The sequence below is a fragment of the Aegilops tauschii genome, chromosome 5, assembly GCF_002575655.3.
Source record: "Aegilops tauschii subsp. strangulata cultivar AL8/78 chromosome 5, Aet v6.0, whole genome shotgun sequence".
Classification (NCBI taxonomy): domain Eukaryota; kingdom Viridiplantae; phylum Streptophyta; class Magnoliopsida; order Poales; family Poaceae; genus Aegilops; species Aegilops tauschii.
In genome coordinates, this window is record NC_053039.3 from 564,622,651 (window position 1) to 564,694,739 (window position 72,089).

General features: G+C 44.2%; 4 protein-coding genes and 1 long non-coding RNA gene across 6 annotated transcripts; 4 read left to right on the top strand and 1 right to left on the bottom strand.

The window, feature by feature from the left end:
* Window positions 1-28,452: 28,452 nt before the first annotated feature.
* Window positions 28,453-30,022, top strand: LOC120965450 (uncharacterized). The gene is made up of 2 exons (XR_005758434.3): window positions 28,453-28,974; window positions 29,485-30,022. It is a non-coding gene; the product is annotated as an uncharacterized lncRNA (long non-coding RNA).
* Window positions 30,023-30,721: 699 nt separating this feature from the next.
* On the top strand, window positions 30,722-31,289 carry LOC109785378 (uncharacterized). Its single transcript, XM_020343978.3, has one exon. It carries the CDS (start codon window positions 30,722-30,724, stop codon window positions 31,091-31,093), a length of 372 nt encoding a protein of 123 aa, XP_020199567.1. The 3' UTR covers window positions 31,094-31,289.
* Window positions 31,290-31,436: 147 nt separating this feature from the next.
* LOC109785379 (inner membrane protein PPF-1, chloroplastic) lies at window positions 31,437-39,444 on the bottom strand. Its single transcript, XM_020343979.4, has 12 exons — window positions 39,001-39,444; window positions 37,528-37,638; window positions 36,674-36,748; window positions 36,079-36,139; window positions 35,804-35,877; window positions 35,611-35,715; window positions 34,779-34,886; window positions 34,215-34,318; window positions 33,629-33,847; window positions 32,399-32,543; window positions 32,222-32,317; window positions 31,437-32,059 (listed from the first exon to the last, which is right to left on the bottom strand). Exons 1-12 carry the CDS (start codon window positions 39,343-39,345, stop codon window positions 31,946-31,948), a joined length of 1,557 nt encoding a protein of 518 aa, XP_020199568.3. The 5' UTR covers window positions 39,346-39,444; the 3' UTR covers window positions 31,437-31,945.
* A 7,440-nt stretch (window positions 39,445-46,884) lies between these two features.
* On the top strand, window positions 46,885-49,417 carry LOC109785377 (probable polyamine transporter At3g13620). Its single transcript, XM_020343977.4, has 2 exons — window positions 46,885-47,930; window positions 48,767-49,417. Exons 1-2 carry the CDS (start codon window positions 46,946-46,948, stop codon window positions 49,348-49,350), a joined length of 1,569 nt encoding a protein of 522 aa, XP_020199566.3. The 5' UTR covers window positions 46,885-46,945; the 3' UTR covers window positions 49,351-49,417.
* A 1,176-nt stretch (window positions 49,418-50,593) lies between these two features.
* On the top strand, window positions 50,594-53,385 carry LOC109785380 (ER lumen protein-retaining receptor). Of its 2 annotated transcripts, none has more exons than XM_020343980.3 (6): window positions 50,594-50,911; window positions 51,551-51,816; window positions 52,008-52,123; window positions 52,398-52,471; window positions 52,563-52,626; window positions 53,056-53,385. In XM_020343980.3, the coding sequence occupies exons 1-6, from the start codon at window positions 50,821-50,823 to the stop codon at window positions 53,090-53,092; spliced, it is 648 nt and encodes a 215-aa protein (XP_020199569.1). In that variant the 5' UTR covers window positions 50,594-50,820; the 3' UTR covers window positions 53,093-53,385. The 2 variants fall into 2 exon arrangements, with proteins under 2 accessions (XP_020199569.1, XP_073354540.1); XM_073498439.1 differs by having other exon boundaries at window positions 50,683-50,968; window positions 51,377-51,816.
* Window positions 53,386-72,089: the final 18,704 nt, after the last annotated feature.

Sequence of the window (72,089 nt, forward strand, 5' to 3'; positions counted from 1 at the left end):
ACTTTCGGAGATACCCGTAGTGTACCTTTATAGTCACCCAGTTACGTTGTGACGTTTGGCACACCCAAAGTACTCTTACGGTATCCGGGAGTTGCACGATCTCATGGTCTAAGGAGAAGATACTTGACATTGGAAAAGCTCTAGCAAACGAACTACACGATCTTTGAGCTATGCTTAGGATTGGGTCTTGTCCATCACATCATTCTCCTAATGATGTGATCCCGTTATCAATGACATCCAATGTCCATAGTCAGGAAACCATGACTATCTGTTGATCAACGAGCTAGTCAACTAGAGGCTCACTAGGGACATGTTGTGGTCTACGTGTTCACACATGTATTACGATTTCCGGATAACACAATTATAGCATGAATAATAGACAATTATCATGAACAAGGAAATATAATAATAACCATTTATTATTGCCTCTAGGGCATATTTCCAACAGGGGCATGACCATAAAACATGTCTGTCATATAAATAGAACAACCATTATTCTCAGATTTAAATGAGTAGCCATCTCGCTTTAAACGAGATCCAGATACAATGTTCATGCTCAAAGCTGGTACTAAATAACAATTATTGAGGTTTAAAACTAATCCCATAGGTAAATGTAGAGGTAGCGTGCCGACGACGATCACATCGACCTTGGAACCATTCCCGACGCGCATCGTCACCTCGTTCTTCGCCAGTCTCCGCTTATTCCGCAGCTCCTGTTTTGAGTTACAAATATGAGCAACCGCACCGGTATCAAATACCCAGGAGCTACTACAAGCGCTGGTTAGGTACACATCAATAACATGTATATCACATATACCTTTGGTATTGCCGGCCTTCTTATCCGCTAAGTACTTGGGGCAGTTCTGCTTCCAGTGACCGTTTCCCTTGCAATAAAAGCACTCAGTCTCAGGCTTGGGTCCATGCTTTGGCTTCTTCCCGGCAACTGGCTTACCAGGCGCGGCAACTCCCTTGCCGTCCTTCTTGAAGTTCTTCTTACCCTTGCCTTTCTTGAACTTAGTGGTTTTATTCACCATCAACACTTGATGTTCCTTTTTGATCTCCACCTCCGCTGATTTCAACATTGAATATACCTCAGGAATGGTCTTTTCCATCCCCTGCATATTGAAGTTCATCACAAAGCTCTTGTAGCTAGGTGGGAGCGACTGAAGGATTCTGTCAACAACCGCATCATCTGGGAGATTAACTCCCAGCTGAGATAAGCGGTTGTGCAACCCAGACATTTTGAGTATGTGCTCACTGACAGAACTATTCTCCTCCATCTTACAACTGTAGAACTTGTCGGAGACTTCATATCTCTCGACCCGGGCATGAGCTTGGAAAACCATTTTCAACTCTTGGAACATCTCATATGCTCCGTGCTTCTCAACCCGCTTTTGGAGCCCCGGTTCTAAGCTGTAAAGCATGCCGCGCTGAACCAGGGAGTAATCATCACTACGCGACTGCCAGGTGTTCATAACGTCTTGAGTTGCTGGGAAAACAGGTGCTTCACCTAGCGGTGCATCAAGGACATATGCTTTCTTGGCAGCTATGAGGATAATCCTCAAGTTACGGACCCAGTCCGTGTAGTTGCTACCATCGTCTTTCAGCTTGGTTTTCTCTAGGAACGCGTTGAAGTTGCGGGCAACATTAGCGTGGGCCATTTCATCTACAAGACATATTGAAAAGTTTTAGACTATGTTCATGATAATTAAGTTCATCTAATCAAATTATTTAATGAACTCCCACTCAGATAGACATCCCTCTAGCCATCTAAGTGATACATGATCCGAGTCAACTAGGCCGTGTCCGATCATCACGTGAGACGGACTAGTCATCATCGGTGAACATCTTCATGTTGATCGTATCTTCTATACGACTCATGTTCGACCTTTCGGTCTTCCGTGTTCCGAGGCCATGTCTGTACATGCTAGGCTCGTCAAGTCAACCTAAGTGTATTGCGTGTGTAAATCTGGCTTACACCCGTTGTATGCGAACGTTAGAACCTATCACACCCGATCATCACGTGGTGCTTCGGAACAACGGACCTTAGGAACAGTGCACAGTTAGGGGGAACACAATTCTTGATATTTTAATGAGGGATCATCTTATTTATGCTACCGTCGTTCTAAGCAAATAAGATGTAAAAACATGATAAACATCACATGCAATCAAATAGTGACATGATATGGCCAATATCATTTTGCTCCTTTTGATCTCCATCTTCGGGGCGCCATGATCATCATCGTCACCGGCATGACACCATGATCTCCATCATCATGATCTCCATCATCGTGTCTTCATGAAGTTGTCTCGTCAACTATTACTTCTACTACTATGGCTAACGGTTTAGCAATAAAGTAAAGTAATTACATGACGTTTATGTTGACACACAGGTCATAAATAAATTAAGACAACTCCTATGGCTCCTGCCGGTTGTCATACTCATCGACATGCAAGTCGTGATTCCTATTACAAGAACATGATCAATCTCATACATCACATATATCATTCATCACATCCTTTTGGCCATATCACATCACATGGCATATGCTGCAAAAACAAGTTAGACGTCCTCTAATTGTTGTTGCAAATTTTTACGTGGCTGCTATAGGTTTCTTAGCAAGAACGTTTCTTACCTACGCCAAAACCACAACGTGATATGCCAATTTCTATTTACCCTTCATAAGGACCCTTTTCATCGAATCTGATCCGACTAAAGTGGGAGAGACAGACACCCGCTAGCCACCTTATGCAACTAGTGCATGTCAGTCGGTGGAACCTGTCTCACGTAAGTATACGTGTAAGGTCGGTCCGGGCCGCTTCATCCCAGGATGCCGCCGAATCAAGATAAGACTAGTAACGGCAAGTAAATTGACAAAATCGATGCCCACAACAACTTGTGTTCTACTCGTGCATAGAAACTACGCATAGACCTAGCTCATGATGCCACTGTTGGGGATCGTTGCAGAAATTAAAATTTTCTACCAATCACCAAGATCAATATATGGAGCTTACTAGCAACGAGAGGGGAATGCATCTTCATACCTTTGAAGATCGCGATGCGGAAGCATTGCAAGAACGCGGTCGGTGGAGTCGTACACGAAGTGATTCAGATCGTGGCCGAATCCGATCTAAGCACCGAACAACGGTGCCTCCGCGTTCAACACACGTGCAGCCCGGTGACGTCTCCCGCGCCTTGATCCAGCAAGGAGAGAGGGAGAGGTTGGGGAATACTCCGTCCAGCAGCAGCACGACGGCGTGGTGGTGGTGGAGGAGCGTGGCACTCCAGCAGGGCTTCGCCAAGCACTGCGAGAGACGAGGAGGGAGAGGGGTAGGGCTGCGCCAAGAGAGAGGGAGACTCGTGTCTCTGGCAGCCCCAAAACCCCCACTATATATAGGGGAAGGGGAGGGGGCGGCCCCCTAGATCCATCTAGAAGGGGGGGCGGCGGCCCCCGGGGCAGCGGCCCCCTTAGGGTTTCCAACTAGGGGGGGCGCCCGCCCCCCGGGGGGCAGCGGCCCCCTAGGGTTTCCAACCCTAGGCGCCTTGGGCCCTTGGGGGGCGCACCAGCCCACTAAGGGGCAGGTTCCCACCCAACTACAGCCCATTAGGTCCTTCGGGGCAGGTGGACCCTCCCGGTGGACCCCCGGAACCCCTTCGGTGGTCCCGATACAATACCGATAAACCCCGAAACCTTTCCGGTGACTGAAACTGGACTTCCCATATATAAATCTTCACCTCCGGACCATTCCGGAACTCCTAGTAACGTCCGGGATCTCATATGGGACTCCGAACAACATTCGGTAACCACGTACATCTATTCCCTATAACCCTGGCGTCATCGAACCTTAAGTGTGTAGACCCTACGGGTTCGGGAACTATGCAGACATGACCGAGACATCTCTCCGGCCAATAACCAACAGCGGGATCTGGATACCCATGTTGGCTCCTACATGTTCCACGATGATCTCATCGTATGAACCATGATGTCAAGGATTCAATCAATCCCGTATACGATTCCCTTTGTCTACCGATATAGCACTTGCCCGAGATTCGATCGTCGGTATACTGATACCTTGTTCAATCTCGTTACGGCAAGTCTCTTTAATCGTTCCGTAACACATCATCCCGCGACCAACCCCTTAGTCACATTGAGCTCATTACGATGATGTCTTACCGAGTGGGCCCAGAGATACCTCTCCGTCATACGGAGTGACAAATCCCAGTCTCGATTCATGCCAACCCAACAGATACTTTCGGGGATACCCGTAGTGTACCTTTATAGCCACCCAGTTACGTTGTGACGTTTGGCACACCCAAAGTACCCTTAAGGTATCCGGGAGTTGCACAATCTCATGGTCTAAGGAAAAGATACTTGACATTAGAAAAGCTTTAGCAGACGAACTACACGATCTTGTGCTATGCTTAGGATTGGGTCTTGTCCATCACATCATTATCCTAATGATGTGATCCCGTTATCAATGACATCCTATGTCCATGGTTAGGAAACCGTAACCATCTATTGATCAACGAGCTAGTCAACTAGAGGCTCACTAGGGACATGTTGTGGTCTATGTATTCACACATGTATTACGATTTCCGGATAACACAATTATAGCATGAACAATAGACAATTATCATGAACAAGGAAATATAATAATAACCATTTTATTATTGCCTCTAGGGCATATTTCTAACATTTATGTCTAACCCACTTCCTATGCATAGGGATTTTGTGAGCAAACAACTTATGGGAACAAGAATCAACTAGCATAGGAAAGCAAAGCAAGCATAGCTTCAAGATTTTCAACACATAGAGAGGAAACTTGATATTATTGCAATTCCTACAAGCATATGTTCCTCCTTCATAATAAATTTCAGTAGCATCATGAATGAATTCAACAATATAACCATCACATAAAGCATTCTTTTCATGATCCCCAAGCATATAAATTTTATTACTCTTCACATAAGCAAAATTCTTCTCATTCGGAATAGTGGGAGTATCATAAGAAACTCGAATACTATAAATTGTTTCCACATTAAAAGAGTAATGTTCAGAAAAAGGGTAATCATAATCATGAGAAGTTTTATAAATATAATCATCACTACTTTTTATAGCATAAGTGTCATCACAATAATCATCATAAGTAGCAACTTTGTTCTCATCATAATCAATTGAAACCTCTTCCAAGATAGTGGAATCATTACTAAATAAAGTCATGACCTCTCCAAATCCACTTTCATAATTATCACAGTAAGATTCAACATCCTCCAAAATAGTGGGATCAGTACTTCCTAAAGTTGACACTCTTCCAAACCCACTTTCATCAATATAATCATCATAAATAGGAGGCATGATATCATCATAATAAATTTGCTCATCAAAACTTGGGAGACTAAAAATATCATCTTCATTAAACATAGCATCCCCAAGCTTGGGACAAACATTAATTGCAACAAATAAATTCTCAAACATGTCATTCTCATCAAACATAGCATCCCCAAGCTTGGGTCTTTGCATATCATAAGCATAATCACTCTCATCATTAATAGTATGGATAGCACCAATAGTATAACAATTATCATCATCACAATGAGTAATAGGAGCAACATCATTTGGGAGGGATACCTTTTTACCTTTGCTTCTCCGTCTTTTCTTTTTCTTATTCGCATCATGTGTGGGTTTAATCCTCTTTTTGGAGCTCCTTATTAATGAGATTGGTTGAATAGAAGGCTCATGCTCGTAACCTGATTCATCATAAGAAATAATAGGAGAATATTGGGAAGTCTCTTCCCTTTCATTAGTATTCTCTTCATCTTCTATTTGTTTTCTTGTCTTTATGTAATTGGCAATATAAGGATTTTCAATGCAATTCACCGCACAATACATATAAATTTCCTCTAGATCAAAATCAAGAACTGTCTCAAGGGAAAATTCTGGAATATCCTTAGTTATACGTTTCATTTCTTCATAACCCATAAGCAAACTAAGTTCATTATGATGCGCAAGGGAAATCAAGTCATCACAATTTTTGGACACGATTCGATCATGAAACAATTTGCATTGGATATTTAAATGACCACGTTCATTGCAAAGTTCACAAGGATGGCTAAGAAAATTTAAATTTTCAGCACAAACATCTAGCCTTTCTTGCAACCATTTAGTTTCTAAATACTTATTCCTCTTGCAAAATCTATCTTCCCTATTTGGTGTGTACTTGCAAACTCTATGCACTCCACAAAAATTGACGTGCTTATAAGAGATATTTTTATCATGACTAGAGCAATCATCATTAGTACTATGGATATTCAAAGAGTTCATACTAACAACATTGCAATCATGCTCATCATTCAAAGATTGTATGCCAAAAATTTTATTGCATTCTTCTTCTAACATTTTGGCACAATTATCGGAATCCTTATTTTCACGAAAGATATTAAAAATATGAAGCATATGAGGCACCCTCATTCCATTTTTTTGTAGTTTTTCTTTTATAAACTAAACTAGTGATAAAACAAGAAACAAAAAGATTCGATTGCAAGACCTAAAGATATACCTTCAAGCACTAACCTCCCCGGCAACGGCGCCAGAGAAGAGCTTAGTTGACGGGGTGTGAGTGCCGCTTACCTAGCCTCCCCGGCAACGGCGCCAGAAAAGAGCTTGATGTCTACTACACAACCTTCTTCTTGTAGACGTTGTTGGGCATCCAAGTGCAGAGGTTTGTAGGATAGTAGCAAATTTCCCTCAAGTGGATGACCTAAGGTTTATCAATCCGTGGGAGGCGTAGGATGAAGATGGTCTCTCTCAACCAACCCTGCAACCAAATAACAAGAGTCTCTTGTGTCCCCAACACACCCAATACAATGGTAAATTGTATAGGTGCACTAGTTCGGTGAAGAGATGGTGATACAAGTGCAATATGGATGGTAGATATAGGTTTTTGTAATCTGAAAATATAAAAACAGCAAGGTCACTAATGATAAAAGTGAGCACAAACGGTATTGCAATGCTAGGAAACAAGGCCTAGGGTTCATACTTTCACTAGTGCAAGTTCTCTCAACAATAATAACATAATTGGATCATATAACTATCCCTCAGCATGCAACAAAGAGTCACTTCAAAGTCACTAATAGCGGAGAACAAATGAAGAGATTATTGTAGGGTACGAAACCACCTCAAAGTTATTCTTTCCGATCAATCCATTGGGCTATTCCTATAAGTGTCACAAACAGCCCTATAGTTCGTAGTAAAATAACACCTTAAGACAAAAATCAACAAAAACCCTAATGTCACCTAGATACTCCAATGTCACCACAAGTATCCGCGGGTATGATTATACGATATGCATCACACAATCTCATATTCATCTATCCAAACCAACACAAAGAACTTCAAAGAGTGCCCCAAAGTTTCTACCGGAGATTCAAGACGAAAACGTGTGCCAACCCCTATGCATAGATTCCCAAGGTCACGGAACCCGCAAGTTGATCACCAAAACATACATCAAGTGAATCAATAGAATACCCCATTGTCACCACAGGTATCCCACGCAAGACATACATCAAGTGTTCTCAAATCCTTAAAGACTCAATCCGATAAGATAACTTCAAAGGGAAAACTCAATCCACAAGAGATAGACGGGGAGAAACATCATAAGATCCAACTATAATAGCAAAGCTCGCGATACATCAAGATCGTGCCAAGTCTAGAACACAAGAGAGAGATATCAAACACATAGCTAGTGGTACACACCCTCAGCCCCGAGGGTGAACTACTCCCTCCTCGTCATGGAGAGCACCGAGATGATGAAGATGGCCACCGGTGATGGATCCCCCCTCCGGCAGGGTGCCGGAACAGGGTCCCGATTGGTTTTTGGTGGCTACAGAGGCTTGCGGCGGCGGAACTCCCCGATCTAAGTTTCATTTCAGTGGTTTCTGTATTTATAGGAATTTTTGGCGTCGGTCTCACGTCAGGGGGGTCTCCAAGTCATCCACGAGGCAGGGGGCGCGCCTAGGGGGTAGGGCGCGCCCTCCACTCTCGTGGATGGCTCGGGACTCTTCTGGCCCAACTATGTTACTCCGGGGGATTCTTTTGGTCCATCAAAATCATCAAAAATTGGCACGTCAATTGGACTCTGTTTGGTATTCCTTTTCTGTAAAACTCAAAAACAAGGAAATAACAGAAACTGGCACTGGGCTCTAGGTTAATAGGTTAGTCCCAAAAATCATATAAATGCATATAAAACATCCAAGATGGATAATATAATAGCATGGAACAATCAAAAATTATAGATACGTTGGAGACGTATCACTAACTCATTAGTCACATTGCTTGCAAGGCTTATAGTGATGTGCATTACCGAGAGGGCCCAGAGATACCTCTCCGACAATCGGAGTGACAAATCCTAATCTCGATCTATGCCAACTCAACAAACACCATCGGAGACACCTGTAGAGCATATTTATAATCACCCAGTTACGTTGTGACATTTGATAGCACACTAAGTGTTCCTCCAGTATTCGGGAGTTGCATAATCTCATAGTCATAGGAACATGTATAAGTCATGAAGAAAGCAATAGCAACAAACTAAACGATCATAGTGCTAAGCTAACGGATGGGTCTTGTCAATCACATCATTCTCTAATGATGTGATCCCGTTCATCAAATGACAACTCATGTTTATGGCTAGGAAACTTAACCATCTTCGATTAACGGGCTAGTTAAGTAGAGGCATACTAGTGACACTCTGTTTGTCTATGTATTCACACATGTACTAAGTTTCCCGTTAATACAATTCTAACATGAATAATAAACATTTATCATGATGTAAGGAAATATAAATAACAACTTTATTATTGCCTCTAGGGCATATTTCCTTCAATACGAGGCTATAATAATCATGCATATAAGAGATCAAAGAAGACTCAAACAATATTCATAGATAGATCTGATCATAAACTTGCAATTCATCGGATCCCAACAAACACACCGCAAAAAGTCATTACATCAAATAGATCTCCAAGAACATAGAGGAGAACATTGTATTGAGAATCAAAAGGAGAGAAGAATCCATCTAGCTACTGCCTATGGACCCGTAGGTTTGTGGTAAACTACTCATACATCATCGGAGGAGCACCAATGAGGATAATGAACCCCTCTGTGATCGTGTTTCCCTCTGTAATCTTTTCAAGCTTCTTATTGATGAGATTGATTGGAAAGGAAGCTCCTCCTTGTTACCTGATTCATCATAATAAACACTAGGAGGGTATTGGGAAACATTTTCCCTTTCATTAGTACTCTCTTCATATTCCATTTGTTTTCTTGTCTTTAGGTAGTTGGCAATATAGGTATTCTCAATGCAATTTACTGCACAAAACATATAAACTTCTTCTAGATCAAAATCAAGAAATCTCTCGGGATTTGGAAAACCCTTAGTTATACGTTTCATTTCTTCAAACCCCAAAAGAAGACTAAGCTCTTTATGATGCTCAAGGGTAATCAAGTTATCACAATTTTTTGACACGATTTGATCATGAAATAATTTGCATTGGAGATTTAAATGACCAAGTTCATTGCAAAGTTCACAAGGATGGCAAAAAAAATTACATCTTTGAGCACAATCATCTAGCCTCTCTTGCAACTTTTTCGTTTCTAAATATTTATGCTTCTTACAAAATCTATCTTCCTTTTTTGGTGTGCAAAGGCACTCCCAATTCACTCCGCAAAAAGTGACATGCTTATAAGAAACATTTTTGTCATGACTTGTGCAATCATCATTAGCATTTTGGATATTCAAAGAATTCACACTAACAACATTGCAATCATGCTCATCGTTCAAATATTTTGTGCCAAGCATTTTATTGAATTCTTCTTCTAACAATTGAGAACAATTTTCCGATCCATCATTTTCAAGAAAGACATTATAAAGATGATGAATAATATGATGCAACCTCAATTCCATTTTTTGTAGTTTTCTTTTATAAACCAAACTAGTGATAAAACAAGAAACTAAAAGATTCAGTTGCAAGATCTAAAGATATACCCTCATGCACTCACCTCCCCGGCAACGGCGCCAGAAAAGAGCTTGATGTCTACTATGCAACTTTATTCTTGTAGACACGTGTTGGGCCTCCAAGCGCAGAGTTTTGTAGGACAGTAGCAATTTTCCCTCAAGTGGATGACCTAAGGTTTATCAATCCGTGAGAGGTGTAGGATGAAGATGCTATCTCTCAAACGACCCTGCAACCAAATATAAGAAATCTCTTGTGTCCCCAACACACCCAATACAATGGCAAATTGTATAGGTGCACTAGTTTGGCGAAGAGATGGCGATAAAAGTGTAATATGGATGGTAGAAGTATATTTTTATAATCTGAATATATAAAAACATCAAGGTAGGAAATAGTAAACGGGCACAAAAACGGTATTGCAATGCTTGAAAATGAGGCCTAGTGTCCGTACTTTCACTAGTGCAATCTCTCAACAATGCTAATATTATTGGATCATATAACCACCCCTCAAAGTGCGATGAAGAATCACTCCAAAGTTCCTATCTAGCGGAGAACATAACAAATCCTTCGTTCGGTACAATTAACATATTGAATCTACGCTTGCTCGGCTCTGTGTTGAATGAACTCCTTCATTGATTCCGGGCTGCTGCGTAGATTGACTGAACGCAGAAAGCCTTCCACTGGCAGGCGATCGTGTTTTTCACATGATTTCTCGTTACTCATGTCAGCATTCTCACTTCTGATATCTCAAGGTGGGCACAAATACTCCACTTTTCACGAAAGACATAAATTCACCAATGATTGGTTGGACTAAATACTACATTTATTTGCTCAGAAGAAGGAATGTTGGCTGTGAGAATGATTTCTCGTACGTAGTCTAAGAATAAATTGTTTGTAGGGTATGAAACCACCTCAAAGCTATTCTTTCCGTTCGATCTATTCAAGAGTTCGTACTAAAATAACATAAAGCTATTCTTTCCGTTCGATCTATCCTAGAGTTTGTACTAAAATAACACCAAAGCAAATTCATATTCATAATACTCAATCCAACACAAAGAACTTCAAAGAGTGCCCCAAGATTTCTACCAGAGAAACAAAGACAAGAACGTGCATCAACCCCTATGCATAGATTACCCCAATGTCACCTCAGGAATCCGCGAGTTAAGTGCCAAAACATATATCAAGTGAATCAATACGATACCCCATTGTCACCACGAGTATTCAATTGCAAGACATATATCAAGTGTTCTCAAATCCATAAAATTATTCAATCCGATAACAACGAAATCTCAAAGGGGAAAACTCAATTCATCACAACAAGATAGAGAGGGGAAAACACCATATGATCCGACTATATTAACAAAGCCCGTGATACATCAAGATCGTGATATCTCAAGAACACGAGAGAGAGAGAGAGAGAGAGAGAGAGAGAGAGAGACGGAGAGAGAGAGAGAGAGAGAGAGAGAGATTAAACACATAGCTACTGGTACAAACCCTCAGCCCCTAGGGTGGACTACTCCCTCCTCATCGTGGTGGTTGCCGGGATGATGAAGATGGCCACCGGTGATGATCTCCCCCTCTGGCAGGGTGCCCGAACGGGGTCTAGATTGGTTTTCGGTGGCTACAGAGCCTTGCGGCGGCGAAACTTCTGATCTAGGGTAACCCCAAAGGGTTTTGGAGTATTTGTGAATTTATAGGGTAAAGAGGGGGTGCGGGAGGCCACCGAGGTGGGCACAACCCACCTGGGCGCGCCTGGGCCCCCAGGCACGCCCTGGTGGGTTGTACCCCCCTCGGGGCACCCCCTAGGTGCTGCTCTGGCCCATCTTGGGTGTTCTGGTCCATCAAAAATCTCTAGCAAGTTTCACGGTGTTTGGACTCCGTTTGATATTGATTTCCTGCGATGTAAAAAACAAGCAAAAAATAGCAACTGACACTGGGCACTGGGTCAATAGGTTAGGCCCAAAAAATGAAATAAAGTTGCTATAAAATGATTGTAGAACATCCAAGAATGATAAAATAATAGCATGAATACTTCATAAATTATAGATACGTTGGAGACGTATCAGCATCCCCAAGCTTAATTCCTACTCGTCCTCGAGTAGGTAAATGATAAAAGAAATAATTTATGAAGTGTGAATGCTAGCAAAGTGCACAAGTTTGATCAATGACAATTTCAATCACTTTTCCTAGCACCATAACAGCAGTTCTTTCTTATAAAATTTCTCATGTTATAGTAGCAACCAATTCACATGTTAAGGTTCAAACAATGAATTCTCTTGAAACCCAACAACCTATGTTCTTAGTCACCAAGCAATTGCAATTCAACTTATTCAACGGAGTCTAAGTAAGAGCTCCACATACTCAACCATCATATAGTCTTCTATGATTGCTAACACTCACCGCATACACATGAGCAAAACGTTTCAACCGGACACATAGAAAGATAGGGGCTTATTGTTTTGCCTCCCAACGTATTCACCTCAAGGGTGATGTCAACAATAATAACTCATGCTACCCATATTCAACTGGACATATGTGCCTAGATCTTTCCTCACCACATGATGCTTGCCAAAAGAGAAAAATAAAAAGGAATAGAGAGAATAACTTTGACTCTTTGCATAAAAATAAATACTGAAAAGTAAAAGATAGGCCCTTCGCAAAGGGAAGCAGAGGCTGCCATGCGCTTATTTGTTTGTATGCTCAACCCCTTAGTGCAAAAGAACGTCACGTTATATTGCCCCTTATGATAGCAACATTTATTATGCAGTCCGTCGCTTTTATTGCTTTGCCATCACAAGTTCGTACAACGCTCAATTTTCTCTTACACTAAATGATCTAACACTTTTAGAAGCAATTTTTATTGCCTTATTGCACCGATGACAACTTACTTGAAGGATCTTGCTCAATCCTTAGGTAGGTATGGTGGACTCTTAAAGATAAGATTTGGGTTTAAGGGTTTTTGGATGCACAAGTAGTATCTCTACTTGGTGTGGAATTTTTGGCTAGCAAAGATGAGGGGCAAGCACCACATGTTGAAGGATCTATGACAATATAACTTCTATGTGAATATGAACAAACATAAATCATTACGTTGTCTTCCTTGTCCAGCGTCAACAATTTTGGCATATAATATTTTGATGGGGGCTCACAATCACAAAAGATTTCTAGGATAGTGTATTTGCATGTGAAAGTTCTCTTCCTTACACTAATTATTCGTGAATTGCTTGTATGACCAATATTGTGATTGTCAAGCCTCAAAAGATTTCACTTTCTAAACCCAATGTGAAGCTACCACTAGGCATGATATGATTTCAACTTCATGACATTCAATTTATTCAACAATTTACTCATAGGATATAAGTGAAGCACAAGAGCAATTCCAAAGAAAAGAGCTTCATTGACGGGATGTGAATGCCGCTTACTTAGCCTCCTTGGCAACTATTCGAGGACTCTATTTTATTTAAAAACTTTCAGATCTAAGTATTTTATTCAAACAGCAAGCAAAACAAAATAAAATGACATTTCAAGAATAGCACAACTCATGTGAAGAAGCACAAACTTAGGATCAACTGATACTAACCGATAATTGTTGATAAAGAAAGGTGGGATGCCTACCGGGGCATCCTCAAGCTTAGATTATTGAGACTTCTTGAAATATTATCTTGGGATGCCTTGGGCATCCCCAACATTGAGCTGTTGTGTCTCTTTAATTCTTCTCATATCACGGTTTTCCTAAATCTCAAAAGCTTCATCCACACAAAACTCAACAAGAACTCGTGAGATAAGTTAGTATAAACTAATGCAAAAACCTTATCAATATCTACTGTAGCAAATCACTAAAATTATATTCAACATCGCATACTAAATTCCTCTACATATTTAATACTCCTATCCTCAAATAGATTCATTAAACAAGCAAGAATATGCAAACAATGCAAACATAACAGCAATCTGCCAAAACAGTACAGTCTGTAAATAATGCAAGAGTATCAATACTTATTCAACTCCAAACATTATGAAAATCTACCACACTGTAGAAAATTTATCAGAGCTTATTATGCAAAACGTTTCAACATTTTATCACATTCTGACTTTCCTCGGGAATTTTTGCAATATCGATAAACTTTCTGTTTTCAAACAGGAACATGTATACTTGCAAGATAAGCATGGCAAAGGCTATCAATGCCACTTTTATTGAAATAAAAGATGCAAAACGTTATTATAAATAAGAGCAAGCAAATTCTTAACAAAATAAATTGACACTCCAAGCAAAACACATATCATGTGACTAATGAAAACATAGCTCCAAGTGAGGTTACTGATAATGTTGGAGACGAAAGAGGGGATGCCTTCCGGGGCATCCCCAAGATTAGTTGCTTGGATCTTACTTCAATATCACCTTGGGGTGACTTGTGTATCCCCAAGCTTAGGGTCTTGTCACTCCTTAATCTCCTCATATCGACATCTCACCCAAAACTTGAAAACTTCAATAACAAAAAACTTAACGAAACTTCGTGAGATAGGTTAGTATGATAAAGAGCAAACCATTTCCCTTTGGTACTGTCAAAGACAAGATTCATAATTTTTTCCACACAATTCCTACTGTAGAATATTATTTCCACAATTTATATTGAGCAATATAAGCCGTAGAAACTAGAAAGCAAGCAAACTATGCATTGAAAACAGAATCTGTCAAAAACAGAACAGTCTGTAATGATCTGTACTCAAACCATACTTATGCTACTCCAAAAATTATGAAAAAATTAGGAACACGTGAGTAATTTGTATATTAAACTTCTTCAAAAAGAATCAACTCAAAAGCACTCTTTTGTTAAAAATGAGACTTATTTCCGTGAGCGCAAAAGTTTCTGTTTTTCAGCAAGATCAAATCTACTATCACCCAACATGATCCCAAAGGCTTTACCTGGCACTTTATTGAAACAAAAGCTATAAAACATGATCAATACAATAGCATAATCATGTGAACACACAAAAAGAGTAGGTAACAGTGTTGGGTTGTCTCCCAACAAGCACTTTTCTTTAATGCCTTTTAGCTAGGCATGATGAAGTCAATGATGCTCTTATAAAAGATAAGAATTGAAACATAAAGAGAACATCATGCATCATAAGTTCCTCTCTCATAATAATTTTCAGTAGCATCATGAATATATTCATCAACATAATCATTACATAAAGCATTCTTTTCATGATCCACAAGCATAGAAAATTTATTACTCTCCACATAAGCAATTTTATTCTCATTCACAATAGTGGGAGTATCATATGAGACATGAATACTAAAAATTGTTCCCACATTAAGAGAGTAATGTGTTGGAAATATGCCCTAGAGGCAATAATAAAATGGTTATTATTATATTTCTTTGTTGATGATAATTGTCTATTGTTCATGCTATAATTGTGTTATCCGGAAATCGTAATACATGTGTGAATAAATAGACCACAACATGTCCCTAGTAAGCCTCTAGTTGACTAGCTCGTTGATCAACAGATAGTCATTGTTTCCTGACTATGGACATTGGATGTCATTGATAACGGGATCACATCATTAGGAGAATGATGTGATGGACAAGACCCAATCCTAAGCATAGCACAAAAGATCGTGTAGTTCGTTTGCTAGAGCTTTTCCAATGTCAAGTATCTTTTCCTTAGACCATGAGATCGTGTAACTCCCGGATGCCATAGGAGTGCTTTGGGTGTACCAAACGTCACAACATAACTGGGTGACTATAAAGGTACACTACAGGTATCTCTGAAAGTGTCTATTGGGTTGACACGGATCGAGACTGGGATTTGTCACTCCGTATGACAGAGAGGTATCCCTGGGCCCACTCGGTAATGCATCATCATAATGAGCTCAAAGTGACCAAGTGGTTGGTCACGGGATCATGCATTACGGTACGAGTAAAGTGACTTGCCGGTAACGAGATTGAACAAGGTATTGGGATATCGACGATCGAATCTCGGGCAAGTAACGTAGCGATTGACAAAGGGAATTGTATACGGGATTGATTGAATCCTCGACATTGTGGTTCATCCAATGAGATCATCGTGGAACATGTGGGAGCCAACATGGGTATCTAGATCCCGCTGTTGGTTATTGACCGGAGAGTCGTCTCGGTCATGTCTGCATGTCTCCCGAACCCGTAGGGTCTACACACTTAAGGTTCGGTGACGCTAGGGTTGTAGAGATATTAGTATGCGGAAATCCGAAAGTTGTTCGGAGTCCCGGATGAGATCCCGGACGTCACGAGGAGTTCCGGAATGGTCCGGAGGTGAAGAATTATATATAGGAAGTCCATTTTCGGCCACCGAGAAAGTTTCAGGGGTTACCGGTATTGTACCGGGACCACCGGAAGGGTCCCGGGGGTCCACCGGGTGGGGCCACCTATCCCGGAGGGCCCCATGGGCTGAAGTGGGAGGGGAACCAGCCCCTGGTGGGCTGGTGCGCCCCCCTTGGGCCTCCCCCTGCGCCTAGGGTTGGAAACCCTGGGGGTGGGGGCGCCCCACTTGGCTTGGGGGGAAGCCACCCCCCCCCTTGGCCGCCGCCCCCCTGGAGATTGCATCTCCCAGGGCCGGCGCCCCCCCCCAGGGGCCCTATATATAGTGGGGGAGGGAGGGAAGCAGCACCACAGCCCCTGGCGCCTCCCTCTCCCTCCCGTGACACCTCTCCCTCTCGCTGAGCTTGGCGAAGCCCTGCCGAGATCCCCGCTACTTCCACCACCACGCCGTCGTGCTGCTGGATCTCCATCAACCTCTCCTTCCCCCTTGCTGGATCAAGTAGGAGGAGACGTCTTCCCCAACCGTACGTGTGTTGAACGCGGAGGTGCCGTCCGTTCGGCGCTCGGTCATCGGTGATTTGGATCACGACGAGTACGATTCCATCAACCCCGTTCACTTGAACGCTTCAGCTCGCGATCTACAAGGGTATGTAGATGCACTCCTCTCTCTCATTGCTAGATGACTCCATAGATTGATCTTGGTGATGCGTATTGAAAAATTTTAATTTCTGCTACGATCCCCAACAGTGGCATCATGAGCTAGGTCTATGCGTAGTTTCTATGCACGAGTAGAACACAAAGCAGTTGTGGGCGTAGATGTTGTCAATTTTCTTGCCACTACTAGTCTTATCTTGTTTCGGCGGCATCGTGGGATGAAGCGGCCCGGACCGATCTTACACGTACGCTTACGTGAGACAGGTTCCACCGACTGACATGCACTAGTTGCATAAGGTGGCTAGCGGGTGTCTGTCTCTCCCACTTTAGTCGGATCAGATTCGATGAAAAGGGTCCTTATGAAGGGTAAATAGAAATTGGCATATCACGTTGTGGTTTTGGCGTAGGTAAGAAACGTTCTTGCTAAGAAACCTATAGCAGCCACGTAAAAACTTGCAACAACAATTAGAGGACGTCTAACTTGTTTTTGCAGCATATGCCTTGTGATGTGATATGGCCAAAAAGGATGTGATGAATGAAATATATGTGATGTATGAGATTGATCATGTTCTTGTAATAGGAATCACGACTTGCATGTCGATGAGTATGACAACCGGCAGGAGCCATAGGAGTTGTCTTTATTTTTTGTATGACCTGCGTGTCATTGAATAACGCCATGTAAATTACTTTACTTTATTGCTAAACGCGTTAGCCATAGAAGTAGAAGTAATCGTTGGCGTGACAACTTCATGAAGACACGATGATGGATATCATAATGATGGAGATCATGATGTCATGCCGGTGACGAAGATGATCATGGCGCCCCGAAGATGGAGATCAAAGGAGCAAAATGATATTGGCCATATCATGTCACTATTTGATTGCATGTGATGATTATCATGTTTTACATCTTATTTGCTTAGATCGACGGTAGTAAGTAAGATGATCCCTTATAATAATTTCAAGAAAGTGTTCCCCCTAACTGTGCACCGTTGCGAAGGTTCGTTGTTTCGAAGCACCACGTGATGATCGGGTGTGATAGATTCTAACGTTCGCATACAACGGGTGTTGATGAGCCTAGCATGTACAGACATGGCCTCGGAACACACGCAATACACTTAGGTTGACTTGACGAGCCTAGCATGTACAGACATGGCCTCGGAATAAGAAGACCGAAAGGTCGAGCATGAGTCGTATAGAAGATACGATCAACATGAAGATGTTCGCCGATGTTGACTAGTCCGTCTCACGTGATGATCGGACACGGCCTAGTTGACTCGGAACATGTTTCACTTAGATGACTAGAGGGATGTCTATCTGAGTGGGAGTTCATTGAATAATTTGATTAGATGAACTTAATTATCATGAACTTAGTCTAAAATCTTTACAATATGTCTTGTAGATCAAATGGCCCACGTTGCCCTCAACTTCAACGCGTTCCTAGAGAAAACCAAGCTGAAAGATGATGGCAGCAACTATACGGACTGGGTCCGGAACCTGAGGATCATCCTCATAGCTGCCAAGAAAGATTATGTCCTAGAAGCACCGCTAGGTGAAGCACCAGTCCCAGAGAACCAAGACGTTATGAATGCTTGGCAGCACCGTGCTGATGATTACTCCCTCGTTCAGTGCGGCATGCTTTACAACTTAGAACCGGGGCTCCAAAAGCGTTTTGAGCAACACGGAGCATATGAGATGTTCGAAGAGCTGAAAATGGTTTTCCAAGCTCATGCCCGGGTCGAGAGATATGAAGTCTCCGACAAGTTCTTCAGTTGTAAGATGGAGGAAAACAATTCTGTCAGTGAGCACATACTCAGAATGTCTGGGTTACACAACCGCTTGACTCAGCTGGGAGTTAATCTCCCGGATGACGCGGTCATTGACAGAATCCTTCAGTCGCTTCCACCGAGCTACAAGAGCTTTGTCATGAACTTCAATATGCAGGGGATGGAAAAGACCATTCCTGAGGTATATTCAATGCTGAAATCAGCGGAGGTGGAGATCAGAAAGGAACATCAAGTGTTGATGGTGAATAAAACCACTAAGTTCAAGAAAGGCAAGGGTAAGAAGAACTTCAAGAAAGACGGCAAGGGAGTTGCTGCGCCCGGTAAGCCAGTTGCCGGGAAGAAGCCAAAGAATGGACCCAAGCCTGAGACTGAGTGCTTTTATTGCAAGGGAAGTGGTCACTGGAAGCGGAACTGCCCCAAATACTTAGCGGACAAGAAGGCCGGCAACACCAAAGGTATATGTGATATACATGTAATTGATGTGTACCTTACCAGTACTCGTAGTAGCTCCTGGGTATTTGATACCGGTGCGGTTGCTCATATTTATAACTCAAAACAGGAGCTACGGAATAAGCGGAGACTGGCGAAGGACGAGGTGACGATGCGCGTCGGGAATGGTTCCATGGTCGATGTGATCGCCGTCGGCACGCTACCTCTACATTTACCTACGGGATTAGTTTTAAACCTCAATAATTGTTATTTAGTGCCAGCTTTGAGCATGAACATTGTATCAGGATCTCGTTTAATTCGAGATGGCTACTCATTTAAATCCGAGAATAATGGTTGTTCTATTTATATGAGAGATATGTTTTATGGTCATGGCCCACTGGTCAATGGTTTATTCTTAATGAATCTCGAACGTGATGTTACACATATTCATAGTGTGAATACCAAAAGATGTAAAGTTGATAACGATAGTCCCACATACTTGTGGCACTGCCGTCTTGGTCACATTGGTGTGAAGCGCATGAAGAAGCTCCATGCAGATGGACTTTTGGAGTCTCTTGATTACGAATCATTTGACACGTGCGAACCATGCCTCATGGGTAAGATGACCAAGACTCCGTTCTCCGGAACAATGGAGCGAGCAACCAACTTGTTGGAAATCATACATACCGATGTGTGCGGTCCAATGAGTGTTGAGGCTCGCGGTGGCTATTGTTATGTTCTCACTCTCACTGATGACTTGAGTAGATATGGGTATGTCTACCTAATGAAACACAAGTCTGAGACCTTTGAAAAGTTCAAGGAATTTCAGAGTGAGGTTGAGAATCAACGTGACAGGAAAATAAAGTTCTTACGATCAGATCGTGGAGGGGAATATTTGAGTCACGAATTTGGCACACACTTAAGGAAATGTGGAATAGTTTCACAACTCACGCCGCCTGGAACACCTCAGCGAAATGGTGTGTCCGAACGTCGTAATCGCACTCTATTGGATATGGTGCGATCTATGATGTCTCTTACCGATCTACCGCTCTCATTTTGGGGCTATGCTTTAGAGACTGCCGCATTCACTTTAAATAGGGCTCCGTCGAAATCCGTTGAGACGACACCGTATGAATTATGGTTTGGGAAGAAACCTAAGCTGTCGTTTCTAAAAGTTTGGGGATGCGACGCTTATGTCAAGAAACATCAACCTGAAAAGCTCGAACCCAAGTCGGAGAAATGCGTCTTCATAGGATACCCTAAGGAAACCATTGGGTATACCTTCTATCTCAGATCCGAAGGCAAGATCTTTGTTGCCAAGAACGGGTCCTTTCTGGAGAAAGAGTTTCTCTCGAAAGAAATGAGTGGGAGGAAAGTGGAACTTGATGAGGTGATAGTCACCCCTTCCGAACCGGAAAGTAGCGCAGCGCGGGAAGATGTTCCTGTGGTGCCTGCACCGACTGGGGAGGAAGTTAATGATCATGATCATGAAGCTTCAGATCAAGTTACTACTGAACTTCGTAAGTCCACAAGGACACGTTCCGCGCCAGAGTGGTATGGCAACCCTGTCTTGGAAATCATGTTGTTAGACAACGGTGAACCTTCGAACTATGAAGAAGCAATGGCGGGCCCAGATTCCGACAAATGGCTAGAAGCCATGAAATCCGAGATAGGATCCATGTATGAAAACGAAGTATGGACTTTGACTAACTTGCCCGATGATCGGCGAGCCATAGAAAATAAATGGATCTTTAAGAAGAAGACAGACGCGGATGGTAATGTGACCATCTATAAGGCTCGACTTGTCGCTAAGGGTTATCGACAAGTTCAAGGGGTTGACTACGATGAGACTTTCTCACCCGTAGCGAAGCTGAAGTCCGTCCGAATCATGTTAGCAATTGCCGCATTCTATGATTATGAGATATGGCAAATGGACGTCAAAACGGCATTCCTTAACGGATTTCTTAAGGAAGAATTGTATATGATGCAGCCGGAAGGTTTTGTCGATCCTAAGAATGCTGACAAAGTATGCAAGCTCCAGCGCTCAATCTATGGGTTGGTGCAAGCATCTCGGAGTTGGAACATTCGCTTTGATGAGATGATCAAAGCGTTTGGGTTTACACAGACTTATGGAGAAGCCTGTGTTTACAAGAAAGTGAGTGGGAGCTCTATAGCATTTCTCTTATTATATGTGGATGACATACTATTGATGGGAAATGATATAGAATTCTTGGAAAGTATAAAGGCCTACTTGAATAAGTGTTTTTCAATGAAGGACCTTGGAGAAGCTGCTTATATATTAGGCATCAAGATCTATAGAGATAGATCAAGACGCCTCATTGTTCTTTCACAAAGTACGTACCTTGACAAGATATTGAAGAAGTTCAATATGGATCAGTCCAAGAAGGGGTTCTTGCCTGTATTGCAAGGTGTGCAATTGAGCACGGCTCAATACCCGACCACGGCAGAAGATAGAGAAAAGATGAGTGTCGTCCAATATGCCTCGGCCATAGGGTCTATTATGTATGCCATGCTGTGTACCAGACCTGATGTAAACCTTGCCGTAAGTTTGGTAGGAAGGTACCAAAGTAATCCCGGCATGGAACACTGGACAGCGGTCAAGAACATCCTGAAGTACCTGAAAGGGACTAAGGATATGTTTCTCGTTTATGGAGGTGACGAAGAGCTCGTCGTAAAGGGTTACGTCGATGCTAGCTTCGACACAGATCTGGATGACTCTAAGTCACAAACCGGATACGTGTATATTTTGAATGGTGGGGCGGTCAGCTGGTGCAGTTGCAAGCAAAGCGTTGTGGCGGGATCTACGTGTGAAGCGGAGTATATGGCGGCCTCAGAGGCAGCACAAGAAGCAATCTGGATGAAGGAGTTCATTACCGACCTAGGGGTGATTCCCAATGCGTCGGGCCCGATGACTCTCTTCTGTGACAACACTGGAGCTATTGCCCTTGCCAAGGAGCCCAGGTTTCACAGGAAGACCAGGCATATCAAGCGTCGCTTCAACTCCATTCGTGAAAGTGTTCAAAATGGAGACATAGATATTTGTAAAGTACATACGGACCTGAATGTAGCAGATCCGTTGACTAAACCTCTCCCTAGAGCAAAACATGATCAACACCAGAACTCTATGGGTGTTCGATTCATCACAATGTAACTAGATTATTGACTCTAGTGCAAGTGGGAGACTGTTGGAAATATGCCCTAGAGGCAATAATAAAATGGTTATTATTATATTTCTTTGTTCATGATAATTGTCTATTGTTCATGCTATAATTGTGTTATCCGGAAATCGTAATACATGTGTGAATAAATAGACCACAACATGTCCCTAGTAAGCCTCTAGTTGACTAGCTCATTGATCAACAGATAGTCATGGTTTCCTGACTATGGACATTGGATGTCATTGATAACGGGATCACATCATTAGGAGAATGATGTGATGGACAAGACCCAATCCTAAGCATAGCACAAAAGATCGTGTAGTTCGTTTGCTAGAGATTTTCCAATGTCAAGTATCTTTTCCTTAGACCATGAGATCGTGTAACTCCCGGATGCCATAGGAGTGCTTTGGGTGTACCAAACGTCACAACGTAACTGGGTGACTATAAAGGTACACTACAGGTATCTCTGAAAGTGTCTGTGGGTTTGACACGGATCCAGACTGGGATTTGTCACTCCGTATGACGAAGAGGTATCTCTAGGCCCACTCGGTAATGCATCATCATAATGAGCTCAAAGTGACCAAGTGGTTGGTCACGGGATCATGCATTACGGTACGAGTAAAGTGACTTGCCGGTAACGAGATTGAAAATGGTATTGGGATACCGACGATCGATCTCGGGCAAGTAACTTACCGATTGACAAAGGGAATTGTATACGGGATTGATTGAATCCTCGACATCGTGGTTCATCCGATGAGATCATCGTGGAACATGTGGGAGCCAACATGGGTATCCAGATCCCGCTGTTGGTTATTGACCGGAGAGTCGTCTCGGTCATGTCTGCATGTCTCCCGAACCCGTAGGGTCTACACACTTAAGGTTCGGTGACGCTAGGGTTGTAGAGATATTAGTATGCGGAAATCCGAAAGTTGTTCGGAGTCCCGGATGAGATCCCGGACGTCACGACGAGTTCCGGAATTGTCCGGAGGTGAAGAATTATATATAGGAAGTCCATTTTCGGCCATCGGGAAAGTTTCGGGGGTTACCGGTATTGTACCGGGACCACCGAAAGGGTCCCGGGGGTCCACCGGGTGGGGCCACCTATCCCGGTGGGCCCCATGGGCTGAAGTGGGAGGGGAACCAGCCCCTGGTGGGCTGGTGCGCCCCCCTTGGGCCTCCCCCTGCGCCTAGGGTTGGAAACCCTGGGGGTGGGGGCGCCCCACTTGGGTTGGGGGGAAGCCACCCCCCCTTGGCCGCCGCCCCCCTGGAGATTGCATCTCCCAGGGCCGGCGCCCCCCCCCCAAGGGGCCCTATATATAGTGGGGGGAGGGAGGGTAGCAGCACCACAGCCCCTGGCGCCTCCCTCTACCTCCTGTGACACCTCTCCCTCTCGCTGAGCTTGGCGAAGCCCTGCCGAGATCCCCGCTACTTCCACCACCACGCCGTCGTGCTGCTGGATCTCCATCAACCTCTCCTTCCCCCTTGCTGGATCAAGTAGGAGGAGACGTCTTCCCCAACCGTACATGTGTTGAACGCGGAGGTGCCGTCCGTTTGGCGCTCGGTCATCGGTGATTTGGATCACGACGAGTACGACTCCATCAACCCCGTTCACTTGAACACTTCCGCTCACGATCTACAAGGGTATGTAGATGCACTCCTCTCTCTCGTTGCTAGATGACTCCATAGATTGATCTTGGTGATGCGTAGAAAATTTTTAATTTCTGCTACGATCCCCAACATAATGTTCAGTAAAAGGATATTCAAAATTATGACAATAATTATCACTACTTTTTATAACATAAGTATGATCACAATAATCATCATAAGTAGCAACTTTGTTCTCATCATAGATAGGAGGCATGCAACCATCATAGAAAGTTTGATCATTCAACGTAGGGGGACTAAAAAGATCATCTTCATTAAACATAGCATCCCCAAGCTTGGGACAAACATTAATTGCAGCAAATAAATTCTCAAACATGTCATTCTCATCAAACATAGCATCCCCAAGCCTGTGGCTTGGCATATCATAAGCATAATCACTCTCATCGTTAATAGTATGAATAGCACCAATGGTATAACAATTGCTATCATCATAATTTCCCAAGTTGGTGCCAAAAAGATTTCCAAGATTATAAGAAGCATCATTATCCTCCCAATCATAATCATCACAACAAGCAATAGGCATAACAAAATCATCATCAAGTGCATCATCTTCCACAATTATTTTTGATTCATTTTCATGAGGCACAACAATAATGGGAGCAACATTATTTGGGAGAGATACCTTTTTACCTCTATTCTTTCTTCTTTCTTCTTCTTCACCACATCATGTGTGGGTTTAATTAATCTTTTCAAGCTTCTTATTGATGAGATTGATTGGATAGGAAGCGCCTCCTTGTTACCTGATTCATCATAATAAACACTCGGAGGGTATTGGGAAATATTTTCCCTTTCATTAGTACTCTCTTCATATCCCATTTGTTTTCTTGTCTTTAGGTAGTTGGCAATATAGGGATTCTCAATGCAATTTACCGCACAAAACATATAAATTTTTTCTAGATCAAAATCAAGAAAGCTCTCGGGATTTGGAAAACCCTTAGTTATACGTTTCATTTCTTCATACCCCAAAAGAAGACTAAGCTCTTTATGATGCTCAAGGTTAATCAAGTTATCACAATTTTTGGACACGATTTGATCATGAAATAATTTGCATTGGAGGTTTAAATGACCAAGTTCATTGCAAAGTTCACAAGGATGGAGAAAAAAATTACATCTTTCAGCACAATCATCTAGCCTCTCTTGCAACTTTTTCGTTTCTAAATATTTATGCTTCTTACAAAATCTATCTTCCCTTTTTGGTGTGCAAAGGCACTCCCAATTCACTCCGCAAAAAGTGACATGCTTATAAGAAACATTTTTGTCATGACTTGTGCAATCATCATTAGCATTTTGGATAGTCAAAGAATTCACACTAACAACACTGCAATCATGCTCATCATTCAAATATTTTGTGCCAAGCATTTTATTGACTTCTTCTTCTAAAAATTGAGCACAATTTTCCGATCCATCATTTTCAAGAAAGACATTATAAAGATTATCAATAATATGATGCAACCTCAATTCCATTTTTTTGTAGTTTTCTTTTATAAACCAAACTAGTGATAAAACAAGAAACTAAAAGATTTAATTGCAAGATCTAAAGATATACCCTCATGCACTCACCTCCCAGCAACGGCGCTAGAAAAGAGCTTGATGTCTACTACGCAACTTTATTCTTGTAGACACGTGTTGGGCCTCCAAGCGCAGAGTTTTGTAGGACAGTAGCAATTTTCCCTTAAGTGGATGACCTAAGGTTTATCAATCCGTGAGAGGTGTAGGATGAAGATGGTCTCTCTCAAACGACCCTGCAACCAAATACAAGAAATCTCTAGTGTCCCCAACACACCCAATACAATGGCAAATTGTATAGGTGCACTATTTCGGCGAAGAGATGGCGATAAAAGTGTAATATGGATGGTAGAAATATACTTTTATAATCTGAATAAATAAAAACAGCAAGGTAGCAAATAGTAAACGGGCACAAAAACGGTATTGCAATGCTTGAAAATGAGGCCTAGGGTCTATACTTTCACTAGTGCCATCTCTCAACAATGCTAATATAATTGGATCATATAACCACCCCTCAAAGTGCGATGAAGAATCACTCCAAAGTTCCTATCTAGCAGAGAACATAAGAATAAATTGTTTGTAGGGTACGAAACCACCTCAAAGCTATTCTTTCTGTTCGATCTATTCAAGAGTTCGTACTAAAATAACACAAAGCTATACTTTCCATTCGATCTATCCTAGAGTTCGTACTAAAATAACAACAAACCAAATTCATATTCATAATACTCAATCCAACACAAAGAACTCCAAAGAGTGCCCCAAGATTTCTACGGGAGAAACAAAGACAAGAACGTGCATCAACCCCTATGCATAGATTACCCCAATGTCACCTCGGGAATCCGCGAGTTGAGTGCCAAAACATATATCAAGTGAATCAATACGATACCCCATTGTCACCATGAGTATTCAATTGCAAGACATATATCAAGTGTTCTCAAATCCATAAAAGTATCCAATCCGATAACAACGAAATCTCAAAGGGAAAAACTCAATTCATCACAACAAGATAAAGAGGGGAAAACACCATATGATCCGACTATATTAACAAAGCCCGTGATACATCAAGATCATGACATCTCAAGAACACGAGAGAGAGAGAGAGAGAGAGAGAGATTAAACACATAGCTACTGGTACAAACCCTCAGCCCCAAGGGTGGACTACTCCCTCCTCATCATGGTGGCCGCCGGGATGATGAAGATGGCCACCGGTGATGATGTCCCCCTCTGGAAGGGTGCCGGAACGGGGTCTTGATTGGTTTTCGGTGGCTACAGAGCCTTGAGGCGGCGGAACTTCTGATCTAGGGTAACCCCGAAGGGTTTTGGAATATTTGTGAATTTATAGGGTAAAGAGGGGGTGCGGGAGGCCACCGAGGTGGGCACAACCCACCTGGGCGCGCCTAGGCCCCCAGGCGCGCCCTAGTGGGTTGTGCCCCCCTCAGGGCACCCCCCCAGGTGCTGCTCTGGCCCATCTTGGGTGTTCTGGTCCATAAAAAATCTCCAGCAAGTTTCATGGTGTTTGGACTCCGTTTGATATTGATTTCCTGCGATGTAAAAAACAAGCAAAAAACAGCAACTGGCACTGGGCACTGGGTCAATAGGTTAGTCCCAAAAAATGATATAAAGTTGCTATAAAATGATTGTAAAACATCCAAGAATGATAAAATAACGGCATGAATACTTCATAAATTGTAGATACGTTGGAGACGTATCACATGTAACAATAAAAAATTATAGATACGTTGGAGACGTATCAATGCTCACCTGGGATCGATTGGTTGAAGACAAGCATTTCCCAACCTTGTAGTCTACCTGCAATTCCAAGAGGTTCAATGCACACACCGCATTACCTACAATTCTCTTCGTCCTACACTCATACTCCTAGTTGGAGGGAATATAACTCACGCACACGCATTGGCTAGTTGAACTGCTGAAGTAGTAGAAGTCAGTTGCCCAAATTAAAACTAAATGTCAACCTTGCTGCTCGTCTCCTTATCCCAACAATGGCGACAAAGTTTATTGGGGGGAGGGGGCATTGCCCCCCTCCTCCCCGAAAAAGTGTGAAGGTTTTTAGAGAGGGCTTATATGAAATCTGCATGTTCTGCCAATTGCCCACCTTAACTTAGGAAGCCGATTCGTCGAGACGTGATCGATCGCACAGAGCAAGGAAGAAAGGTAACTGTTTTGCATCAAACCTGTTTTCGCGGGGCGCTGACAGAGACAAAAATAGACAGGAACACAACTATCTGATAAGGATTCTCTAGGGCCAATCTGCTAAGGTAGTCCACCATGGTGTGATGACTCATTATACAAATTAAAAGCTCCCTTACAATATTTCTTGTGGATTCTTAAATTTCTGCCAAATAGTCACAATATACAAATTGGGCTTCGCAGCTCTTTGATGGGCGATATGGAACCTTCGTAGTAGACCTTGTTTTGATTTCAAACTGTTTCGATCACTAGTTGAATGTGTGTGTTATGCATGCTCCTTTATGCATTACTGGGCACACTAGTAGGAAAAACCCTATAGGTAACCACTTAGTAGTGGCACCCCCTTATTTAACCTGCCCTACTGCTACTTAGTAGTAGCACGGGTGTAAACCTTGTGCTACAGGTAAACCGTAGTAATAGCGCAGGTACAATAGGCACGCATTACTACTATGTAGACCCCACCGTGCCCCCCTCACATGCAGTAGTAGTAGAGCGAGGTGTAAAACCTACGCTACTACTAAGTGGATAGTCGTAGTGCAGGTGGATCATCCCACGCTACTACTATGGATAGACGAGGCCAGCTTGTGGGCCCCACTTATGAATACCGTGTCTGTCCCGGACTGTGCTACAACTACTGGGTATAGTAGTAGCGCGGCTTCCATGGCGCGTGCTATTACTAAGCACAGCACCTACCTACCCCCAGTCTATGTAGACTGGGCCCTCCTGGCCAGTCGCCCCCACTCTATGTCTCTATCTTCTCTCTCTCTCTCTCTCTGCTCGATCCCCTCCTTTCTCTCGATCTCCACCTCCGCCACTACTATCGCCGCCTCTCCTGGCCATCTCCGGTGGTCTTCAGCGCCGCGCTAGCTCATAAATTACTTCCCTCGCTCCGCTCTTCCTTTCAGTCCAACCAATCTCCTTGATTGCTTCCTCCTAGCCCGGTCCCTTGTTCTTGGTGACCTAGGGTTTCGTTGGTGGTTCTGGTGTGGAACTCCGATGATCCCCCGGTTGATGTGGGGTGCACAGGACGTCTCCATTTTTCTCACCGCGGCGCGGTGATGCTCCTGGGTGGCGTCTCCGTGCGATGGTGCCCTTGGAGCAGCGTCAGCGTGCCCGGCGCTTGCTCTGGTCGCCGTGGATTCTCCGACGAACTCCTAGCCCTTTCCTGGGTGTGATGGTGGTCAGACCACAGCCATGGTGTGGCTTTGTTTATACTACGGCTCCATCCCCTCTTGGTGAGCCCTCTCCTCCTGTTCTACGGTTTCTGCTCCACTGCTTGATGCTAGCCTTGTTTGTGATGATCTAAATTTAGTATGGAAGTGTTCTAGAGCTTAGTGGTAGTGGTTTGTGTCCTTGGTGGCAGTGGTGGTTTGCTCTGATCTAGTTCTTTGTACTGCTTAACTCTGAACTTGGTTGAATTTTACGCAGTTAACTCTGAAACTGTGCTTCTAGGTTTACTTCTAAGTGCTGCTAGTCTCTGTGTTGTATTAGCCGTAGTAGATAATTACTCTGTTAGTACTAGATTAGGGTCTCAACAATAATTTCTACTGTTGGCTCATACTGGCTTGTATTTTAGTGTTTGCTAAATGTTTGTGGTGTCTTTTTGATTCAGTTAAATGAAACTGCTGTTTTAGCTTCTATATATGTGTTGTTCAATGTGTTATTCCTTTCAGTTGGTCTATTTAATCTTTAGATAACAGTGGTTTATTATTGTTTTCAAATGTTACTGCTTGCAATCGGAGGAGGGTCATGTGATGCTAGAAGAATGAGCATACGCATTACAACAGGAGGCACTGACGGCCCATGCAGACGGGCGTGGGGAATGGAGACGGCAAAATTGTACTCCCTCCAGTGTTGTTTCATAAACGCTCTTATATTATGGGACGGAGGGTTTCATAAACGCTCTTATATTATGGGACGGAGGGAGTACGTCTAAAAGAGGGTGGACGAGCAGAAGCTGAAGAAAAAGCTGAAAATGGGAACACAACTATGGAAGAAGAGTAGGAGAAGGAAAACAGAGGAACGGAAAGGCTGATGCATGCTTGCGATGGTTATATTGCTTTGTGTGTGTTTATACTAGTTGCTCTATTTTGGATGCCGTTTTCAGTGTTGTTTCATGTTTGCTTTGTTGTTATTCCCTCTGTTCTGAATTATAAGATGTTTTAATCTTTTTTCCTGATTCAGATGTGTATAAACGTGGTTTACTGTGCTTGTTTATTCATTTAAATCTGTATGTAATCCATATTGAAATATCCAAAACATGGATGGGGCAAGCCTGCAAAACTCGCACCGGATGCTTTTTAATCTTTGTTTTGCTTCGTTATCGTTTGATAGTGGAACCATTTTTATAGCAAATTTTAGGAAATTACTTTTTAACAGGTCTTATAGCAAATATCATTTTTTTGAACGCAGTACGTGCTGGAACAAGCGCTGATATGTACACGCATACACTCATCCATATGAACACATACGTACACCCTACCCTATGAGCACCTCCGAGAGACTAACCGTCATATCGTCTTGAGATTGACGAAGTCACCAAAGACGTTTCGTAGTCCACGGTAATGTCTTCTTCCACTGAACATGCATCACCAAAAATCCTAAAGTAAATCCAAGAATAAATGCGAGCACCGGGATTTTTCGCTATAGCAAATATTGAAGGACGTGGAATGGATGCTTCCAAGATATCCGTGCTGAAACAAGAGAAAAACTAAACAGGGAGGGCGATCGAGGAGCGTGGGGCCCGCGCAGCCAGTGGTGCCTCCCGCCCATCCGCCACCGCTCGTCCGTCCATCAGTTTCAAACCTCGTCCGCCCGAATTCTCCACCGCTCCGCTCTTCCCGTCGCACGCATATATACGCGCGCGCGCGCCTCGCCGAGCTCCCCGACACACGCACGCACGCACGCACGCCTCGCGCGCTCGCAGATTTTCATCGCCGGAGAACCTCGACGTACGTACGTACGTGCGTGTGTACCCGCAACATGGCCGCCGCCGGGCACCGGACGCCGCTGCCGCTGCCGCTGCTCTTCCTCCTCCTCCTCGCCGCCGTCGCGCTGCTCGCGGCGGTGGCCGCGGCGGACGACGCCAAGCCGACCATCCTGACCCCGGTGGCCAAGACCCCTGTGGGGTCCTTCGAGGGCGACAAGCCGGGGGACGACGCCATGGACGACGAGGACGCCGCGCCCGTCGGCTCCCCCCTCGGCACCACCATGACCGAACCCAAACCGGAGCAGTCCACGCCCGGCGCCGCCGGGGGCGACGCGCCAGCGCCCAGCGCCGCCTCCTCCCTCGCGGCCCGCCTCGGCGGCGCCGTCGCCGTGGTCGCAGCGGCCGCCGGCGTCCTCGCCTTCTAATTAAGCTCCGTCCAGGGAGATCAACTACGTACTCCGGTGCGGCCAGCTCCATGCACGCGGGGTCGCCGGCAATGGCGGATCCAGGCCTTCACCCACGCTCATCGCTCTTCCATTCATCCTCTCTCTTTCTCTCTCTCTCTCTCCGTATATATGTATCTAACCACGTACGTACGCTGGCATGCACGACACTATGAAACTGCGAAAGCACACGAGTAAATTAAAGACCGTGGTGCGTGCAACATATAGTTCTCCAAGGAATTTTCCCATGCTAATCTCATTGTAAGTTCAGCACAGCTTTGTTTTTGCTTGCCTTGTCCAGTGGAGCAAATTAATTAAGTTTCGATTGTACAAGTATATAGTATATGATTAATCATCACTGATTTAGTACAAAGTTTCCAAGGGAGTATTACAAATTATTTCAAATTCAAGTGCAGCCACTAGATAGAGATGTGGCGCCTGAATGCCTGATACATAGTCCCAGTTTCCCATTCAGGCAAGGAAGATGTCCATTTATAGATTACAGCAAACCTTAGACAGGACACATTCGTCCCAATTTCCCAGCCGAAAATACATCAGAAGGAGGGATGATCAACAGTTCTCTACTCGAGAGCGATCCAGCCCTACAAGCTACACAAGCTACGCGTACTCTACATAAATCTCCGGTTCTGACAAGAGAAGCATACAGTTTGTATCTTGATCAATCTTGCCGCATGGTATTATGGTATCCTCCTGTGAAAAAATAGGCCGCCTGCATGGCGGTTTTGCACGAGCACGTCGAGGATAGCACAGCGGATACGCTGGAACCAACCAACGACGATGAACTCGTTAGATTCACCAGCCAGTCCGTGTTCACTATTCTGCGTCTTTACCATCCTCATCTTGGCCTCTCAATCTATTGTCGGAGGGGGAAGCAGCATTGCTTACTGAAGAATGGCTGTCGGCGTCGGTCGCTTCCTGAATTGTTCCCTGCACAGCAGGACGGCTTTGTTAGAATCTTTCGACCTATGATTGATTGAGTGCAGAGAGAGAGAGAGAGAGAGAGAGAGAGAGAGAGAGAGAGAGATTTCTGTTTGTGAAATTCTCCAGTTTTTACAGACTAAAATATGCTCCCATGCAAGAAGAATATACCTCTTCCGTGTTTCTGTTTGGGGTTGCTTCGTGTGTATCATGGCTAAGTCCGCCATTGCTACTAGCTGAAATCGGTTCATTTTCATGGGATTCCTCCTGTTCAATATTGACAAAAAATAACATTTCAGTTTTCTGAAAGAAATGATATTATGTCGCCAATCAACAAAATAACCTGACCTGCTCATCTTTGGTGTCTGGAGCAGAGCTGTCAAAATCCTGTTTCCCATCAATGGCAAAAGAGTCTACGCTTGCCTCTTCTGTTTGCTTTGCTTGTTCCACAAGTTGTTTTCTCCTTGACTCTTCTTCCATTAATTTCTTAAACCTGCCAATCATAATGCAATGCACAAAAACATATCACAATATGAAACATTTGCACCCTGTGCGGGTTAGTTAGCTAGCACAACAACAAAACAAAATAAAAACATTCATCCTTCAAGCAACACATGTCATGCTGCGTTTTCTTCTTGCTGGTACTCTTCTACAGTTACTAAATTCAATGGTTTATCAGCTCTCGAAATTCTATATTTTATTTAGTCTGGTGGATGCATTGGACTTATTTAGTAATGGCATGAATGATTCTCCCTTTTAAATGAGCAATATCAGAGCTAAAGTGGAACGGGACAGATAAAATGCACTACTCAGAGCTCCTAATACTTAAAAGCACAATTGACATGATGAAAACATGATGCTTTTCGTTGGCACATTACACTAGCTGCAGCAAGCAAATGCAAGAGTGTAACTGAAAGTGATGCACTGTCCAAATACTTTGACTGGGCATGGGCAGACAGGACAATATCGACGCTTACACATGTACCTACAGCCCAAGGACAAGAAGATGAAGTGTAGAGTGCTCATAGTTCATGTGAATGATTTACTGGACAGATATGCAGTCTCACATGATTTAATAGTACCGATTGCTATATTCCAAGCATGACACTAGCAATTTTCAAATATATTCTTGAGGTTGATCCTAAATTTCCTGTTGTACAAAAGGCTTCAATATATCCAAAATTGAATTACATCTGTTCCCCCTTATTTCAGTTCCAGTTCGAAACAGTGAGTATTTCTTATTTTAAGTCCGATAATCACCAGCTAGACAAAATTGTACTCCCTCCGTCCAAAAATGCTTGTCCCAAGCTTGTCCCTCAAATGGATGTATCTAGCACAAACTTGCTGCTAGATACATCCATTTGAGGGACAAGCTTTTTCGGACAGAGGAAGTAGAGTTTAGCCAGCTATATATATGGTCACTGAATTCTCATTTATCAAGATGCCAATTAAAATGCTTGCCAAACTTATTGCTGATGTGAGTTGTAAGGATCTTGGATCCAATGGTTGAGAGCACAATGACATTAATGCTGAGATAGTACATGCATTGAGCTGCAATCTTAAGCAATATCGCATTACCTTCCACCGCGCTGCGGTTCGCTTGGTTTTGGCACTTGACCAGGCTGGGGTTTACCAGCTTTTGGGAGAACCTCACTCTTATCAGCAGGTTCATACTTTCCAACATTAGTTGATTCCTCTCTAGCAAGCTTGTCAATATATTCTTGGACAGGATTTTTGGCACCTCCAAGCTTTTGAAGCCACACTTGTTGTGCACTGCTAAGGACATTATTTGTAAGCCTGCAAGAAAGTACAACTGGTAAAAACCACTGAAGCCACAAAATGACACAGAAAGCTGGCTAGGTCTGATGGAATGTTCACGTATGTCAACCTGAAACTAAAAGGAATGAAACAATCATGCTATAAAACAAAACGAAGATGTTTGAAGCAAATCAAAGCATGAGAACTTGATCTCAATTATGTATTATGCTGGGCTGCTGGCACAACCAGCATAGGTACATAAATAAATATAAATATGGAAATGCTCCGATGAGCATATGAGCACCTGCTCTATTTATAGGAAGTTATGTTAAAGCCTTTATTTCAATGAACAAATTGAACATGTTTTTTGTATAACAAACATCTGAAATTTCTAGTGTATACTCACCAATATAGACTCAATCCAGAAGGAACAGAAAGAGCAAAATAACCAATTAGCAAAGGCAGGAACTTCACTGCAGCTTGTGCACCTTGCTGGCTAGGATCATTGCTCTGCAATGACATGGACAACAGTAAGCTCAAGTAAAGACAAACCTCATGGGGTACCAGTTACATTGGCATCATACAGCAAAGGAGGTGTATGTCCTTGATCTTTGTGTGTTTCTTTCTCAGTGCCCCAAACGTTTTCCTCTAAAGAGTAAACAATTAACAGAGTTCAGAAAAGCTACAACTATACTGCTTTACACATCTTCACAGGTTACTTAAGGAAAGCAGAGAAAGACAGTCTTCTGTGGATATTTTGAATAATCATGATTCATGACTTGTTCAACCAGAAATAATGAAGCCAATCAGCAGCATTGTATTGCATGTATTCATTTTGAGTTCCATAATCCATATAGAAACAATCCAGCTGATATGAGAATTTCCATACTAGTACCGAGGACAAAAAATAATGCCCTGAAAAGAGTAGAATACAATACAGTAGATATGTTCAGCACTTGGCAACACAAACCTGTGATGATTGCATTATCTGAGCAGATAAGTATTGCGAAATAACCAGAAGAATTGGTAGAACAAGGTATGCCATAGTGTCCGACCAACCAAGTGGTGGATGTCCGTCCTACAACATCATCAATTATACAAGTGTCAAAGAAATAAGGAGAAAACTCCACAAACTTCCAGGTAACCATAGAAATTTCTGGGAGCAGAATTGTACTAGATGTGTCTGCTTTTAAAACCATAATTTTGAAGTGCCTAGAGACTGTCCACCATGCATGCAACCGTAATCTTCTAATGTAAACAAGTATTACACGACATTTTCTGCAGCCAGGTTTTGCAAGAGGATTAAAGGTCTGCACATCCTAGAAGATAGAAATGTCTACAAAAGTTGATGCAACTTATCATTGCAGAGGACCTTCCATCAATGTTCATGGACAATGCAACTATGCTGACAACACAGTTGCTTTGGTGCTTACAAAGCCAGCAAGTGAACACAACATACGTGTACATGTATCTGTCTTTTTTGGACAGCTAAATACAGGTGGGAAAGTCAAATCTAAGCAATATCACCATTTTCTGGCAAGAAAAATGTGAACAAGAAGACATTTTTTTACACAACACAACAATGTTGAAATGAAATAATTTAGCAACAACATTGAGAGGAATCAACATGGTCCTAAACACTAAAAGTTGCATCTAACTCAGCGGCGAAGACTAAACTGCTTGTAGTAAGTGCGACCGTGCTGATGCACAAAAATAATGGTACGAGTATGACATTACTTGGCCTTATAATTAAGGATCAAACCCAGGATATAACATGAAGTTATCGAGTTCTATATGTTTACCGTAAATGGAAAAAGCCAGGATATTCCTTGGCCACTTTCTCGAGCAGCAATTGTTGTTGGACCAGCCAAAGAAGGTATCCAAAAAAAGCCTTCCGTAAGAAGTCCCTTTTTAATGAAAATAGACGCATTAGCTAATATAGATGTTTAGTGTTCAACAAAAAGAATGACAAAAAGAACATTTAATCATATCAACCTCATTAGCTACATTGGAGAGAGCTTTGTATAGACCAATCCAGACTGGTATTGTTACAAGAGTAGGCAAGCACCCTGGTGCAAAAACATGCCAAAGGAAACTGCACGTCATTAACTATAAACAAGAAAATACCTCAATAGAAACGGTAGCAAACTAGCAACGAATCAAGAAAATGTGAGACCCAATTAAATTGAAGTCTTACTATGCATTGAGCTTTGAGGGGCTCACATTGAGCCCCTGGTAGGAAAAATACCAAGCATAGTGTGTATAACTACCTGCAAGTGGATCAACGCCAGACAACTTATATATATGGGCAGTTTCGAGTTGTATCCTTTCCTGGAAAGATAAATAAATAACTTACAAACAATAGTGATTTCAGTAGCATTCCAAATACATTGGTAAGGATCTATAATGTACTATGTAAATCCATTCAATTTTATCACCCAGGTGCCAACTGAGTTATTTTAGTTGATCGTTTGTTTACATGCATTTTATCTGATACATGCACTTGGGGGAATAAGCACCTTTTTTAAAGACATTTTGGATAATATCTCACTTAGCTGCATGTCTTAAAAATGTACTTTGAAATGAGCTAACCCTACATTAATTCAATCATGTGGCTTTCCCACAGAACATCTTAACAGCTCTGAGGAAATATAAAATAAACTACATGAAAAATATGTCTTTCACTTGATGTAGACCTTAATGCATATTGCATTTATTTTTGCCCCTACTCAATTGATGACAAAAGGTTGACAGGTTATCATATCATCGGTCCACTGTGTGCATTGAAGAATCTAATTTAAGAATATGAGCAACATTCCAATAAAGGAACACATGCGGAAGTTTATATATGTAAAACATAAATACCTGATCCCCAGCATGTCGTTCCTGAATAGCCTTCACTTGAGGTTGAAGTGACCTCATTGCAAGTGCAGATTCGACCTAGATGGAACCAAAAAAAAAAAACGAGTTTCACTATTGGATACAAGAATATCAGAAAACATTTAAGCACTTTAGCATCAAGCAACAATATTTGCCAAGCCTGGACCATGCAGGACTGTGACAGGGTGTGATACATCCTCATTTATCACTAGTAGTAGGTAATGCTTGAATGCAAAATTAAACTCAGTAGACTTTAATGTCATCAATTGTTTACGGCCAGAAGTTCCTCCCAGGGCCAGCTGAAACACACGTGATTCACATTGTTCTTGTAGAACAGACCCCACAATAAAGTTGTTGCCAGATAGTACTGGACTACCGGTACAATCAATCAATTGATGTATTAATTACTGGTTCAGCTGGGGAGGACCTGCAAGGAACCACCATGTCACCATCTACTAGGATATGCTTGAAGGTACAACCAGTATATATATAAGATAAAACGCTCTCAAAATGCTGGATATGCATCGTGTATTCATGAATATCAAGATTGTCTTGTTAAGCTGTGGATCACAATATTTCCAAAGTTCAGTCATGGTAAATGCTATCGTTTCTCAATAAATGCTGAGTGGAATTGCAGATATATCACAAATTCATAATGCCTCTTAGAAAGAACTCCCACGATGCACAGTTTCACACTTCTATGCAGTAATCATTTTTAATCATGTCACGACGAAATAGTGAGCATACATCACCACCTTTATTTGAATAACATTTACTGCAATCTAAATTCGAAATATCCCATTAAGTTCTGGCCGTAGCAACACGGGAGAGAGATTTACCTGCTTCTTTGTAAGAGGAAAAGTGGCCCCCTTAATCAGAACCGTCAGGAGGATGATCGCGAAACCATATGGATAAGGAACATGAAGAGTCAAAAGACCATCTTTCAGAACCTGCCAATGGGAAAAAGATACATATCACATAATATATTTGAGGTTTCGGGCATGATATAAACACATATAACGAAGGGGGGTTATACTGTACACAAATGTGAATGCATACACTTATACCAAGAGGTTTTTAACACTAATGTTCACTCCTACGATCACATGCTCAAAAATGGAGGAAAGCAGAGATAAACAGGTGAACAGTGATTCTCTCTTCATCCCCTCTCTGAGCGTAGTGAAAAGCTAGGCCTCATTCATTTCCAAGCCTAGCATCATCTGTGCGTGTTGGAAATTACAATAGAAGAAATCAGGGTATGTTCGTGTACCCAAAATCGGAAACATGCAAAATTACACATTATTCTTGACAGCAAGTAGTCCATTCCCGCAAAGAACAAAATATAGGCCAAGCTGCAGAAACTATACTACTAAGTATTAATGAACAGCATCGCTCTTTAAGTGAACACCATTCATCGCCATTGTCTTCCTAACCAGCAGTGCCCATGATAATTCCGTCTCAACAAACGTACTTTGGGCACAGATGTCAGGAAAGCCATTTCTTCTTCTGAAAAGTCATTGAGGCTGTTGCAGCAGTTACCAGAAAATGGAAACCAGCCCTTGCAAGATCCTACCAGGCTTTAAGCATATTTCAACAATTTCCTTTCAGCAGTATGGTGTACTAATAAAGCATATACCGGCTGGGCATGCTGAATCTTATCCCCCAGTCTATACTACGCGCTAGTTAGCTACGATTGAGCATGCTGAGAAATTTCAGCACTCCCTTGTAACAGCAACCAAACGGCCCCTGTAACAGCAACCCAACGGCCCCTGAATCGGAATTGTTCGGCGAATCGCTTTCAGGGGACTCAAGTATCCAGGCAATTAGATCACCATGTTTCCCGAAAAACAGTGGCGAGGATTTTTCAGCGCAGAAGGGCTGTACACCACAGTATCACGCGCTACATTTGAGCATGCTGAGAAATTTCAGCGCTCCCTCTACCAATACCAACCCTACCGCCCCTGGACCGGCCGAAATTGTCCAGCTCAGGAATCTAGCTAGGCAACTACTCCCTCCGTCCGAAAAAGCTTGTCCCTCAAATGGATGTATCTAGCACTAACTTGATGCTAAATACATTCATTTGAGGGACAAGCTTTTTTGGACGGAGGGAGTAGTAGATTCCACTGTTTCCCGAAAAACAGTGGCGCGGATTTTTCAGCGCGGAAAGGGTGTAGAGCACGGTATGACACGCTACAGGCGCGAAAATGGTAGTGTCCTCGGAGCAGAAGGAATGGCCGTCATCGTAAGCACAGTCACACGGCACGCAACGGCGAGCGGGGGAGGGGAGAGGGGCGGGGCTAAGGCGGGCGCACCTTGAGCACGGTCTCCATGGAGCCGGTGATCCCGGCGAACCAGTCCCCGGCCGCGGCGGCCTCCTTGGCCCCGCCGTCCGCCGCGACCCCCGGGGCGGCCGCCACCGCGGCGTCGGCGACGGTGTAGAGGAACGCCTCGACGCGGCTGAATAGCTGGCCGACGTCCTCGATCCCTCCGCCCCCTCCCCACCCGAGCGCCGCGACGGCCCGGCCCCGGCGCCGCGCGGGGAGGGGAAAGCGGGGCAAGGCTAGCACGGAGGGCGAGGCCCGCGGCGGCGGCGGCGGCAGGGCGAGCAGGGCCTGGGGGTGGCGCGGGAGGAGGAGGTGGAGGCTGGGAGCCGCCATTCTGTTGGGGGGGAGGGGAGGAGGCGGTGGCCGGCGGCTGGGCTCTGGTCGGAGCGGCGGCGACTGAGTGAGTTGGACTTTGTTTGTGTAGACAGCGATCGGGCTGGGAGGCGGAGCAGTTGGGTACGGAAGTTATACGCACGTGGGCCGGTGCTACCTCAGGTGTGGGCCCCGCGGACGGAATCCAGGGTGGGCTGGGCCTACTACCTCAGGTCTGGGCCTGCAGCATTTACCACACGTTGCTCGTGCAACGCCTCCTCATTCCGTCATGATTTTTTTCTCAGAATGTTTTTTTTTAACATTCAGCCCAGGTCTTCTCATCAGTCGTACGCCGGTACTATTGGCACGTTAGCGACGTAGCACGTACCCCGTCATGCGTCCGGTTCTCTGTGGGCGTGTTTGGTTGCTTGGGTGGCTCTAGCCTGCATCGGATGAGGGATACTGGGTGAGTGTGGCCTGGCTGAGCAGGTGCAAAGATGAGCTAAGATGTGTGTTTGGTTACCTGTGTGTCCATGGACGCCAAGCAGAGATATTGTTTGGTATAATGCATCTGAGAGTGTACGGGGATTTTGTATGTAGGAAATGTTGTTTGGTAGGTTGTATTTGAGCTGGATTTGATCACCTCTTGTTAAGCGTACGTACTTGCAGGTAGAATCAATCTTTACAAAGCTCGGTAATTGCTCAAATCCACACATGTTATCCCCGCAAAAAAAAAAATCCACACATGTTACGTACGCTTGTGACTTGATGCCTTCTAATCTGAATCCTAGTGCCCCTGCTAACTTACACAAGAGGATCCAAATCATTAATCTGTCCTCTAATCTGCGTCCTAGTGTCCCTGCTACCCCTGTTGACCCTTGCTCACCGTCATACGCCTTTCTACCGCTGAGTTGACGGAGAACGTATGTTGGAACCCGGCTGCATTGCGGGTGCGATTTTTTTTAGCATAATAACTTTATTCCTCAAATAACAGCAAGGTCGTTTACATAATGATGAAGAATAAAGTCAAGGACGAAAGTCTCCCATGCTTGTGACTCTTTAGTGCTAAAACAGTGCTTTGCTAAGCCATCCGCTAACAAGTTTGCTTCTCTGCTGCAATAATTAAAACTGGTACTACCGAAGTTCATTGCCAAGAGGGAGCATTCTGCAATGACAGGAACATCCGCTCCCATATAAGCATCCGGATTAGATATAGCCTCCAGTGCTGTCATGCAGTCAGACTTAATGATAAGCTTTGTGCAACCCAATTTCGCTGCGAGATACAGTCCACATCGAATAGCAATCAACTCTGCTAAACCTACGCTAGACACGTGGGGTAATACTAAGGTTTCTGCCCCTAGGAAATTTCCATGGTCGTCACGAGCCACTACACCGCAAGCTCCTCTGAAATTCTCCTCATGAAATGATGCATCAATATTCACTTTGATAACTCTCGTGCTTGGCTTTTTCCATACATGATCAGTACGTCGTATTGGCTACTTTGGTGTATTAGCACGAACAAAATTTGTAGCAAGAACCTGGATGAAAATAGCTGTTTGTTCTGGCGTTTGCACAGTCTCACCCTTCGTACTTTGTCTCCTTTGCCACCAGATAAACCACATGGCCACCAAGATAAACTCGGCCATTGGTATATTATGTGTCATCGTACGTAGCCTGAGCAAAATATCCAGGTTTATAGATCCCGACCGGTCCTGCTGAACGGCTTGGTCGATCACCTCCGATAGGCCAAGTGCTGTCACCTGGCCGGCCGAAACCTGCGTTCCTCTCATCCTGGCTAAGAGGGCTTCTTTTGCGTCCCTCGGGCCAGGCGGAGGAGGCCATGCAGGGAAACAAACGGGCAAGTTTCTGCATCTCGGGTGTGAGCCAGGTGCAACCTAGGATACTAAACACGCCCTGGCCTGGTCTCAGGCTGCAGATGGGGCTGCTTGTGGGCATCCCACCTCGATCCACCTGATCCCACTACGAATTGGTGGGAAATATTGGGTAGCCCACATGGATTAAGCGGTTGAAAGTGGGATCTCACTTAAAAAATGCAAACACAAGACATTGTATTCAGAACAACAGATACAGGGTGTCTCGGCCTCCTCTTGGCACCAGCGCGGCCCGCGTCCGCCTCCCTCCCCGCGGCCGCGGCGCTGAACCCGCGTGGATGACCTGTAGGAGGTGTTCCCCTTGATCCAACGGTTCAATGGCAAGATGGTGGCAGTGAAGTACGGCAGCGCGGCCATGAAGTCACGGGAGCTGTAGGCGTCGGTGATCCGTGAGACCGTGACCTGGTCCTCCTCTCCTGCGTCGGCCTGCGCCCTCTGCTCATGCATGGCGGCGGTCCGCGGATCAACTCCTGGTTGCAGCGCGTCAGCGTCGAGCCGCAGTTCCGCAACGGCCTCCGCGTCACCGACGCTCTCACCATGGAGGTCGTCGAGATGGTGCTGGTCGGCAAGGTCAACCTTAACAAGCATCTCGTCTCCCTCATCCGCCTCGTCCGCACCACCGTCGTCGACCTCTGTGGCAAGGACGCAGGCCTCCTCACCGCGCGCCCCTCCACCACGTCGCATCCCTCGGGTTCATCGGCAAGGTAACGTGCGTGGACTCCTCCCACTGCGGCGAGGGACATCGCGACTGCCATTGGCGCCGAGAAGTTGTTGCTGATCACTGCCATTGGCGACGAGATTAAGTGGGATTCCAATGGGTTAATAGGGCTAGCCTACCTAATTTTCTTCTTGTCCAGTGGGAGTCCATTAGAACAGTTTAAGTGGGGTGGGACGGCCAATCACTTAGTCCCACTCCCACCTGCAGCCTGAGAATGGTCCATTCTGGGTTTCTTCTCCATCGGTTTTGGAAGGTTCTAGAACCTTCCCTGAATTGGCCTTCTGTTTTCCTTTCCTTTTTATGTTTTTTCTATCTTATTTTTTCTATTTTTCCTATTTTTAAAAGATATTGCAAAATCATGAACTATTTTTAAATCGTGAATATTTTATAAATCATGACAAATTTAAATTAGCGAGAACTTTTTAAAATCATGAATATTTCTAAAATTTGCAAACATTTAATCACAACTTCACGAACATGTTTTGAATTTTCAAATACTTTTTACAAATTTGCAAACATCTTTTAGTATTGTGAACCTTTTTTGAAACTTGTGAACATTTTTTAGAAATGGTGAACATTTAAAAAAAATTGCAAATTTTTTCTAAATTCAAGAACCTTTTTGGAAATGCATGAACATTTCTCGAATTTAGGAACTTTTTTAATCAACAAACATTTCTAAGCAATGGACTTTTTTGAAATTTCGGAACAATTTTTGAATTTTGTAGGTTTTTAGCATTTCTTGTATATTTTTTCAAATTCACAAACATTTTTTACTATGATTTTTTTCAAATTCATGATTTTTTTCATTTCCCAAACATCTTTTTCGAAATCATGAATATTTTTTTAATAGGCAATTATTTTTTGAATCCGTGGGCATAGTATAATTTCCCGATTTTTTTTCAAAATCATGATTTTTTAATTAAGAAACATTTTATGATTTCTTGAGTTTTCTCAAAATTCACATTTTTTCAAATTTGGATACTGTTGAAATCCTGAGTTAAAGAAGGAAAACATAGAAAGAAAAAAAAGCAAAAAAGAACGAAAGTTCCGCCCCAAACATGGGCCAGCCCAAAAGGGTGCGCGGGGGAGTAGTGTGCATGTTCCGCATCTTTGCATCGCGCGCTGCGTGGAATAGGAGGTCCCTTAGTCGCATGTGCACTTTCGTTGTATGTATGTGCATTTTGGTCATATGTTGTATTTTTTCCCCTTTTTTCTTTCTTAAAACATCTTCCAAATCCTATTACCTACCCATCACTTTATTGAGTCATATTTAGCAGAGCTACTGGCTCCGCTAAGAAAAAGCATAGCTACAGGCATTGGAACGGGCGGCTGCTTCTGCACCTAGCTAGACCTACCCTCAACACCCGTCAGCGGTGGTTGTCGCCCCAACCGGGACATGCAAAAATTAATGTGGATGGTGCTTTTTCGCTCGTCCTAATACTAAAGGTGTGGTCGTGGCTCTCTGTAGGGATGCAAATGGAGGCTCGAAGCCGCCATTCTATTTTGGGGAGGGGAGGAGGAGGAGGAGGTGGCCGGCGACTGGGCTCTGGTTGGAGCGGCGACAGAGTGAGTTGGACTTTGTGTAGAGAGCGATCGGGCTGGGAGGCGGAGCGGTTGCGTACGAAAGTTATACACACGCGGGCTGGTGCTGCTAGAGTGGGCCTCGCGGACGGAATCCAGGGTGGGCTGGGCCTACTACCTCAGGTGTGGGTCTGCACCATTTACCACACGTTGCTCGTGCAACGCCTCCTCATGTTTTTTTCTCAGAATATGTTTTTTTTTACATTCAGCCCTTGTCTTCTCATCGATCGTACGTCGGTCCCATTTGGCGCATAGGTCGCACGTTAGCGACCTAGCACGTACCCAGTCACGCAACCGGTCCTCTGTTTGCCTGGTCCATTCTGGGTTTCATCTCCATCGGTTTTGGAAGGTTCTAGAGAATATTCCCCTGACTCGGCCTTTTGTTTTTTCCATGGTTCTTTCTTTCTTAGTTTTCGTATTTTCATATCTTTTATGTTTCCTTTTCTTTATATATATATTTATTTATTTATTTATTTTGGGAACATCTTTCAGAATCGTGAACATTTCTTAAAATCATGAATACTCTGAAATCATGAAACAAATCTGAATATATTTTTTGAGAATCATGAACAATTTTCCAATTCACAAACAATTGTTTACAACTTCAGGAACATCTTTCGAATCTGGAAATATTTTTTACAAATGTGCAGTTTAAAAAAATTGTGAACTGTTTATTAACTCGTGATTTTTTTTCAAATTTGTGATTTTTATAAAAAAATGAGTATTTTTTAGAAATTTACAAAACTTTTAGGAAATGCATGATTTTTTCGAATTTATGATTTTTTAAATCAACGAACATTATTGAAGCGATGAAGTTTTTTTGAAATGTAGGATAACTTTTAAATTTTGTGATCATTTTAAAAATTCATGAACAAGTTTTTCAAATTCGAAAACATTTTTTGTATATGCAATTTTTTTTCAAAATCATGACCATTTTTTGATTCCCAAAAAACCTTCGAAATCATTAATGTTTTTTTGAAATTGTGAATATTTTCTGAATCCGCGGACATTTTATGATTTCCCGAACATTTTTTAAAATCATCAATTTTTTCATTCACAAACAGTTTATGATTTCTTGGATTTCTTTTTAAAATTCACTTTTTTAAAATTGGATTTTTTTTTTGAAATCTTGAATTATTTTTAAGAAGAAAAAATCAAAAATAAAAAAGGATTGAAATGAAATCCTGATTTATTTCAAGTGGCTTAATGTTTTTCGGATGGTGCTTTCGCTCGTCCTTATACTAAAGGTGCGGTCGTGGGTCTCTGCAAGGATGCGAATGGAGCATATGTTGATGCATCGGCTATTGTTGTCAATGAAATGACTGACCCACCATGTCTACAAGCTCTGGCACGACGAGAAGTAGTAGCTCTTACTGAGAATCATAACCTTAGAAGCATTGTGGTCGCTTCTGATTGCTTAGTGGTGGTGAAAGATATTGAGCAGTGATCTAGCTAAACCTATAGCGTAATCTTCAAGAAGATCAAGGAGCGGATGACTTCTCTTGATAGTTGTCTTTTTGTTCACGAATGTAGGAATTTTAGTTTCGAAGCTCAAAACCTTGCAGCGCCGATGGTGATGGGAAGTCGAGGAAAAGTTTTGGGTAGCGGGACGGCGTCGGGGTGGATGGGGTGGGAGCGCTGACGGGGCTTGGGCGGCGGCGGAGTGGAACTGTGGGAGTGGGGGATTTTTACTCTGGCGGGCTTGCGGCCAAGTAAATTTAAGGACCACGGCAGCGTGAAGTAATTTTTGTTCCTCTAAGGCTTTTAAGAGATCAGTTAGAGCATCTATAGCCGGACGCCTCAAACCGGCCTCAAACGCCCGGGCAGCCCGCCCCAGTCACTGACCGGTCACGATATTTTTATCCAGACGGCCCCTCAAACGTTCAGGCTGACCGGCACCCCTTATATCCAGCCCAAATATGGGATGGATATGGGGGCGGCCGGGCACGCGCGCCACGTCGGACTGACGGCGGAGTCCCACGCAGAAACGCCCGGAAACGCGACGGTCTAACGAACGCCATGTCTGTCGCTGCGGTGTGAACGCCGTGTGGCGCTGCTCCAGCTCGCCGCCCGAGACCAAATGCGGCTATTTAAGCCGGCGGCGTCCAGCAACCCTACCCCATCCATCCCCCTCCTCTCCGCGCCGCCAGTCCGAGCCCATCCACCTCCTCTCTCTCCGGCTCTGGCACTTTGCCCATGCTGCGGCGCTCCGCCATGGTCCGGAGGAAGATCACCTATACTATGCAATGCTCACGCCGAAGCGCCGGTACGAGATCCAGTAGGAGATTCGAGCGAGACAAGTCGTGCCCGTCGCCCGCATCGCTGTCGGGCTGCCTCCAGACTCGTGGGAGCCGAAGGAGGAGGAGGAGCCGGGGGAAAAGGAGGGAGAGGAGCTGGCTCCGATGGAGGAGGAGGAGCCAGAGCAGCCGAAGCAAGAGCTGTCGGGCTTCAACATGAAGCAGGCGGAGACGGAGTTCGCCGTCATCCAACCGGAGGAGATGGTGGGGAGCTGGAGTCCATCCAGGATGAGGCCTATGTGGAGGCCAACCGAGCATTCCTCCGGCAGGAGCAGGTGGCGTCTGACGCGCTATTCGCCTAACTCGACGCAGAGATAGAGGCGGAGGCGTCGGAGGAGTAGCTAGGTGATCGACGTAGTACATAAGTTTATTTCGTTCGCATATTTGTATGGATTTAAGAATCTAGTATGAGATGTCTAGATCCAACTGGTGAGATTTGAGGCGTGCCCGATCATGGCCCGTGAACGCATCCGGATGCGTCCGCTGGCGTTTGAGAGACCATATTTGACATATCCATCTGTAGATTCTCTTAGGTGCATGTTATAGGAGAAAAGGTGGAATTTTACTCCTCTAACTGATATAAAGGATCATGTAGAGATGCTCTTAGTTAGCTGGTGATTATATTATATGTCATGCGCCATTGCTTGCAAGTTGAAGATAACTCTATTCTTCAACTCCTTTCGTCCCACAATGTTAGGTTAAAACACGGTCTTATGTTACGAAAAGGAGGGAGTATCTTAATACAAAAGATACGGACGCGGTGTTTTGGCTCCTAGGTGCATATGCACCCATTGTCTAAATACACATTTTGAAAATTTAAAAAATTCGGAACAAAAATCCCGTGGGTATATCCGGACATTCTATGTACATGCACAAAGTTTCGGTGAAAAACGACACACAATTCTCTTCCGTGTTCTTCTAAAAAAATGTTCATGTTCAATCGCCAGGAGTCGTATGCTCCGCTCACAGTGCTTTGTTGCTAGCGGAAAACGCAAAAATAGTCATACAAGAACAGACTAGCGACTAAGAGTCAAAGATTGGATTGGTGCACCAACCCCCGCAGCCTTGCTAAATTAAAACAGTAATATGCACAAAGAGAATCGCTCTCATTCCCAGACCCCAGTAAACAATGCATGCATATATATAAACTCAGATCGGCCGGCAATGGCTGCCGGAAGCAAGTCCAAGTCCAACCTCTTCTCCCGACTCCACGGAGCACGTATCCACGGTCGTCAGTTCCGGGAATGACTCCAGAAATCAAGAATCTCGACGGCGACAAGGCCGATGACGGCGGTGGAGCAGCAGCAGTAGCACCAGGAGCCGGCCATGGCCATGGGCATGGCAAGGGCGCCAAGAACAAGCTGTCCCTGGTACCGCTCATCTTCCTCATCTTCTTCGAGGTGGCCGGCGGGCCGTACGGCGCCGAGCCGGCGGTGCAGTCGGCGGGGCCGCTCTACGCGCTGCTCGGCTTCCTCATCTTCCCCTTCATCTGGGCCATCCCGGAGGCCCTCGTCACGGCCGAGCTCTCCACCGCGATGCCCGGGAACGGCGGCTTCGTGGTGTGGGCGGACCGCGCGTTCGGCCCCGTCTCCGGCTCCCTCATGGGCACCTGGAAGTACGTGTCGGGGGCCATCAACGGCGCCGCCTTCCCGGCGCTGTGCGCCGACTACCTGGCCCGCGTCGTCCCCGCCGTGGCCGGCGGCGGCGCACGGGTGGCCACCATCGTCACCTTCAACGTCGCGCTCTCCCTGCTCAACTACACCGGCCTCAGCGTCGTCGGGTGGTCCGCCGTGGCGCTCGGGGTCGCCTCCCTGTCGCCGTTCGTGCTCATGACCGGCGTCGCGCTGCCCAAGATCCGGCCGCACAGGTGGGGGGCCACCGCCGGCGACAAGGACTGGAAGCTCTTCTTCAACACCCTCTTCTGGAACCTCAACTACTGGGACAGCGTCAGCACCATGGCCGGCGAGGTGGAGAACCCCGGCAAGACGTTCCCGACGGCGCTCATGGCGTCCGTGGGCATGACGTCCCTCGGGTACCTGCTGCCGCTCATGGCGGCCACCGGCGCCATCGACGCGCCGCCGGAGCAGTGGGGGAACGGCTTCTTCGCCGACGCCGCGGGTAATTATTTTACTCATTATAAATCAACGCAAACGCGTGACTTTACACCCTTGTTGCATGCAAGTTGTCTGTCGATGCACTACGAACAGCTATGGATTAGTATTTTACTGTCACTTGTTTAGTGTTTTTAGATTGCAAAATGATTCCTAACCACGTGTGGAGGAGACCCATTTGGCATAAAGAATCCTAGGATATTGTTGCGCGGTGTTGGTGTGCACACATATACTCCCCGGTCCCGGGTCCCCAAAATTTTGAAATAATTTTCAAGATCAACATTGAATTTAAATCCAAGTACTGAAAATGATATTTGAAATGTAAAAATCATGAACATTGAAACTTTAACCCGACAAAAGCCTAATTTTGCGTCGCGGCCAGTAGAACTAGGCAAGAGTAGTACTTTCTTTTCATGCAGTAGTAGTAAATCTTTGGAAATGATAAATCCCGAAAGTCCAGGATTTAACCATGACAATATAGGGCAGAAAATTCCGAAGATTCAGGATTTATCGCGGTCCTAAAATTTCACTTACTAGGGCAGGGAAAGTGAGTCTGAAAATTTTCATTTGGGTTACTTACCTTAGAACGACACTTGACTGGCTTATATTCCAGCTTCCCATTTTTCGCGCGTTGGACTTTCTTTCAATAGTAGCACTGTCACTAAGAAGAAAAATGTATAGATGCACAACAATTGGTAATACTCATAGTGTGTTAGTAATGAAGATCCAAGACAAATTAACTTTTTATTTTTCATCTATAAAGAAGGGTTTCTGTTCACACAAGCTAGGAGTGCCATTTTGCCACAAACAATTTGTGACATGACTAATTTCATTGCAACGCAGGCATGATCGCCAGCGACTGGCTCAAGTATTGGATCGAGGTGGGCGCGGTGCTCTCCTCCATCGGCCTCTACTCGGCTACACTAAGCAGTGCGGCATTCCAGCTGCTTGGAATGGCGGACCTGGGACTACTCCCTTGCGTCTTCGCCCTACGCGCCCCAATCTTTAATACTCCATGGGTCAGCATCGTGGTCACTAGCCTCATCACCCTCGGCATGTCCTTCTTCAGCTTCAACAACATTGTGACCGCTGCCAACTTCCTCTATAGCCTTGGCATGCTCCTCGAGTTTGCCACATTCATCTGGCTCCGAATCAAGCGGCCCGAGATGTCGCGCCCCTACCGGGTGCCACTCCGACTCCCAGGCATTGTCGTCCTGTGTCTCGTCCCCTCGGGGTTCCTTGTCTTCGTCATGGCCATCGCCGGTTGGAAGGCGTATGCCATCAGCGCCATCTTCACTGCGGCAGGCCTTGGGGTCTATTACCTCATGAAGTTCTGTAAGGCAAGGGGGTTCCTCAAGTTTGGCACCGTCGATGGCGAGGGTTTGATGTATGAGCGTCACCAGGAGAGTGCAAATGTTGGTGTCTGAGGTTGCGATTCTCTTGATGTCACGTTGACAAGTTTGATTTGGCCAGTGCAATTATGACATCTAGTAATGTGCATGCCATATGTTTCTCTTCCTTTCTTTTGTGTGCAGAGCAACAAATCAATGTTTCTCATAGCCTATGCGATGAATGAATCAGATTTCATTTTTTCTTCTTACAATCCGGTAGTTAGAAAACGGATAATAGATAATTGACCAACCTCATATTGTCAACCAACAAAATGGTGACGAAGCTCACACCCTTATTCTACAACCAATGTAATGGCAGTCAATTTTGAAGATAAGAGATGGGGACTCAAGCATTTTTACCAAATTTGTACTCGTATTAAATAAATACTGTAGCCAGCTAATTTTTCGTATGAATTTAATGCATAAATGTAAGAGAGTATCCATTTCTGACTTGCAGGCAATATAGGTCTGAATATCCCCTTCCTCAAGAGAGGCCGACCAATCAAAGGGTACCATGTCAGCCCGACCACGTAGCCCATGCGGAAGATACACGCGGACAAAATGGCCTTCTACTCGCCCGGCCCCATCTCTCAGTCCTCACCCTGACCCCCTTCATTCGCCCTCCTCCCACCGATGAGATCTGAGAGCTCAGGAGGTCGGATCCTGGCCGCTCAAAGGCAAGCGGAGATGAACCTGTTTCGGTTAGCGGGGGACATCACCCACCTCGTCAGCCGTGGTGGTGCTACTCCTCAAGATCCACGCCATGATGTCTTGTGCAGGTAACTCGGCCTTGGAACTAGAAATTCATACAATTAGAGTTAAATAAGTCATTGAGGATAAATTTGATTTCTGTTTTATCTGTTGGTTTCTCATTTCCATGCATCAATACTGGTGGCGTGGCCTCAAAAAATCTAATTTCAGAATTAGATAGTTTGCGCTAAAAAATGTTGGTGCAAATGTCGTTTTTTGAGTGTTATGATTCTCTTGGTATCACGTTTCTTCTGCGCGCGGAGCAATGAAACAACGTATTTTCGTAGCCTATGTGATGAGTGAGTGAGATTCCATTTTGTTCTCCTTATAATCGGATAGTTAGAACACACCCTTTCTACGACCGACAAATAGCATTCAATTTTGAAGACAAGAGACGATAACTTCAGCATTTTTACCAAATTTGCACTTATTAGATGAATACACAATTCACACCAAACTGATTTTGTGTGTGAATTTAATAATGGACCGGCCAATATAGGGCTGAATATCCCCTTCCACAAGAGGGACCGGCCAATCGCAGGGCACCACGTCAGCTCGACCACGTAGCCCACGCCCACCGGGCCACGCACAAGATACACGCGGCCGAAACGGCCTTCTACTCGCCCGGCCCCACCTCTCAGTCCTCACCCTGCCCCCTCCATTCGCCCCCCTCCCGCCGACCAGAGAGGCAGGTCGCCGCCGACGAGATCTGAGAGCTCCGGAGGCCGGATCCCGGCCGCTCAAAGGCACGCGGAGATGAATCTGTTTCGGCTCGCCGGGGACATGACCCACCTCGTCAGCGTGGTGGTGCTGCTCCTCAAGATCCACACCATCAAGTCGTGCGCAGGTAACTCCGCCTTGGAACCAGAAATTCATACAATTAGAGTTAAATCAGTCAGGGAGGGTGAATTTAGTTTGAGTTTTATCTGTTGGTTTCTCGTTTCCATGTATCGATAATGGTGGTGCGCGCTCAGAAAATCTAATTTCAGAGCATTAGACAGTTTGCGCTCTGAAAATGTTGGTGGCTTGTGCAAGCTATGCTAATTTTGATGCAACTATTTGGTAAGAAATTAAGAGTAAATCGATGCTACTAATGAGATCAGTTACTCTGCTTCCTGGACTATGCTGTAGGCCAGTTCTGTAACAGCATCGCCTCACCGCTAAAGAGTCAAATCCTGGAGTACAAGCCAACTTGCTCCATAATAATTAAACTTGAATTTTTTCTTTGTATAGTACTCCCTCCGTCCCATAATATAAGAACGTTTCTAACACTACACTAGTGTCAAAAACGTTCTTATATTATGGGACGGAGGGAGTGTCCTGAATTACTTGACGCTCAAACGGATGTATCTAGACGTATCTGTTTGAGCATCAACTAATTCCGGATGGAGGAAGTAATTAGTTGTGCTAATACTACCGGCAATGGAGTCTGTTAGCATTTAGTTTGATGGGCCTTTGTTTTTTTACATTTGATAATTCCCTGCAGGCATATCTCTGAAGACGCAGGAGCTATACGCACTAGTTTTTGCAGCTCGCTACCTGGATCTGTTTGTGCATTTTGTATCTTTGTATAACACCGTCATGAAGCTGGTCTTCCTGGCGAGCTCTTTCTCAATAGTTTGGTACATGAGGAAGCATAAGATCGTGCGTAGGACCTATGACAGGGAGCACGACACCTTTCGCCATCATTTCATAGTGCTGCCATGTTTGGTTCTGGCTCTCCTCATCAATGAGAGATTTACCTTTAGAGAGGTCAGTTTTTTTAGTTCCTAGATGCTCACTACGTTATGAATTATGATGCCAAATTTATACCTTTCTAAATTGTCCCTTTGTTGGAACCATCGCACGATGTTGTGATGGGTGTTGCCTTATATTGTTGCTGAACTTTTACTCTTTAGATAGATTTCCACCGTTGTGATAATTTGCACCTTTAATCTGGACAGGTAATGTGGGCATTCTCCATTTACTTGGAAGCCGTAGCAATTCTGCCTCAACTTGTGTTGCTACAGCGCACAAGGAATATTGACAACTTGACTGGCCAATATGTCTTTTTCTTGGGGTAACGTCTCCTCTTTTTATCTGAAGACGCATATATCAAATAAAGATTAGGACTGTACTTTGTATGATAATCAAGCGGCCTGTACATAATCTAATTTTCAATCTACCCTTTTGTTTACTATTGGTGTCTTAGTTTTGGTTAATCATATGAATTTCCTAATATCATATTCTGGTATTCAGCTATCATCTCGGATCTTTATTTTCCATCTTATAGTTTTAGGTATGCTGCTGCTATGTAATTGTTTCCTGACACATTTACCCTGGTGGTGATACAGTGCCTACCGCGTACTTTATATCCTCAACTGGATTTACCGATACTTCACTGAGCCCCATTTTGTTCACTGGATAAGTATGAACTCTATGCACCATACCTTCCCGTTTCTCAAGACTACAAGGATGCACTCATTACTCATTTTGTAACCGAGATATTCTCAATGCAGGCTGGATTGCGGGTATCGTGCAGACTATGCTGTATGCTGACTTCTTCTACTATTACATAATAAGGTATTGCCTTTGATTTACCGTATCATTTTTATACCAATACAAAAAGCATGAATTGGAATTTGTCCAGTCAATCCATATTCCAAACAGATTAATCCAATGGATAACCTTGTGTCCTTATAATCACTTACACACTAAGTACCCACCAATAGTTGTTCGTTAGGTATCGATTTTCCCCGCATTCTGTCTTGTTGTTACATTTCAGTACTGACTCGGCACACAGTGCTCCCCAGCTGTTGGAACCATTGTACACTACATATTCTGTCTGATATAATCTAACCCTCCGGCTGTTGGAACACTCGTCTCTTGGTTGTATATGTCACTACATATTCTGCGATATCATTTATGTAAAATGTGCATTGCACATACACAGTTGCTAGTCAACATGAATTGTCCCTTTCCACTGACGGTATTACTCTGGACAATTTGCAGCTGGAAGAACAACGTGAAGCTAGAGCTACCAGCCTGAGCCGCTGTTTTCTTCCAAGATAGACTAGGTATTACGGCTTGCTTAACTTAATGGATAGACAGGACAGATATGGATCATATGATACAGATGTGCGTTTTGGGTTCCTGGATTTTCTTGTTTCCTTCCAATGTTTTCGGAGGTGAAAGCTAGGTTCGCCTTGTATCTTGTAAGGTAATATAAGGAGGTTGTGTACTTGTGATACTGTTTTGGAACTCGATGAAGGTGCTGCTGCTGTACTCCCTTTGGCGAGTGTATACTGCTTATATGGTTATATTTCATAACTTGCAATGTCATAGCGTCCATGTGTGTTCCTTCAAAGAAAGTAATTAACTAGTGAAGAAGTTAAATGAGAGAAGTCGATCCATATTAGAACCTCGAACACTCTAAAACACCACCCTGGACTAGATTCATGGATGTCCTGCTCTAGGATCCTCGGTTTAGGCTAGTTGAAGAGTTAAATACATTGCGAGTGTCTGAACTTCTCTGTCATGGTCAGTTTGGTACTTAAACTTGCAAAAAATACAAAAATGATGATGTAACTTATCTTCCGTGCATATACGGTGCCTCCGGCCGTATCGACTGTATGGGCTGCCTGCGTGCTGGCGGCTGGCCCACTTGTCAGTGGACAACCTTTCTTTTAGAAAACACCTCTTGTTTTATTCAAATTAGAAATACAGGTCCCATGTATAGGTATGACAGAGAGAGAAGTCACTAAAATAAATTACAGGTAGACCTACTGCTTAGTGCGGGCATGAGCAGACCACCCGGCCGAATTAAGTCATGTGTGCTAGTACTAGCTAGTACTCATATACATATACATAGACCTAGTCCGCGTATCGCTTTGCAATTACTTTAGTTTAGGTTTTCAGATTGTTCATCCTTTTTGCTTCGGCGGCGAGGATGCGGCGCTGAATAAAGTTTCTTCAGATTTTACTCCGACGAGGCGATCGGTCCTATGGTTGGGGATGAATTTGGAAATCAGTCTGTTCAAGTAAGGATGGTGTGGCGGTGGCGACATCCTCATGGTGGACCTGTGTCCTCGGGCTCCGCCGTTGCGACGGCGTTTGCTCCAGCGCCGACGCGGAGCTTGGGAGGTAGTTCAGGAGCGAATGCAGATTGTGGTCTGCATTGATGGCATCTGGAAGATGGTGGATCGTGTGCTGGGTTCGTGCTTGGTGGATGGCAGGTATGGTTTCCTCCTCCGACGTCTTAGTCATATGGGGGTGCCAGATCTGGAGTTTGATGGCGTGTCCAAGGTGTTGCTCCGGCCTGATTCGTTCGACGGTAATGGCTTTGGCGAACCACCTTGGAGGTCCGCAAAGCTGCTTATCAGCGATGTAGCCGCTTCGAACTCGGGTATTGAGGTGATCCGCCATTTTTGGTGGCTGCTGTGGTGGACCAGAGACAGGTGACGGGCGTCGGTGTCAAGCTCAAAGGATTCTTTGGTCTCGTTTGTAATTTTACTTCTTGGCTGGTGTTTCTTTGTGCAAAGGCTAGAGTTTTACTATCTTTTCAGTTTTGCCAGGTCGATATGTACGTGGCTTGTATTATGATCCTTATGATATATAAATGAGAAACACATTACCATGCAAAAAAAAAAATTTTACTTCACACATTTTCTACTTGTTTTCCTTTTATTCATTTTCGAGTTCCTGTTTAGTTTTCATGATATGTAAGTTTTACCATAAAAAATACAATAATAATAGTAGGCAATTACTGTGTATTTTATTTCTTTAATCTATTTCCATTATTGTTACTTTGAAGAGGTAAGCATGAACTTATTCTAAAATTTATGTGGATTTAGATAGTTCAACGTATATTAAAAATTATTGCGTAAATTTATGTATCTTGATGCAGGAGCACAAGCACGGACAATTATTGCTTATATTCATTGTGTTTTTGAAATACACAATTGCAAAAAAATGACAACATAACTGTTCAACATGTATTAAAAATTATTGTCTAATAATAGTAATTCTAGAAGTACTAAAACATGTTTTTTTTTGCGAGGAACTAAAACATGTTAAAGGTGTTTGCAGAAATGTAAGAATAATTTTACACAATAATTTTTTTCAGTACACGTTGAACATTTTTTTAAATACATGTTGTCAATTTTTTGAATGCACGGCAAACCTAAGGTAACCACCAGGCAGGACACCAGGTGATGCCTAAAACAAAGAAATACTGTCTGCATCTTTCAATGGACGAGGCAAATAAATCAGCAGGAAAATTCCAACTAGAAGCTCTAATGGGATAAAGAAAGTTTAGATCTTAATGAGATTGTTACGTACGGTAACAAGTGAAGAATTTAGATAGGCCAAACAAATAAATTGTCATTGACGTGTGCGCATTATGCATACCACACACACACACGAGATCCAGTATTAAGAAAAATACTACTACAAATGATTAGATACAACACAAAAAATAAATACGGTAATTTATATTTTACATAAGATGGAGTTTCTCTAAATAAGGCTGGCACGATTGAGCTCCCGAGTTCAAACTTTGAAGCCGATTATTTCTTATTATTTCTCTTTATTGTTTCACATGGTATCTTTTTCTATATAAGACGTTGTTTCTGCTATTTACATAGACGGTCGTGCTTGGTGTGGTGGTTAACATGTATATCTTGTGCACCCGCAAAAAAAAACATGTATATTTTGTGCACGACAGGTGCTCGGTTAGAATCCCTCAAGGGTCGCTCTTTTTTTCTTTTTACTACTATTTCATCCGCTCGCCTGAGCTAATATGCGGGACAATATTAAAATAAAATCTAAGGGGTTGGCTGTAAAAAATGCTCCCACTTAATATTATATGCGGGCAGCTGTCATGCTGGCGTGCCATGCGGGCCGGACAAGTTCGAGCACCACTTTTGTGTATTTTACAACTTTAGACATCAAAGTGACCGCGCATGACAAGTTTAGGCGCCCGCAATTTATTTACTCTAAGCAAAATGAAAATTACATTCTTGGTCAACGAGCATTCCGATGGCAGGAGGTCCATGAAGTTGGCTTCATCCCGTCTTTAGCTTGTGCCATTGCACATCCACAATCCGGGCACAAATACTCTTTTCATTTCCTGCACCATCAGGCTCTTTATCACCTACGCATTGTATGACTCAATAATGGTCGGCATCTGAATCCTGTTTGCCGCAAGCCGGAGGCCTTCTAGGCATGTTGCAGCCTGAACCTTCGGGCGGGTTTTGAAGGGATTTTCCTCGCGTGGCCCAGAAACCCCACAGTATGGTGTACATTGTGTTTTGAGTTGTGTATGAGTGTTGGTGGAACCATTTCATATGATGTTTGTTTCTACTTTCTAGTATGAATGATTATATGTCATCTTACATGCTGCTGATATGTTCTTATTTTGATAACCTTCCGCTTGGATTCTTGTTGGGGTGGACGAGTTGCCTCCGTTTTGGGAGCCAGTTGCCACACCTAACTTCGGTACTTCTTGGCCTCTTGACCTTGTTTAGTTACCGAAGTAGTATATCCTACTTGATAGCTCTTGACCTCTTGTAGTATTATTATTCTCTCCTAATGATATGATATTCTAACTTGTAAATATCAATATTTTCTATAATGTCTTTATGAAGAACTTGCATAAGTCAAGTAAAACATGAAATGTAGTTCTTATTTGTTGCTTGCTTATTCTAGTTGTAGTGCCAAAATGAATTCCGAGATTATTGATCGAAAATTAGGAAAAGGAGAAGGGAGGAAGATGAAGACATGATGTTTTTTATTCGGCCCGCATTGCACGGAACACATAATATAGGACCAATCGAGAGAAAACAATGACACAGCTCCATCATATATGGCAAGAAGCGTGTTAACGATATCCTTATAGGGCATGTTCAGAATTGCTTAGCTGCTTCTAGGATGGAGCCACACATCTCAAGGCCTTTGACATCTTATCTTGGAAGAAAAACTTGATATCGGATACAAGAAAGGTGGAGGAGAAGTTAGACTTTTGGCTATTTGTTTTTCAAGTTATTTGTTTGTGAAAGGAGAAAGCGGTGTGCTGGTTCTGCAGCGACCGGTCCTAGCAAAATTTAGTACCAGGAAGAAAATTAAAACAAATACAATTTATACCAAATTTGTATACTTTTTATAATTTTATTTTTTAGAATGCCAAAAATTTAACGAGTATAGTCAGGAAACCATGACTATCACATCATTCTCCTAATGATTGGGTCTAACTTCTCCTCCACCTTTGGTTAATTGTGCGAGCTTAGTCCTGCAATTTGAATATTTGTGTAGATTTTTAGTCTTTGGGGCCTTTCCTCGTAGGATCTAGGAGTCGTTTTGTTTCCACGACAGCCACAACCATATCCAAGAGAAAACTTTCCATCGCAACACCCTTTTCTGAAGCCACCACCATTCTGAAAGCAACAACAACCACAAACCTAAACATGCCAAATCAGGCACTACAACATCAAGCATGTAGCATTGCACTATAGAGAATCTCTGTAGTATATGTACTGTATATACATACTATTCATATTGATCTATCTATTGATTCTCAGTCGGTCCATCTAGAGGGGAGGCTATTAGGTGCTCCCACGATACGAGAGCTCCCGGTTCGTTGGATTGTGGATCCAACGGTTAGCTCTGAAGTCTTTGGATCTGGGTGCAATTATCAAAATCCTTGGGGTTTTGTGCAAATTTGAATGAGCTCTTCATGTGACTATTTGATCCACGATCAAACATCCCCGCAACACTCGTATGCGGGTGCACATGGTATCGTCACCAGTCTAGAGAGGGGGAAAAGTCATTGTACTGTTCATTGGTGACTGACCATGGGCAAGTCACTTAATATGATTCCATTGATTGTGGATCCTCTCATTATCTCGTGACATTGCTGTCGGAACTAAAACCGACGGATCTCGGGTAGGGGGTCTCAAGCTGTAGGTTTAGGAAGAATGATAACCGGGGACAAAGGGAGACGATGTTTACACATGTTCGGGCCCTCTCGAAGAGGTAAAATCCTATGTCCAGCTTTGATTGTATTGATGTGATGATGTACATAGTACAAATGATCTACCTCGAGATCGTATGATTGTGTTCTAAACCCTAAGGCTGGTAATCGTGCCTCTAAAGACTAAACGCCTCGGTTTATATATGCATCGGGGGTTGCTACTTCTTGAGCTTGCGTTAATTTTTCCCTTGAAGAGGAAAGGGTGATGTAGCAAAGTAGAAATAAGTATTTCCCTCATTTAAGAACCAATGTATCAATCTAGTAGGAGGCACAAGCAAGTCCCCAATATATGCACCTGCACAAACTAACAAACACTTGCACACAACGCAAAAAAGGGGTTGTCAATCCCTTCACAGTCACTTGCAAGGATGAGATCTGATAGTGATAGATGTAAAACAAATAAAAGTAAATAAAACTCAGCGAGGTATTCTTGTGTTCTTGATTTCATAGATCTAAAAATAATATGATCAAAGTAGACCCCGGCCGGGGCCATAGGTTTCACTAGAGGCTTCTCTCTCAAAGAAAGCATACGGTGGGTGAACAAATTACTATTGAGCAATTGATAGAAAAGCGCCAAGTTATGACGATATCTAAGGCAATGATCATGAATATAGGCATCACGTCCGTGACAAGTAGACTGAAACGATTCTGCATCTACTATTATTACTCCACACATCGACCGACTCCTGCCTGCATCTAGAGTATTAAGCTCATAAGAACAGAGTAACGCCTTAAGCAAGATGACATGATGTAGAGGGATAAACTCAAGCAACAATATGATATAAACCCCATCTTTTTATCCTTAATGGCAAAAATACAATACGTGCCTTGCTCCCCCTTCTGTCACTGGGAGAGGACACCGCAAGATTGAACCCATCACAAAGCACCTCTCCCATTGCAAGAAAAACCAATCTAGTTGGCCAAACCAAATCGATAGATCGGAGAGAAATACAAAGCTATCTTAATCATGCATATAAGAATTCAGAGAAGACTCAAATAATATTCATAGATAATCTGATCATAAATCCACAATTCATCGGATCTCAACAAACACACCGCAAAAGAATATTACACCGAATAGATCTCCAAGAACATCAAGGAGAACATTATATTGAAGATCAAAGAGAGAGAAGAAGCCATCTAGCTACTGGCTATGGACCCATAGGTCTATGGTAAACTATTCACACATCATCGAAAGGGCAACAAGGCTTGTGGCCGCTGATACGTCCATTTTGCATCATGCTCTTATGTTGATATTTATTGCATTATGGACTGTTATTTCACATTATGGGACAATACTTATGCCTTTTCTCTCTTATTTTACAAGATTTACATGAAGAGGGAGAATGCCGGCGGCTGGAATTCTGGATCGGAAAGGAGCAAATATGAGAGACCTATTCTGCACAACTCCAAAAGTCCTGAAAATTTACGGAGAATTATTTTGGAATATATAAAAATTATTGGGTGAAGAAACTCCGGAGGGGGACCCACCAGGTGGCCACAAGCCTGGGGGGGCGCGCCCTACCCCTAGGGCGCGCACTACCCCCCAGGGCGCGCCCCCAGGGTTTGTGGGCCCCCGGCAGGTCTCCGATGCCCATCTTCTGGTATATGGGGAGGTTTTGTCACAATTATCGTCATAGAAGTGTCATAAGCATGACAGAAAAAAATTTCGTTCGGCCAGAAATGTCATGGATGTGTCTTTTTTTTGTAGTGTCCTCTCCTCCGGAGGTGGTTATCCCACTGTACTAGTTCATCCTCAGCCCCTCGAGGCCAATCCACCACAAAGCAGGAGTAGGGTTTTACACCGTAAGGTGGCGCGAACCTGGGTAAACTGTTGTGTCTGTTTTCCATTCGGTTCATCGAGCTTGGCCGTGAGATTAGCGAGCAGGCAGACTGGGGAGGACGAGTTCTTCGCACGCACCCCCCGAGTTCGAACCTCTCAAGGGTCTGCGGAACCCGAAATCCGACAATCAGTAACAGTTTGGCAGGATGTCGATGATGATGTTGGGATGATCTCGAGGATGATCATTCAGTTGTGATGTGATCATGTGGTGATCACGTGGAGGTAGTGATCACGAGGTGATCGAGGGGATATATTGCTTGGCGGGATAGCCAAGAGTGAGATGGTTCTTGAGATGTTGGTTCATCAATATTCCAGTAGTTTATATCATCCTTAATAATTTCTTTCACATCATAGTAGTTGTTGATAACTTAATCTGCTAATGCTATGTGGTTGTTTTGCCTTGATGCTTTTGGTTGTTGTGAGCTTGCAAGTACATTCAATGTACTGACCCGGCGTGTCATGCCAGATTGCAGGTGATGCCGTGATTGAGTGATTGCTTGTCAAGGTTACCGCGCGTGCGAGCTAGATCGTGTCCCAGCCAGAGTCACTGCGGAGTGGAGTTCACCATGTTCGTCGTTGTTTCGCTGTTAGAAGTATTCCGCTGCTACGAGTTGTTCCGCTGCTAGCATAGAGCTTCCTTTGCAGGCGTAGTGTCACCGTGCTGATGTGATCCTTCGTAACATCAGACCCTTGTACCCTATCCTTTGTAATAAGAGCTGATTTGTTCCATGCAAAGCAGTGTCGTATTCCAGAAGACTTCACCTTGATCTCTGGGCTAGATAAGGGGCGTTCCGGTCTCTCTGATCCGGGGTGCCACATGTGCTAGTTGTATGTTGATAGCAGTCTTTTCTTGTTCGTAACACTCTGATAGTAGTCTCTCCCTCGACATTCATTTCTTGGAGTTGTTCTGATCTTGCTTTTGCCATGCTACTGTTTGGATTACTAGGATTTATGCTTGGAGTTGATGGATATCATGTTGCCATTGGATTATTAGTGGCTAGTATTATTTTCATCATGATGGTAGTTGATATTATGCTTTTGAGTTTTACTTTGGATATGATGTCATCATGTTGGTTTATGGTTAGCTATCTTGCTTTTTGTTATTCGGTTAGTAGTATAATGTTTCTTGGATTCATCACGATCTTAGTTGATATGCTACCCTCGGAGTATTAGTTATGACTATATTGTTCTATGGATTATGTGTTGGGTATTGCTATGACTTGGATTACAAGTGGATATATGATACTTTGGGGATTAATTCCATCATTTCGTTGGTCAGGTGCCATCGAACTGGGTTTTTCCAGTGCAACCACATTTGCCTTTATGGGAAGGCCCTAATGCGGTCTATTGTCGTGCCTCTCGCCGGTGCCTCCAACTAGGGAAGGTTAGGTGCGTGCGCTACCCTGGACCGGTAGGCGGCAATAACCTTGTGAGCCCGAGTTTGGTTATGTGCACATGTCCCCGTTTGGGACCGTTTTTGTTTTGCCACGATGGTGGCCGTTGGATGTCACGAGTTGACATTGGGGCCACCCAGGACTGAACCCAAAGGGGATGTTGGTCGGAGTGGCCGGGAGAGTGTCATGGCAGTAGATTGGTTTTGTCGGAACGCTGTTGGTCCACCCGAATGGGAGCAAGAGGCCATGGGTTCTGTGATGTGGGTATAGTGTACTAACCTCTGCAGAGTGTGTGTTTAATCTATCGATAGCTGTGTCCTCGGTCATGGGCACAAGTTCGTACTAGGTCACAACGTTCGATCAACACTCACATGGCAGAATGACTTATAGATGACTCATATGTTTATGATGTGATCAGTAATAGTTTGGCAGGATGTCAATGATGATGTCGGGATGATCTCGAGGATGATCATTCAGTTGTGATGTGATCATGTGGTGATCACGTGGAGGTAGTGATCACGAGGTGATCGAGGGGATATATTGCTTGGTGGGATAGCCAAGAGTGAGATGGTTCTTGAGATGTTGGTTCATCTGTATTCCTGTAGTTTATATCATCCTTAATAATTGCTTTCACATCATAGTAGTTGTTGATAACTTAATTTGCTAATGTTATGTGGTTGTTTTGCCTTGATGCTTTTGGTTGTTGTGAGCTTGCAAGTACATTCAATGTACTGACCTGGCGTGTCATGCCAGATTGCAGGTGATGCCGTGATTAAGTGATTGCTTGTCGAGGTTACCGCGCGTGCGAGCTAGATCGTGTCCCAGCCAGAGTCCCTGCGGAGTGGAGCTCACCACCTTCGTTGTTGTTTCGTTGTTAGAAGTATTCCGCTGCTAGCATAGAGCTTCCTTTGCAGGCGTAGTGTCGCCGTGTTGATGTGATCCTTTGTAACATTAGACCCTTGTACCCTATCCATTGTAAGAAGAGCTGATTTGTTCCATGCAAAGAAGTGCCATATTCCAGAAGACTTCACCTCGATCTCTGGGCTGGAATACGGGGTGTTCCGGTCTCTCTGATCCGGGGTGCCACATGTGCTAGTTGTATGTTGATAGTAGTATTTTCTTGTTCGTAACACTCTGACAGTAGTCTCTCCCTCGACATTCACTATATCTCTCCCTACTATGCCTCTCTAACTATAATTCTCCCTATGAAATCTCTTTCTCTCACACAAACAAAAACTTCGTCTCCGGGGGTCCCATTTCTCTGTGCTATTCCCCTATATGCTATTCACACACACCCTCTCATTCTAGACATGTCTTACGCTCCCTAAGTCTCAATAGCTACGACTCTCCCTCTTAAATATCCATCTCTCGCACTCAAACAAAAACTCAGTCTCCCAAAGTCTCATTTCTCTCCACCGTTCCCCTATATGCCGCTCACACACACCCTCTCTCCCTAGGGATATCTCGTGTTCCCTATGTCTCTCTAGCTACGACTCTCCCTCTGAAAAGTCTCACTCTCTCTCGCTAACACAAACTTCGTTTCTCGGGGTCTCATTTCTCTCTAATATTCATTTGTATGTCATTCACACACACCCTCTCTCTCTCTCACACACACACACATAGCCTACTATTCGGATCTACTCGAATCTTATCTATAGCAAACACACTAGCCAATCTCCCTCTAACTAGCATATCTATATCCCTATTTCTGTGTTTCTCCATGAACTTTCTTTCTAGGTCGTACTCTTGCTTCCTATCACGCACGCCATATCTCTCTTAAAGACAAAAACACACTAGCCGATCTCCCTCTAACTGGCATCTCTATCTCCCTATTTTTGTGTTTTCTCCATCAACCTTCTTTCTCAGACGCACTCTTGCTTCCTATCACGCACACTATATATGTTTCTCTCTACATGCATCTATAGGTCGGTCTCTTTTGCACACACATTTGTGTCTCGCTCTCTGTACTCACCATATATGCGTGCTCCACCCCACGCCACTCTTTCTTAAAGACAAAAACACACGCTCCATCATCGCGCCTTCTTTCTTCCACTCTCACAATGATGCATATTGTCATATCGATCCATCTCTCCCATCATGTTGATCTTATGACTTATGTCCTCTCTTTTATCTCGATCATGCACGCGTGCACACAAACCCCCATGTATATATGTATACGTCCTGCACATGCACCTCCAAGGTCTCATCTCTCTCCATACCTAGTTAATTACCCCTAGCGCCCACCCCACATCGAATGTTTCTCTTCTTGTGTGCACATGGCTTCCGTCTGGATGTGTCTCTTCTCTAAAACACACACTCACACTTAACTATCTCCTTCTGGCTACCCCATTTTGTCACTCCCTCCTTCTATCCCTGAAACCAATAAGACTTTCACTTCGTTTAATTCCCACCTATATGCACCATTGATAGTGTTTTCCTCGGTGTCTCTCGAACAAACGTGTTATCTCGATGTCGACTCGTCTCACACACACATGCCTTTCTTCCATATCTATGTGCCTCTTCTCTCTCTCCCCCCTCCCTCGTTGGAGGCCTCTGTCAAACACATCAACTGTCTACGATGAAGCCACACACACTTAATTACTTTACCTACCAAAGACTCCATCTCTCTCACACACACAACACACACACACACACACACACACACACACACACACACACACACACACACACACACACACACACACACACGCCGTTCTTTTTTCACACACACGGTCTATCTATACGACCACACACACACATGCTCTAGGTGGAGTATTTGTTCCTACCACCCTTCGTCCAACCTTACCCGTATGATAATCAATCACATTTATTTACTTATAACATGCACAAATTCCACTTTATTTTACTAGTTAGCAAACTTCGGATAATTATATAATGCAAATCACGAAGAAGAAGTGACATTCTTTTTACACAAATCTGATTAATATGGCTAGGTAAATTACAAGGTAAGGTACCGTTATACTTATATCCTGATGCAAAAGGTGGAGTACGTGTCCGAAGAGTAGAGGGACACACGCACACTCCCTAACAAACACACCATTCGTGCACGCGCATGCGAGTTACGTGATGCACCCGAAACAGACCCTTATGTGTATACAATTTGTGCACACACGGGTACACATGATGGACCGCATTTATTTAAGCCGTACAGTGAACCCAAACAGTTGTCGCATTCATTCCCCTCCCACTGCATCTTCTCCGCTCGCCGTCGCCCGATAGCCATGGCCTGGCCGAAGGTAACAACATATGCCATGCTCCCGCTAGAGCAACACTTTGAGCTGCTTCCGGAGATCTGGACGCGGTGCGAAGTCCGGATCGTAGCCATCCTGCCACCGGACTAGCCGGAGCCGGAGGACGAGGCGGAGCAGCACGCGGTCATGGAGGACACGGACCCGGAGGAGGATGAGGACGACGCGGGCGAGGTGGAGCCGGAACAGGAGGAGGACGACGTGGGCAAAGCGGAGCTGGAGGAGGAGGACGACGAAGCGGGCGAGGCAGAGCCAGAACAGGAGGAGGACGACGCGGGCGAGGCGGAGCCGGCGCCACCGGCTGCATACTTCGCCATGGCCGACGCCATGAAGGAGTTGACCCAAGAGGAGGGGCCAGTGGAACAGCAGGCCATTCTCGAGCCCATCCAGTCGGAGGCCGAGGTGAAGGCCAACCGCCACTTCCTCTGGCAATGGGAGTGGGGGATCAACTAGATGTTCGCCGAACTGGAGGAGGAGCAGGAGGAGCTGGAGTTGCAGCATGCGGCCGCCTACCCATATCCGACGACGAGTACTGTGGTCTAGCTTAGGTTATGTGCGTAGTACTAGTTAGTACTCCTATTGCATGGTTTGTATGGATTTGAGATAGTACTATCTAATAGTAGTAGTACTCAATGTAAAATGCTTTTAAGGTGAATGAATGAAATTAGTGGTCATGCATGCATCTTTTTGTAGCACTAGTAGACCGGTCGATTCCCGCGGACGTGCCCGCCTTCTCGGGCGATGGAAGAGGAAGGAGAGGAGATGCGGGCTGTGGAACCTGCTGCAGCACGAGCTTCAAAGAACTTTCGTGCCAAACAATGCATAGTATACTAGTATCATGCATATGCATGGTACTAGTGTATGATACTACCACCTCCCTAAGCATAGTATGATATATTAGTATCGTATAATATGATACAATATCATGATATGACACGCGACCCTCTCTTTCTTCATTTAATACAATGTCACCTCATCAAAATTGCCAAGCCATGATACTCTCATTGTGACCGGCTAGTACGCCATCCGATCCAATTTAGTCCGTGTATAACTTTTTGCCAAAAATTACAGAATGCTCTGCGCGTTCTGATCTTAGCCCGTTCTTTCCAGGAATACCCTCCACTTCCGCTTCGCCTCTTGCTCTCAAATTGATTAAGCCAACTAGATCGCCTCCTTTTTCTTCCTCGTACAGTATGCCTACACGCACGCGTACGTCCTCCTCCCATCTCAGCCTTCTACTGCAACTTCTTCTCCTCCCTGTATGTACACCAGCTTAGTATGATTTGCCCTTAGACTAGCCACAGTGGGAGAAACTTCAGCAGTAACATCGAGTCCAACTCAATAAATTTGCTTATGTGGCAATGAGTTAATGAGGAGAGAGGTAGTTTGAGTAACTTAGCTACTTACTGTAACATCAATGTCCCAATGCAATATGAGTCTATAACCTAATAAATGAAGCTTTGCATGACACCACACTTATGTTACTATCTACTATAAAGGTAGTAATATAGTCTAGGGATATGTGTATGTTACTAGTGTATGTTACTCTCCATTGTGGCTAGTTTTAGGGTGTGTGTGGATGACATGGCTACAACATGCATGTGGTTCGATAGCCTACCTCTCTAGCTCGCATGGTTTGTCCACGCAAGATTTTGCATGCAGGCATGTAACGTACGTAGTTGTCGAAGTCATGCTCGAAAAAGGACGACGAGGTCCGCTAGTCTGCGTTGGTCCGTGCGCCCAGAAAACAAACTACTACTTCAGTCGCTTTAAATGTCGTGCGTGCTTTAATTCTTGGGTAGTGGATGGACGCTAAGATGCCGCACACCGAACCGCCTGTCGGCTCCCTATTCTCAAATAGTATACACTAGTGCACGCCCGCAGAACATCATTTCTGAAGGGACGAAGCCCTACTGTTACCATCTTCTCTCGTGTAAACAAGTTCCCCAAGCACAAGGCAATTCACCGCCATTTCCATGGATTCGCAAGGCGGTGGTGCTTCTCGTCCTCGTCGAGGTTGGGAGACCTTGGACGACGATCCTTTGGTAGAAATCATAAGTCGCTCCAACTTCCTCACATCCGCAAGACTCAGCGGTACTTGCACCAAATATTTGACGAAGGTGCGTAAATATGCGTGGGAGAAGGCCATTCTAGTTGGTCTACCATGCGTCCTCGAGAACGAGGATGTTTCCTGGGGGGTCTCTCCAGGGCGGCGTGGTCGTAGTTGCAAGTTGACGCCCCTTGATATGCCGACATCGAGGGGCAATCGGATTTTGTCCGATGAGTAGGTAAGTGAAGGTGCGTAAATATGCGTGGGAGAAGGCCATGCTAGTTGGTCTGCCATGCGTCCTCGAGAACGAGGATGTTACCTGGGGGGTCTCTTTAGGGCGGCGTGGCCATAGTTGCAAGTTGACGCCCCTTGAGATGCTGACGTTGAGGGGCAATCGGATTTTGTCCGATGAGGAGGTAAGTGAGATGAGTTTGATCACGTCAATGCATTCTAAAGGCTACTTCTGTGTTCCATTTCATAATTCCCTCGCTACCCACTGTTTCACAGGTTGGGCTAGATGCCAATGGAGATTGGCTTGCATATGTACGGGAGGGTACCAACATCAATTTGCACTACATCCACAACGGTGACATTGTTCCTGGCGAACCGTTATCCACCATTGGGATCGGCCATGCAATGGGCCATCGCCTGAATTGGTACGATGTAACCACGGTGAGATTGAAGAACATAGCAATCCCGGAAGCCCTGATAAGATCGTGCGCTAACAAAATTACAGTTTCATCGCGGTGTTCGACATCGCAATTGCTTTCACGGACAATCTTGAACGTGGCGGTCAAAGGTGGACCATGCGTCTGCAACTGATTTGTTGCTGTACGAGTATGAAGACACCGTGCTCCTTTTTAACCGCATATTCGCGGTGACAAACTAGGGGGCTTGTTTCGTATGGGACAAATCCTACGGTATACTCACTCTCTTCTAGTTTACTAGTACATGTTTAGATTTTCCGTTTTATAAGTGTCAAATTTAGAGCCCCCCATCACATGTTCAAATTTCAATGTGCATTAAATCGTTGCATGCAAGGATTTATAGAAAACTCAGAAATGAATGTACTTTTGCGAAGTACTAGTACGGCTGAAAGGGTACAAAATCAATACCACCACCACACCCACGTTTGACCACCCTGGCCCACCCAAACCCCACCCCTCGCCGGCGCGCCCTTTCTGCCTGAAACGGTTAGCACCGCCCAGAGTGTCAGTGCCGCATTAATGCCCGGCAAAGAGCGGATGCGATACCTCACTGGCGCCAGCTTTGAAGCCGCACGACCGCTGAGAGAGCGCCACTTCCCAGTGCACGCGACTGCTCCGCGTTGAAACGATAGCACGACCGGCCATTCGTCTGTGCCATCCACATTAATGACATGCGGTCGCCGAGGAACCTAGTCCGGCGTCACCCGTTTGGCCACCCTAACAGTCATGCCCCGATCAGAATCAGATCGCCGATCATCAATGTGCATGGGGCATTTGTTCTAGCTTGGAACCTTGTAGCTGACGACACCGAGTTGGGATGTACTATATTAGCGGTCGTTACCCATGGCACCATTGAAGGGCAACAAGGTGCCATGATCTATCACGACCGGACCCTGATCATGTACCCAGGTAATCCATTCTCCCTCTGTCTAGGTGTATAAGTCACCTTACGAAAATCAAATAATCTCAAAACACATGGCGCGATGCATTAACTTCCGCCTCGTTTCTAGTTTCTTGACATAAATAAATGAATAAACCAATAAGAGATGTGGGATGTGTGTGCTTTTAATGACTTGAAACTACCAAACACGACATGCAGTGGTCAGTTCATTGCATGCAATGCTATTAATTAGCAAATAAACAGTAAGTTCTCTCGTTGTCCCTCCACCTTGGTCACGATGCACAACCTAAAATGACTTAGTATATCTTACTGTATAACATTTTAGTGCATGCCTCTTTACACTCTAGGACCAGGAGTAGTTATTTCCTTCTTTTGATTGATGATTGATTGGGATTGTCACCTACTCCAATAATTGCAAAAGCACACAACTAATGCACTCGTTTTCCTCAAAAAATAATGATACTAGTGTATGATACTACTAGTAGTACCTTCATATGCATATTATCATAGAGTAGTATCATAGATGATTCTATTTATTGCCATGCATGACATAAAGTAGCATTGCATTTAACATGACACGATATCTACCTATGTGCACAATATTCACCATGTGTCCAGATTTGAGATGCCGCGTGTATCAGATGAACGGCGCTGAGTTTGACCCCCGTGATGCTACCTAGGTACGGATGAACACACTTGAAGAGTACTCGGTTTTCATTGGGGATAGCTACCCATAGTGAAAATGATGCCACCTTCCGTGCACGACGCCGTCAGCCTGCCGTTCATGAAGAACGGGTGCGTTTTCATTGTGCACCGATGGATTCATATCTTGAACGCCCCCTGATGTATGCTGCTTCACTTTGGATGAGTCTCCATCGTGGGGAGCCGCACTAAAGAGTTGCGATGATATGGATTCCCGTTGCCACCGTTATGGATTGTGCCATCTATGAAGAACACGTGGGACTGGAACTACTAGACGGACATGTACCCAGGGATGTACGAACCTGAGTAATATGTAGCACAGTAATTGAACCTGCGTGGCATGTTGGCATTTGTCTTTTACTAATCGTACCACTAAATGTTACGTGCAATGCACGGTGATATTATGATGCAGTACGTGCCGATGGCGGCTTCGGGCGTTAATTATGCCATGGAGGTTCCTCTTGGACAATGTGATATGTACATACTTTCACGGATGGAGGGAGTAGTGCACATGCCAAGTTCATTGGGCTGCTGTATTTCACACTATATCGCCCGGTACAAAAGAGCAGTGAGACTATATCGCCTGGTTTCCTTGCTCGTCCTCGATATCTGAAAGAATACTTTCATTCGCCGACATGTGGGACGTCGACCATCCTGGTCCACTTGCCATGCACCAAAATTAGATTGCATCACACGGAACTTCAAGGGAGACTCACCCCGGTCGTAGCACCGCAGTAATAATGACTAATGAGCCGTCAAATTGCAGGCCCAACCTTTCCCACTGTAAGTTGCTCGGACGAAGGAACCATCATGACTTCGTTGAATCCGCTTCTTCAAGAAAACTACTGTACCAGCAATACTGCTATCACACGCGAAGACTGCACGGCACTGTAGCACGTCATATCACTCAGACCCACTAGTCCAAACAAGCCCGCCTAACGCGCGGGAAAGTCCTGCTCTCGTCATTTTGTTCTGGATTTGTATCGATGGATTGCATGAACAAGGGAAAGAACAGAGTAGAAAATGTTACACTTTTCAAGTTCAAAAGGAAAAGGCGGCACACTTAAAGCACACCTGTCGCGTTCGCGTCGCACCCGCCACAGTCAGTCTGGCATGCTGCTCAAAGGGGACACGCGTTGCAATTGTCCTCCGAGAGTCGGCCAAGGAAAATGAGACAGGGAGGGAGAAGAGATCCGCCGGCCGACGCACAAGGACTCCAAGATATATACTAGTGATATGTGAGGCGGGCCATGTACACACTCGTACAACCTATCACTAGCACACGTACACACTCTCTCTGTAGCCATTCCGAAAGTACGACGTCAACTAAATATTCACGTTAACCTATCAGCCCCAACGTTTTTCTCCGGCCAGTATTTGCAAGTACTATAGCTCGCACAGCAGCTAGCCTACTAACACAGCGCGAAACCAGTCGAGGTTTGACACCAAGAATCATCAAACAATTTTTTCATCAATCAAGCCCTGCTTATATGATAAACAGTTTAAACATACGCCTAAGCATGCCATATATTATATCAAAAGCTGGTGAGGATACATTTGTTTCCATAACTCGGAGAGGGTTCACATGATTCACTATCAAATAAAAGTAGCAAGTACCGCCCACACAAGACACTGCACTAGCCCTAAGAGGCATGATAACACACATCATTCTGGTAATTAAACACTGCAAACTACGTTGAAAGACTAGCGCGACCAACTATTTCTTGTCATCGATCCGTGGGGCAATGTCCACAGGAAGGACAACGGCATGGGGATCGATCTCTGGAGCCCATTGGAGGGGCCGCGACATCGGAATCATCAAGGACGTCCACCGGCACCTGCACCTGCACAACCCTAACATATTAGCAAGCACATTGCAAATAATCAAAAACCACAACTATGGTAAACCATATTTTTTTACCTTGTACAGCTCATCGGGGGATCCCATCCCTCCGGGGGCCATCTCCTCGAAGGGGGCCATCGCCTCGCCGGGGAAATACTGCTTCTCAACGGCGACTATCTCCTCAAACCCGGCCTGGAGGCTCTCATAGGTGGCCATTAGAGTTTCTGGGGTAGGCACGGTGGGGCCCTTGCTATTCTCATGGTTTTGGGTACCGGGCGGAATATTCGGATACCGCCTGGTAACCGCGTTTCTCGCCACCCCACGAGAAACCTTTGTACCAAGCGAAAAAGTTTGATTTTTTTTTGAAATTTTTGAATTTAAACTCTGAGAGATAAGTTAGATATGCTAGGAACTCACAAAGAACAGGCAGGTAGCCATGGCGTACTGGTGGTAAGCGTGTGCCGACCAATTATATTCCTGTGGTAACGGGTGTTGCTAATGAAGTCGAATCCAGTGCTATTCTATAGTATATTAAAGTAAACTGAATTCAAAATTCAAACTCAATTTTCGTTCGAAAATTTTCCGGGATTTCACGGATACCACAGTAACCAAGAATTTCGGTGCCCCGCGAGAAAAAAAAAGTGCACTTGGGATCCAAATCCTTGGCTGTTCTTGCAGCTTTCTTTATTCAAGAGTTCGTCCGCCAACGTCTTCAACTCTTTGGCCAGTGCTTTTTTCTTGGAGTTCTTCATCTCCATGGGTTGGCCCGCCAACATCGCCAACTCGTTGGCCGGTGCTCTCTTCCTGGAGATTTCTGTCTCCAGTGGGTTGTCCGCCAGCAACTCTTTGCCCAGTGCTCCAGGATCCATCAATAAACTAGCAAACAAAAAGCAATCGAAAGGAAACCACAATCGCAATGAAAACAGGAAAATAATAGGCAGTGAGAATTGGTCGGTGCTTCGCAAAAAGAAGATTCTTGAAATGAAAATAGAGTAGCATAACTGATTCGCCTACCTTTCCTTCGTCGATACAGAAGAAAAATGGCAGAAGTGAGTAGCGTGGAGTGTGATTTTCTTCAAGATAGGGGAGAAACGGCTTCAACGAGCATTCCAGTGAAATGATGGTTGCTTCGTCCGTCCAACTTACCAGGTCACTTTACCATTGCTGGTAAAGGTTTGGGTTTTGTGATATGACGAGTCTCGACTGTAGCACTTCGCAAAGATTTGATAGATGGCACGTGGGCCCGGATGCTTGGGGTGTGTTTGGATCATGGGCAATCAAAACCTCAACCAAAATTTTGAACGACAG

What these genes read in the sequence shown, in the direction of transcription:
- LOC109785378 (XM_020343978.3), top strand. Translation starts at nt 30,722, where the DNA reads ATGGCCGCCGCCGGGCACCGGACGCCGCTGCCGCTGCCGCTGCTCTTC.
- LOC109785377 (XM_020343977.4), top strand. Translation starts at nt 46,946, where the DNA reads ATGCATATATATAAACTCAGATCGGCCGGCAATGGCTGCCGGAAGCAA. An exon ending in CTTCTTCGCCGACGCCGCGG is followed by an intron (nt 47,931 to 48,766) that starts GTAATTATTTTA and finishes ATTGCAACGCAG; the next exon opens with GCATGATCGCCAGCGACTGG.
- LOC109785380 (XM_020343980.3), top strand. Translation starts at nt 50,821, where the DNA reads ATGAATCTGTTTCGGCTCGCCGGGGACATGACCCACCTCGTCAGCGTG. An exon ending in CAATATGTCTTTTTCTTGGG is followed by an intron (nt 52,124 to 52,397) that starts GTAACGTCTCCT and finishes GTGGTGATACAG; the next exon opens with TGCCTACCGCGTACTTTATA. An exon ending in CCATTTTGTTCACTGGATAA is followed by an intron (nt 52,472 to 52,562) that starts GTATGAACTCTA and finishes TTCTCAATGCAG; the next exon opens with GCTGGATTGCGGGTATCGTG.
- LOC109785379 (XM_020343979.4), bottom strand. Translation starts at nt 39,345, where the DNA reads ATGGCGGCTCCCAGCCTCCACCTCCTCCTCCCGCGCCACCCCCAGGCC. An exon ending in CCATGGAGACCGTGCTCAAG is followed by an intron (nt 37,639 to 39,000) that starts GTGCGCCCGCCT and finishes TCCCATTGGCAG; the next exon opens with GTTCTGAAAGATGGTCTTTT. An exon ending in CAAACAGAAACACGGAAGAG is followed by an intron (nt 32,060 to 32,221) that starts GTATATTCTTCT and finishes CCTGCTGTGCAG; the next exon opens with GGAACAATTCAGGAAGCGAC.